Source organism: Triturus cristatus, chromosome 4_1, assembly GCF_964204655.1.
Source record: "Triturus cristatus chromosome 4_1, aTriCri1.1, whole genome shotgun sequence".
NCBI classification, from domain to species: Eukaryota; Metazoa; Chordata; class Amphibia; order Caudata; family Salamandridae; genus Triturus; species Triturus cristatus.
Window position 1 is genome coordinate 499921392 of NC_140585.1, and position 72089 is coordinate 499993480.

At 44.0% G+C, this 72089-nt stretch overlaps 1 protein-coding gene across 1 annotated transcript; it reads right to left on the reverse strand.

Moving 5' to 3' along the window:
* Positions 1-30997: 30997 nt before the first annotated feature.
* Positions 30998-47760, reverse strand: LOC146855152 (sulfotransferase 6B1-like). Its single transcript, XM_085652734.1, has 6 exons — positions 47477-47760; positions 45943-46127; positions 44720-44846; positions 38245-38339; positions 36239-36425; positions 30998-34148 (listed from the first exon to the last, which is right to left on the reverse strand). Exons 1-6 carry the CDS (start codon positions 47613-47615, stop codon positions 34033-34035), a joined length of 849 nt encoding a protein of 282 aa, XP_085508860.1. The 5' UTR covers positions 47616-47760; the 3' UTR covers positions 30998-34032.
* Between the last annotated feature and the right edge of the window lie 24329 nt (positions 47761-72089).

Sequence of the window (72089 nt, forward strand, 5' to 3'; positions counted from 1 at the left end):
GGGTTACTCCAAGGTAATCCCTAAAGGTGTACGAAGGTTGGTTGATATGGGAATGCTGATGGCCAAACGCAGGGTAGCTATAAACTGGTCACGAGACCCTCTACCTACGATCACCCAGTGGAAGACAGACATGACATTCTGCAGTAAACAGTCAGAGCTGTTTAGTGAGCTGCTTCCACCACGCAACAGTGCCAAAAAGTTTTGGGAACTATACAATATTTATCAGCATTCCACTGCCAATAGAATAAATGACTCCCCTGCGCACACACACACACAAAGTTAGTATGCGCAATGGGACAGGGCGTCCCGGGTCGTGTTGTGAGTTTACCTGGTCTGCACCCAAGGCTAAAATGTATTTCAAGTGGCCGAATCGCCAATGTGCCAACTGTATTATGGACACTGATTGCGAATACTACAGTTTCTTCTCTTTTGTGTACTGTGTATCAGGATTTATGTATTGTCGACTAATTACGATGTAAGACATAAGTTTATGTGTATGCTCTGTGGTATACTATCCTGCAATGTTGAGTCTCGTAGTTGTATGTTTGCAGAAAATCAATAAAAAAAAATAAACAAAAAACTGCTTTCAGAACCGTGACATACGGTCTTACCGAAACAGCCACACAACTCTCCCTTCTGCTCCCCTGATTCACCATACGCACGACCTCCTTAAGAACACCATCCGCTTCCATCTCTTGGTGCCACTCCACTGAAGTAAACGCACCCTCACCCACTATTACAACATCCTCCACTGAAGCTGCAGCACCATCACCATCGGAATCTGAAACTGGTGGCCCATTAACAAGTCTCCAATCAGCAGACATCCTTGACCAACACAAAAAGAACAATTGATGGACAGAATGCAGAACAATTATTATTATTGATGCTTATAAAGCGCAACTGACACCCTACGGGTAACCTGGCACTGTGATACAAGTGTCTAGCTGAGTGTGCGAACTGTGTCCCCTGCCAGAGGAAAGATTTAAGAGGAGCATACTCAAGGATAAAGCCAGGTTTTTATCCTTTTTCTAAACTGCATGATATTATCTATTTGTCGGATATCAGGTGGGAGTTTATTCCAGATGCGAGAGGCTGCCGAACCGAAAGCCCTGCCTCCTGATTTAACTTTCCTGATTCTGGTCACCTTCACCAAATTGGCCGAAGAGGAATGAAGCAGTCGGGGAGGAACATACCATGTGAACTTCTCCTGCAAGGATTTGGGTACTTGCCCGTGCAGGGCCTTGAACACTATGCATAGCCTTAAATTGCATCCTCTGCGAGACTGGAAGCCAGTGCAACTCAGAGAGTGCCTGGGAGGCGGAGAAACGGCGTGGTTTCTGTAGTGCCAGTTTGGCCGCCATGGTCTGTATTCTCTGCAGTCTCTCAATCAGATATTGTGGTGATTCCAGTAACAGAGCATTAGAGTAGTCCAGTCTACTTAGAATGGTACTTCGGACTATCGGTGTCCTAACCTGTTTAGAAAACATCAGGAAGATTTTCCAAAATGCTCTAATCAAGGTAAAGCAGCTACCAACTGTTTTGTTGACATGTTTTTCTAGTGTCAATTTATTGTCAAACATGACTCCCAGATTACGTACCATATTACTGGGAACCACTGGGGTAGTAGTGGAAGTAGGCCAAAAATCGGACGGAAGTGTAGGAGGGATTCTACCTACTGTACAGTGTAGAATCTGTCTTATCGGAATTAAATTGAAGATAGTTCTCCCTAAGCCAGGTTGCTGTGTCCTGCAGACAGGCGTGGAAGGCTTATAGGGATACTGGTTGCTCACCGTCTAAGGACAAGATGAGGGTGTTATCTGCATAGTTTAGTAAATTAACGTTGTGAGACCTTATTATGGCAAGTAGAGGGCTCATGTAGATGTTGAATAAAATGGGGCTAATTGCCGATCCTTGCGGGACACCATGCAGAGTGTTTGAGAATTTGGACCGATAAGGGGAGGGCTACTGCCTGTTGTCTATTGGCTAGATGCGATTGAAACCATTTTACGGCAGTGCCCGCAACTCCCACCTCTTCAACCCTGGACAGAAGAGTCCCATGGTTTACTGTATCCAATGCGGCAGACAGGTCGAGAAGAACCAGTATGGCAGTCTGTCCCCTGTCTGCACGCATCCGTAGGTCAGCCATAACGGTCACCAAGGCATTCTCCTTCCCATGGCCTGGACGAAAACCAAATTGCACCTTGTCCAGAATATTGTTTGTCTCTAAGAACTGAGGTAGTGTTTTACTAACTACTTGTTCCAGAATTTTTGCTGGATATGGCAGAAGAGAAATGGGTCTGTAATTCTTTAGACAGGCCGGATCGAGTGACACTTTTTTCAGGAGAGGCGTCACCAACACCTGCTTCCAGCAGGTTGGTGCTGAGCCACTCATCAATGATTGATTACAGATTTGCCGTAGAGCTGGGAAGAGTTCAGGGGCCAGTTCCTTCTAGATTTTATGTGGCAGTGGATCCAAAGGGGACCCTGAGGATACTCCCATGGCCATTGTACTGAATTCTTCCACAGCAAGTGCGTTGAAATGGTCTAGGGAATAGGATTTCTCCACCCCAACCCATCTCACAGATGGCAATTCCTTAGGCATTCTACCCGAGTTCAGCCCATCAATAATATTACTAATCTTATCCCCAAAATAGTTTGCCAGTCTATCGCATAGTTCCTGACTAGGCACAATCTCATTCTTCGAGCAATCTGGATTGATCATATTGTCTACTATCCTGAAGACATTTTGAGTATTGTTTTGAGCCTTCAGGATGGACTTTGCGAAGAACTCGGTCTTGGCCATCAGAATTTCTTTTTTGTACCCAGCTATGGCTATCCTCCAGGATATTTTTTCCCCATCTGCATAATCCATACGCCATTTCCTTTCCGCTTGCTTGCAGCCCAGTCACAGATTTCTAAGCTTTTCATTGAACCATGGGGCTGACGGTCTGCCAAGTTTTTTATGGTTTTTGACCGGCGCAGCCAGGTCCAGCCTGGTAGTTATTTCTCCGCAATATGTTGCGTAATTTTCTTCCACCAGCTTGTATAGCTGACTATACCAGTCAGTATTTGTCCTTTGGGATCTTTCATTAGGAATCCCAACAATTCAATGCCCTCTGGCTCATCGATATTAAAAGGGGCAAAGGCCCAGATTTCTTTGAAAATGACCCCCACACCGCCTCCTCTGCTACTTAATCGAGGCTTATGGAAAGCTTTGTATTCAGGTGGACAAGACAAACCCAGTTCCAAATCTGATCCAGAATGTGTCCATGTTCTAGTCATGAACAAAACATCCAGTTCATATGTTTCTATTAATAATTGGGTTTCCAGGTAGTGCTTGTCATACCCTCACCCCAGTACAGCGATCTGGGCCTAAATCCATCATTTTTTTGCTCCCCATGCCATTCCAGTTTGAACCCAGCCATATGCAAATCAGTCTTGACCCTGCACCCAATAGAAACAGTTCAGACCGAAATGCCAGACCAGGTGCTCCCTGGACTGGAAACAAGCATCCTAGGACCAGTTTCAGCCCTCATCAGCCAGGATAGCTTGACTCCAGTGGCATGGAGTGCACAGGACCTACTCTGGGCATACCCGTCCCACTCAGGGTGACACATGCAAAAAAAAATAATTAATGGACAGAATGCAGAACAATGTCATACATTCACCCCAGTACAGAGATCTGTTGCAGTTACACTTTTTGCCCTAAGTGGGTTGGGTATGCCCATACGTGGGTCCCTTGCTCACTGTGCCACTGGATTCAAGCTAGCCTCGCTGATGAAGGGTGACATACCACAAATCCGGTCCCAGGATGCTTGTTTCCATTCCAGGGAACACATGGCTTGGCAGTTCGGGCTGGACTGTTCCCATGAGGCACAGGGTCAAGACTGATTTGCATATGACTGGATCCAAATTGGGCTGGCATAGTGGGCAAAAGAACGATGGATTTAACCCAGATCTCTCAACTGAGGGGAGAATGTTTGAATCATTCAGCATTCCATCCATCATTTGTTGCAGCTATCCTTGACAAACAGTCAGCTTGCATATTTTTCCACCCCTGGACATGCTCAATCACACACTGATACTCCTGCAACATGGCTGTCAACCTTGCCAGTCTTGCCCAACCTTTTCCAGCCCTACTTGGAAGCAATACAGGGGCTTGTGATCAGATCTCAACAGAAACTGAGTAACCCAACCACAACCATACATTTAACTGTTCTCCACACTCCAAGGCTAATGCTTCTCTCTCTATAATTGAAAAAAAACAATTCTTAGGCTGAGTCCTAGACACAAATGCTACTGTCTTATCAACCATTCTGAGCTTGTTAGAGTTAATAGCACCTACACCAGTGGAACTACCATCTACAGTAATAATGGATCTGAGTTTGATGTCAAAAGGCGCTAATGCCCCTGCCTCACAAATGTCTTTCTTTATGTTTTCAAAACATTCTTTTTTTTGTTCACTCTAAGCAAAATGTGTGCCTTTCTTGAGCAAGAGTCTCAAACATTCAGTTTTATCTGAAACTTTTTCTACAAACTGAGCACAACATTCAATCAACCCCATAAAGGACCTAAGTTGATCTTTATCGGTGGGGGCATGTGCCATCTCAATTGCTTTAAATAGGTTCTTCTTTGGTTTGACACCCCAAGCAGAAATGGTGTATCCCAAATATTCTATTTCTTCCACCAAAAATAGACATTTCTCCTTCCGGAGTGTCAAAGACAACTCAGCAATTCTCTGCAATACTTGTTTTAACCCCTTCTATGCCCATGACGAGATAGTCTCGTCATGGAGCGTGGTTGCGCTGTGCCCATGACGAGACTATCTCGTCATGGACCCCACCCGTTAATGAAAGGCCCGGCACAGGAGGGGGAAAGGGCGGGGCACTCAAGGGGTTAAGACCATATTGTGTTACCCTATAGCCTTCTCCAAAAATCAAGATTTCGTCTTGAAAATAGACCACATTGTCTAACCCTCTGAAAACCTGAGTCGCCATGCATTGAAAAACACTCTCAGCCGATGATAAGTCGAAAGGCATATGAGTACGTTGAAAAGTCCCTTCAGTGGTAATAAATGCTGTCAAAGATTTAGACTTGAGGTGAAGCTTTATTTGGTGCCAGGCACTCTTTTGGTCTAACTTCGAAAGGTACCTACCGTCCTTCAACATGGAGACCAATTGACAAATATTAGGCAAAGGGAACATATATGCTACCACACATTGGTTGAGGGACCTTAGGTCAACACAAAACCTAAGCCTGCCATCAGGTTTTTTGGTAATCACAACAGGTGACACCAAACTTGAAGTTTCTACAGGCTCTATGATGCCCCATCCAATATTCTTTTAGCAAACTTTTGACCTCATCCCAACCCACAATGGGCACTCTCCTTAATTTTTGTTGTAGGGATACCACATCCTTATTCAACATAATTTTGTGGACATACCCTTTAAGTTGCCCAAGTTTATACTCAAACACTTGTTTAAGACCATTCAACATCTCCCTTAACTTCTCATCCTCAACGACCATGACCTGAGTTGGAGCCCAGGGATTCACAATGACATGGAGGTCATATTGGTGTACCCATTCCATAGTTGGTGGTCCCTGCTGAGCCACATACACTTTAACCTGTATGGATCTACCCGAAAATACAATAGGGGCATCCATGTACCCTATTATATCAATAGGTTCCCCTTTGTATCCCCAAGGAAATTAATCTTTTGGTTTCAAAAATATCCTTTCCCAATACCGCTCAAATTATACCTTTGGAATTATAGTGTACATTGATCCAATATCCACCATGAACATAATGGTATGCCCATTGATTGCAAAAATTGTTTTCGGTCTTTTCTTTCTCTTGTCTTCCTCCCATGCTGTATCTCCTTCACTGTTGCATTCCCTTTTTTTTTGTCCCTCCTCCCTTACCCTCGCTCTCTCTCGTCATCAGCTGAGCGTTCTGGAATGTTGCCAGACGACAGCTGATGACTGCTGTGACCGGACGCTTCCCCCGGTTCACCCCACTGACCTGATTTGTATCTGTACTGGAAGATTATAATAAACTACGTTCTGAGTTCACAACTTCATGGATTGTCATCTTAACAAATTGGCAACGACCTTCCAACACAGTCGAGCCCGGCGTGCAAGAGCATATAAATGTCTTACTGAAACTCATGACAGCGCAAATTTCCTGAGCTCAAAATTGTGAAGAATTTAAGACCAATGGAAAAACGACTCTTCAAAATTGTTCAGGTAAGTGAAATACAAGGGAAAAGAAAGGGAGATAGTACTCGAAGACTGTAAAGGGGTGCAGTTTATCCTGTGGCACACGTTGGACTCATTCCCGGTTGTCAAATTGGGGCAACTTTTCGATAACCAAACTACAGGCACGCTACTGTTTAAAAATAATCCTGAAAGCCCCACTGTCACTACTTCAAGCTCATGCGGAGCTATTTGACAGTTCTCCTCAGCTCAACCTATCTCCTCAGCTGATCTGCATTAACTGCCACAACTGACTTCCAACTGCCTCATTCCAACAGATGCCAACAGTTGCCAAGCTACGGTGTGACGTTTCACGCCAAATATGTCAGCGGCAGCCATCTTTGAAGAATGTGAACCACATTACTTCGGCGTCGCTCCAGTCCTCTGTTTCAATTTAACGTCGTGACGTGCACACTGTGCGCACCACCATATTTATTTTTGTTTCTTCTTCACCTCGCAACCAACACTGCACCACGCTTTCTGCCATCGGCAAGTCAGCACAACTCCAAGAACCGCATCGAGGCAATAACGATGGAAGCACAGTGAAACTGCAAGTAAGTTATTTGTGCAGAAACCGGGCGCATTGTTGCCTCTTCACGCTAATAGGCACAGCATCATCCAACTTGCCCATTTCGCTGATGAGAACAGCACTACAAAGGAAAATAATGATTCCCTCATTTCTTGTCTCTCCCTCTACATGCGAATCACTAACAAATTAGTTTAAAATATTCAGAGAAGCTGGATGCTCAATATAGTTATATTCATTTTTAATGCGTAGCTGCACGCTTGATTTCACCACCCCTTATTCCATCCCTGTCTTCCTCCATTGAGAAATGGCTTCAGGTTATTTTCTAAATCTCACCTCTCCTCAAACCTTTCTAGCTGGGGGAGGTGAACCGCTCCTCAAATGGGAAGAATGGAGGAAGCACTTTCTCAACTTTATTTCAACCTTTGATGATGAAGAAGAGTTCACAGCTGAAAAGAAATACAAAATTCTGCTGCTTTGCTTAGGCGCAAGTGGCATAAAAATCTTCAAAAGATTAAACAAAAAAACAAGAGACAATGATGAGGGTGATATTTTCATAAATGCTATTGATGACTTAAATAATTATTACAAGCCCACTGTTAGTGTAGCAGTGGAGAGGTACACGTTTTTTTCACAGGAAGCAGGACTAAGATTAATCCATTGATGACTATGTGACTGCGTTAAAAAACCTAGCCATCACTTGTTGCTTTGAAGGTCTTCACAACGAGTTTATCAGAGACCAAATTGTTATGCAGGGGTCAAATACCAATATTCAGGATAATTTATGGGCGAAAGGAGAAAGTCCCTTGCAAACAGTAATTGACATTGCCAGAACAGCAGAACTGACTGTCAGATGTGCCAAGGCTATCATTGCAGAAAATAAGGATAAAAAAGGACAGCATTGTGACTAAGGTGGGCAATTCGAAACCCAAGCAAGGAAGAAAGGGCAACAGCAGCAAACTCAACTGTGATAGTAACATTGATATCTCTAGCGGCGCAAAAAGAAGTTGTTATAGGTGTGGCAGTTTAAACCACTTAGCCAATAATAAGAATTGCCCAGCCAGGAAATATAAATGTTCATTTTGGGGAGTCATGGGACATATCCAGAAGTGTGCCATAAAAAAAACTCTAAATCTGTAAAGTTTATTGAAAATGAACAAGGGGAAAGCTCGAATTCTTCCGAAGAGAGTGACATCAACATGTTTGTACTCAATATTGAAGATGATTGCATTTTACAGGTTGATTATATGCAGCAGGACACAGGAAAGAACAAACCTGTATGTGAAATGTGTATAGGTGGGGTAGATATCTCTATAGTCGCGGACTCTGGTTCGCCTTACACAATTGTAAACCATAATGTGTGGAAAGAAAAGTTTTCACCCCATCTCGGGATCAGTTAGAACCACCAGATATCTCTATAAAAACCTTCATGGGGGATTCCGTTGAAGTAAAAGCGTACAGGAAACTCAAATTTTCGTTCAAGGGTAGGGAATCCTTGTGTAAACTCTATGTATCCAGATCGGGGTCCTCCGTCCTGGGGTGGTTAGATCAGGGCAAACTGCGGATTGTTCTAAACCCCAATAGTGAGGAACCTGTCCTCATCGTTCAATCGGATGAGGAGCTTTGCAATAACATACTTCAGAGGTTCCCCAAAGTTTTTGCTGATGCCATTGGCCTCTTTAAGGGGTTTGAACACAAATTTTGTGTCAAGGAAAGTGCCATACCCAAAATTCACAAAGTCAGGAACATTCAATTTTCTATCAAAGAGGGAGTTAAGGCTCTATTGGAAAAAATACTTAGCGATGACATTATTGAAAGGGTGGAGTCGTCAGAATGGGTTGCTCCCTTGGTTGTGGTTAAGAGATCCAATGGCCATTTGAGATTATGCATAGACTTGCGTGATCTCAATGAAAACATTTTAGTGGATCAATTTCCCCTACCACGTATCCATGAGTTGTTAGCATTTACCAAGGGCGTCATATACTTTTCAACCATAGACCTTAAGGCGGCATACCACCAAGTTCCCTTACATCCCGACAGCAAGAGTTTGACCACTTTCATCACTCCATCTGGGTGTATCCGTTTCAAAAGAGTCCCCTTTGGGTTGGCCTCCGCCGCTGCCATGTTCCAAAGACTAATGCAAGAAACATTTAAAGATGTTGAGGATATTCTGTTGTTCCAGGATGACATTTTAGTCCTGGCCAAAACCAAGAAGGAACATGACGATAAATTGGTGCAAGTATTGGAGATACTAGAACCCAAGGGGCTTACTGCCGAACATAGCAAATGCAAATTTGCTTGTTTTGAAGTAACCTACTTAGGACACGTGATCACGGCAGAAGGAACCAAGTTAAAAAAAGGAGCTTTTGGATGCCATTCACAATGCTCCTGAACCCAAAAGCCAAGATGAACTGATCTCCTTTCTGGGCCTTGTTGAGTTCTACTCAAAATTCCTAAAGAATTTTCCAGCAAAAACATATGACATGAGACGACTACTCAAAACAAGAAACAGATTAGTGTGGTCTGATGTATGCCAAATGACATTTTGCATGTTAAAAAATTAGATGTGCTCTGCACCACCCCTACAGTTTCGATCCTTCCCTACACAACATTGTCACCACTGATGCCAGTGGTAGAGTTTTAGGTGCTGTGCTCATGCAGAGAGATTCAAGGGGCACAGAATGTACCATCGCTTTTGCCTCTCGCTCACTGACACCTACAGAAGAAAAGTACTCTGTTATCAAGTGGTTGGCTTTGGCATGCTTGTGGGGGCTGGAACATTTCAGACAGTTTGTATGGGACAACAAGGTAATTTTAAGAAGTGACCACAAGCCATTGACTAAGGTTTTGACCACCAAAGGTCTTTACGCAGCATCTCCAAGGCTAGCAAGGATGTCTGTAAGGTTATTTGATTTTAACTACAAAGTTCAATATGCACCTGATACCAGGAATGTAGTGGCTGATTTCTTAAGCCACATGCCTGTTTGGTTCAAGAATCCAATGATGATTTGGATGAAAAATTATGTGTTACTAGCATACATGAGGATACATATGGTCTATCACTATATGAGTGGAAGAAAGAGCAATGTAGCGATGCTGTCCTGAGTAAGGTTCACAGTATGAAAAGAAAGGATGGCCAGAAAAGAGATTTATTGTCAAAGAGCTCCTGCCCTTCTGGGAAGTAAAACATGAACTTTCACTTGAAGACTGGTTTCTCATGAGAAGTGGCAAGATTAATCCTCAATATCTGCCATGAGGGACATCTTGTATTGGTTGACCATTTGTTTGCAAAGCTTAAGGCAAGTATCTAAAAAAACACTACCCTTCCTTGCCTAAAGTACTTAACGCTTGTTTTGGCTTTGGTTTGAACTTCTGCTAATCCAAGGTATCTAAATAGTTCTCAAAAATCACGATCCAAACCTCCTGTGGTATTTGTGGAGAGCTTGTCTGAGCTAAGAAAGAAACAAGGTGATAACCCCACAGATACCTGAGATGCTGTCATGACCCAAAGTTTTTTTTTATAACCTGTGTATCCCACAAACAGTGATATCCGCATCCCAAGCAAAGATGGCCACTGCATGTTTCGATGTCCTCTCAGCAAATCAATGCATAGATTCACTAAGATGGCGTGCCCGTCCGTCCCGTGCGCTGGTGTGGCGGCCGCGAGCACTATTATCGGCTCGTGGCGCTCGTGCCCCAGTGCGCGCGTGTTACCACGGGCCCCATCGGCGTGCAGCGCGGCACTCCCGTTGCCTTCCGCGCGAGTGCTGAGGCCGACTTCTGCCCCACGAGAGGCGGGAGAAGAGCGGAGCACCGCATTGTTGCCCACGTGGTCCAGGCCTCGCTGCCTGATGTGCAGCTGCTCACCTCAGGCCCTGTGGGTCGCGAACACGTGCTGAGCCCTACAGTCCCCCTGCAGGAAGCGCATGGTGCCTGGAACTGCCTGTGAGTACCTCTCCCGTTTGTATGGTGGAGGGGAATGAGACACCAGAAGCAGGTCTACACAGAATAAAAGCAGGCCCACATTACCCAGTGCAGCAGCACCCAGCACCACGAAGAGGCCCAACAACAGAAAGGGCAGGGGACAGCACACATTGCAAGGGTCCCAGCATAGGGGGGTGAGAAGCAGGAGCCCCAAGAGAAGGCCAGCTCACGTGCACCTGAACTGCACGTTCGTGCCCAGGGAACAAAAAAAAAAGAGAAAGGTCATAGAGGTCAGGAGGAACCTGGAGGACAGGGCACGACAGGAATATGGCCACTATTCCACCCATTGAGCCATTCACAGTGGAGGGGTCGCCATCGTCGCTAGCAGCCAAATGGAAGGACTGGGTGGACTGCCTGCGTATCTTCTTCGAGGCCACCAAGGTTCATAAGGACCAGAAGCGGGCAATGCTAATCCACTTGGGAGGCAAAGACATACACAATATCGTCAAGACGCTAGCCGAAGCCACCCCCAAGAGCCACCATACGCTGATAAATGCCCTCAACGAACACTTCGAACCGATTGCCAATCAGGACTATGAAAGGTTCATATTCCGGAGGAATCGTTAGACACGTACCACGCACGATTAAAGAACCTAGTGACCACATGTGGGATTCACTACGAAACCGAAGAAATTAGGGGACAGATAATACAGGGGTGCGCGTCGGCCAAGCTGCGAGAGCGCATACTAGAAGAGTCCGGCAAGTCCCTAGCAGAAATATTAACCATGGGGCGGACCAAAGAATTGTCAATGGAGGCGGCTCTCCAAACCCCAGTAAAATCAGAACCAGTAAATGCAGTGACAACCAAACCCCCACAGATGTGGAGCAGGAAAGGACAAGGGACACACTCTCCGGGACAAGCCAAATCCTGCGGATACTGCGGAGAACCACCGCACTCGGCGGCTGAGTGCCCCGCGAAAGGCAAACGGTGCCCAGACTATCTACCTAAGCCCATGTTTGCGTATCGCAAGAATAAGAACCTCAAAGATCTAGTGACAAGATCACGGATGCCAAAGAATACACCCACATTCATTCAGACCACGATTGGAGGCCTACCTGCTTTGAAAGGCAATTACAAGTGTATGTCATGTCTGGCTTGTGATTCTGCACTAGAAGTAAGACAATACTCCATAAATGGAGTCAAAATAGACCTACAATGCCTGACCAATTGTAAATCTACTAACATCATATATGCCATTTTATGTCCCTGCAATAGAACCTATGTAGGGGAGACATCAAGGTCAATGGCAACCCGTTTAACGGAGCATAGGTCAGCGATCAGAACCAAGAAGGTACAAGCGCCGTTAGTCCAACATTTCATTGAGCACAGTCACACCATTAAAGATATGCGATGGCTGATCCTCGAGAAAATCAATATTAGTGGGACACAAGGAACTGAAATCCGAAAAAGGAGAGAAGTTTTTGGGATATTCTCTCTGGACACCTACAGGAAGGGATTGAACAGTGAGATACCATGGAGTCAAGCCATCCGATATAACAATTAACCACACACTTGATAGCGAATAATTCTCCGATTTAAGAGAAAATAATTGGCTGGATGAACAATTAGGAACTATCTATTTTTACATCTATACGTATGGATTTTTTATAATTAATATTCCATTAATAAAGTGATTGCATGGGTGCATCAAAAGCTGGCTGTTTACCCTCACGATCAGAAATACCGCCATTATTGCCAGGAATTCCTTTGATACATCCATCACGTATTCAGTGAAAGATCGAGTGCCGCTTTAAGCGGAAGAGTAATGCTCTCGGGAATTGACCAATGACCGAGGAGTTCCGAGTATAAGTAGAGTGTTTTCACGCCTAGTCCCCTTTCCATTTTGGTGATCTGCTGGTAAAGGGAAAGAGGACTTACACTGCGAGGTGAGTGCTGTAAGATCACACCGGCGAATTAGCTCCGCGTTTTTTTAACGAACCGGCATGCTGAGTATGCTTTGGCACATTCGGTAACCGAGCAGATTTATCTAACTAACTATATGCTCCTAGGTTCGGACGATCCGGATATATATTTCAAAAAATCTCAAATCACGCCGATGCAGCGTTTGAAACAAGTCGAGATAACGGGCCTCAGTAACAGACTAATGTGACCGGGTAAGTTGTGATAGATTCCTAACGAATTGTATTATACGAACACCATGCCTAAGCGTGCTGCATTAGAACCAACCGCTTCATGTGTTCTTATTTAGAGCTCGTGATAATACGCTGAAGGAACGTACGTGATCTCCTCAAAACACGTTCATCCCCAGGTATCAGAGAAGCTCGTTAGGACGAATACGGAACTTCCGCTGCCCTAGTAAGTGCTTTCTGGCGCTTTAATAGTTAGAAATAGCTATAAAAGTTAGTATAATGACTAAAAGTATAATACGCTATTCTGCTCTATCTGGTGCTATTTTAGTACATCTATGGTCGGTGACCCGGTGACTGCTTGAGTGATTATTTGATACATATCCCGCCGACAAACAACACCGCCATCAGAAAAGATAGAACTGGATACAATATCCATTTAACAGAGGGAACCTTGGATGCAGACATTCTTTGAGTAGACAAGGTAACAATAGCAGCTTAAAACGATAACTGCGAATGTAGCAAGTGATTGACAATCCCGCTAGCGAACACAAGAAGTCAGTTTTATTTTGTTCATACCAATGAAGTCTCTTAGTTCCCAAAATTACGGTGGGGTGGTCATGTGATCATAGAAAGGCACTGGAAGACTTCTTAAACCTGAAACTAAATATAGGAGATGGATATTCACATAAAGGGGGAACAAGGCATAACAGGTGCAATAACGATGTGAAGTATCAAATGTATAAGTCATTATAATGGATAAAAATCGTATCTTTGTCTCTGAAGCCCATTGATTCTAATTAGAGATGGTTATTGTTTAATATTCAACTTACGGTTTGTGCTATATAAATAAAGTGTATATAGATGTATATATGTACATATGTATATGGTCAATGTAGGGCCTTTTTAATGTAATGTGCACTTGATTCAGTTGGTATGTACAAATTGTCATAGACTATCCTTTTTCTTTATTATGTCTTAGGATTTTTGAATACCATGGCCGCCTGAGGAAGGCTGAACGCCGAAACGCGCGTAGACTGAAATAAGCCATGTTCATTATTCATTATTTTTGTTTGACAAAATTTGTATTATGATTGAATACGTAACTGTATAGTGTCTGACAAACCATATATTGATAAAGGAAGGTTTAGATAAACTTTGTTAGGACGCTATAATAATTTGCTTGTATAAGTATTGCTTTGAATGAATAAGGGAAAAGGAAAGCAAAGGAAAAATAAGGGGGAAAAAAAGTTTGGAAAAAAAACGATATAATTTTACAAATATCATTACAAAAAACATTAAAGAATGAATTTTCAATCAATTCCCTTTTCTTGATAGTCATGTTTAACCTTGAATATTGAACAATTTGTACATTACCATACCTTTTTAATTATTGTTTCCTATATATTTTTCACAGATACTGCGGAGAACCACCGCACTCGGCGGCTGAGTGCCCCGCGAAAGGCAAACGGTGCTCGGGATGTGGGCGATTCAACCACTTCGAAAAAGTGTGTCGGTCAAAGAGGTATCGCAAACCTCGCCAGGTAGCGAACACTCTCAAAGAGGATGACCCAGAGCCCAGTGACATGGACGATGATGAGGAGGAGGAGAGAGTGGTGCACAAAATCCACATGATCGGTGCGGCCACCCGTCAATCAAGACGCCTACCCCAATGTAGCATCCGGGTAGGATCCCAGGAGGTCACCGCCGTGGTAGACACAGGGGCCACTATCAACATCATGGCGGCCACCCTGCACAGCACCATGGATCCAAAACCCGTTCTCCACCCCTCAACCATCACAGTGTTTGCATATGGTCAAGATGCTCCTCTGAGGATACGGGGGCGATTCCAGACGACTATAGCACATGGCTCTCAGTCCATCACAACCAATGTCTACGTTACCGAAGATGGCCAGGGAATGCTTCTGGGGTGCCGAGCGGCGGAGGACCTGGGAGTCGTAACATTCACCTTCGGAGTACACCAAGAGTCCCTCCAACACCTACTTGCGGAATTCACAGAAGTATTCCAAGGAATTGGGAAGTTTATGGGGAAAGAAATTCACCTCCACATTGATCCAACGGTCCAGCCTGTCGCCCTACGACACCGGCGAATAGCATTCCACCTGCGGCCCCTGGTGGAGGAAGAGCTCAAGAAGCTGGAGGCAGCAGGGATAATTAAGAACGTGTTAGGTCCCACGCCATGGGTGTCCCCGATCGTCGTCGCACGGAAGCCCAAACAGCCGGGCGCGGTGAGAATCTGCGTCGACATGAGACTTCCCAACGTCACGATCAAGCGGGAACGTCACATCACTCCCACGATAGACGACCTCATCGGAGAAATGGCGGGAGCCTGCTGGTTTTCAAAACTAGATCTGAGGTCCGGATATCATCAACTGGTGCTGGACGAGGCCTCCCGCAACATCACCACATTTTCCACACACGTGGGACTCCGGAGGTACACCAGGTTAAGTTTTGGAGTATCCAGCGCCGCGGAGGTATTCCAAAATGTGATACAGGAGTTGATCGCAGGCATTCCCGGTGTCATCAATGTCATCATGATACGCGCGAAAACCATCCAAGAACACAATGAATGTCTTCTTCAAGTGCTATGCCGGTTGCGGTATGCAGGCCTCACTATTCACCGAGAAAAATGCGAGTTCTTACGCCAAAAGCTACAATTCTTTGGCTATACATTCTCCACGGAAGGGGTCAACCCAGACCCAGAGAAAGTGCGGGACATTAAAGAGGCCGCCGCTCCCTGGGGATGGTCAATTACTGCAGGAGATTTATCCAAGATTTGGCCAACCTGACATCCCCACTAAGGGAGCTTACCAAGGAATCCACCACCTGGAAGTGGGGCCCTGAACAGGTCCAGGCTTTCGAGAAAATTAAGGAGGCTCTCTCCGAAGCTACCACCCTGGCGCTCTTGAGGTTCCGTGCGAGACGGAACGACACTTTTTGGGTGTTGTCGAATATGGATGAGTTTGGTATCTACGAACCGCAAATGACGAGTTTAGTGGGTGTACGCGGTTTCGCTACGCAACCACGCATGGTTCATCTCATTTTTGGGTTTGTCCATCCGAACCCTCGGGTTCCATTTTAGATGCGGCATCCATCTTGTCTCTTGCCCTCAAGTAGCCAGCGAACGGACTTTGTCCGCTCTGTGACCCTGGGATTCCCAAGCTTACACTAAGGACACGTGTTTCTTTGAGGGTGACTTTTATGATAGGGGGAATGACACGGCAAAGGCAGATGGCCCCGCTCGAGGCTCATCTTACCGTGCTAGTCTATTGTTTCAGTCGTGCATGCATTGGGCACGAGGTCTTTGATCGTGTAATCAAGTTCCCGTTATTACTCCCAGCACTCTTTTCCAATCTGTCGTGCATCCTTGTTCTTTCTTTGCATCTGTTTCTGTCCCTTCTCCTAATGTGTTTACAGTCAGAATGGAATGTGTTTAACTGTGGGGATGATATGCTTTTACAGTTGGGAACCGGCAATGCTGCTGTAATTATGTTCCGGCCTCCTGAAACATGAACGCGACTCTTTTGAAGTTTATTGTGGGAACTGAGTTGTAACCTTTGTTTGCCATGTTGTGCAATGGCAAAAATATGTATAAAAGGAGCGATCCACTTTTGCAATTCGAAGCAGTCTCCTAGAACCTACACGTTGTGTACTTCTTGCGATTTCTGTATCCCTGCAGTAAATAAATACCGATCTTTGACGTCGCTGGAAGTGTCCCGTGTCTCTGTATTTTGTACGCCAGAACAGGTAACCCACGAAGGTTTCAGGTGTTGTCCCCTGGCACCGCTGGGTCTTAGAATAACCCAGTCCTTCAGTTGGCGCCCAACGTGGGGCGACCTCAGCGGTACCGGTCCAAAGCCCGACGATCGTGAGGAACTTTGTGTGAAATCTCCGAGGGAAGGTGCACCCCGCTTCATCGATCCAGTTGTCGAAATAAGTGGCCCGAAGTCTTTTCCCGCGAAGATTCCCGCTTCCAGACGGCTGCGACGGACTGATGCCCTGACTGTCGACCTGTTTTGGCGCCTGGCGTAGTCCTTTGTACGGCGAGACGATAGACGGGCCTTCCTGGTGACGCCATTGCTCTTTCAGTTAAGTATTTGTGGGTCGCTCCCAGAGTTACCTTGTTGTTTGCATGGTTCCATTGCATTTGTGGTTCTTAGTTGTTGGTTCTTAGTTGTCTGGTTTTATTTGACAATTGCAATTGCCAAAAACCGAGGGTCTTGCATTTTTTGTGCGAGGACATCCTAATTCGATAGCCCTCGAAGTTTGTAAACTCGGTTAGTGTGCACGATGCCTGGCCGTAGTACTTTGTTTGGTTTCCTTCAATGTTGCAGCACGGATTCCCGGCTGGAGGATTCATGTCCGATACCTCCGGTTGGAACTCCAATTTATGAGCTCTATAGTCGCCATGGCGTAGGTCCTATCGTATATAATGAATATTGGGTTTGTTACACTAAAAATGATGGTGTTCTTAGTTGGCCATCACATGGTAGTTTCGAAACTGCTGTCTTAGATAATCTTGAAGCTAAACTGTTTAAAAGGAAGGCTAGGCCGGCCATGTTTGATTCCTTCCGGTTATGGCGCAAAGAGGCCAAGCAGAAAGAAATCAAACAGATTAAGAAAAATAAGAGAGAAGGTGTTATTACGGTGATGCGAAATGCAGAACAGTATCAGCGAGACAAAGATGAGAAGGAGCAGGAAGTCAGTGCTCGACTTCATCACATGGCGGTGGATAAGTGTTATCCGGCGTTACCGTCTAATTCTGATAAGACGGGGGAGGAAGTGATAGAAGATTCGTTATTGTCTTATCTGTTGAAATCACCACCTCCCTATGCTCCAGATACCGTGGGTCCTATGATTCTTCCTATTCCTCAACCTGTTGTTCTGGCGGCTGCTGGTCAGCCCGTCGTTCCTCCTCCTCTCCCGAATCCTCTTGTGCCGCAGATTGTTCATCCTCCTTTACCAGCTCTTCTTCCTACTGCTCCTTTGCCAGTCCCTCGTCAGCCTATTGTTACCACTGCTCCTGTTACCCCGTCCACTACTACTGTCTCTACTCCTACTGTTATTGCTCCTGTACCTCCTTCTTCTTCTCCTTCTGTTCGTAGCCGTCTCTTTAATGCTGTTGCTACTCTCTATTCTCCGCTTTTTGGGCCAATACTCGGATCGACTCTTTCTGATGTTGCTCAGAGGCGCAGTCAGATTCCTGATGGTAGGGAACGTGAGTCGTTGGTAAAAATGGCGCGTAAATGGATTCGCCATCCTGTGAAGTACACCTCGCGTATAGTGTTTGAGACATTTTCCCAGTTTAATGCGCCCACACAGCGATTCGTGTTCGAGGAAATGTGTAAATCTTTGAGAGAAGAGTGGGATAATGATGCGGTTGATAATGTCCCGCCCGAGGTCTCTGAGCTCCAGAATCAATTTTCGACTGGTGTGATTGTAGGTGATAATGTTCGATGTGCTCTAGAGCGTCTGTTATCTTTTCGATGTACAGTGCAACCTCGAGCATTGTTTAAGGACGAGACTGAAGAGTGGATGGCCAAACCTGGTCAGTATCCTATGCGGGAAGTTCCCCCAGTATGGATGCCAGGTGATCCTAATGCTAATCCTGCTATTCCAGCACGTTTTCAGAGAGTTTGGATACACCTTCCTTGGAAGCGATCGGAAGTTTTGCAGGTAAAGCAAACCTTGCCCGACCCCCGTAAAAATCCTGCAGGTTATTATAAGGAGTTGTCCCAACTAGTGGATGCTACCGTTATGAACCTTGCCGATATTGACATGTTGTTTGGCAATGTAGTGCCTCAGCCGATTTGGGCGAAAATCCGTCATGAGAATCACGCGGCCGAGTTAGGCGGTGACTGGGCTGCTCTTGCGGCGGCAGACGCCCAGCAAGTTGGTGGGGCTAAACCTGAACAGCTTATTGCGGATTTGCCCCAGAGGATAATTACCCTTATGAAGACACTTATGCCAGCAATACGCGTTAATTGGGACAAGTTGTCTGCGTGCAAACAAAAGAGGGATGAGAGTGTCTCCGATTTCTTTACGAGATTTGAGGAGGTATTTATTGATCATAGTGGTCATGACATGAGCTCTGAGGGTGGTCAGCGGTTGTTCGTTGATAAATTCGTATCGAATTTGTTGCCTGAACTCAGCAACAAGCTGAAGAATTCTGAAAGTTCGTGGGCTGTTTCTACCACTGCTCAGATATTAGCCACGGCCCAGTACTACGAAAACAGAGAGAAGGAAGAAAGCGAACGCGCAGACAAGAAAACGAAGGATCTTAAAACTAAGGTCTTATTGCAGCAAGCGTATCCTCCGCGCTCGAATTACAATGACTCGCAACAGCCAAATCGATCGCAATCTCAGTTTTCTAGATCACAGTTGCGTAATGACTCTTCTGCACCTCGCTTTGTGTTGGGGTATAATCAATGCGCGTATTGTCGGGGTGAGGGCCATTTGAAGTTTAATTGTCCAGTTTTACGTGACAGGAACAATGGTGTTTCGGCTCGAGGAGGTCGTAGTGGTCCTCAACAAGCTTCACGTGGTAGAGGTCGCGGTGTTACTCAGAATCAGACCGAGCGTCTTGCCATTTCCTCAGACTCGCAAAATTGTTTCGATCAACGCGATCTATCGTCTGGTAGATCTGCACAGTATCATGTGGATGACTATTATGTCGAGCATGGTGTTGATGGGGATGGTATCTACTAGGACAGCCGTAGACAGAGGAAGGGAGAAGTATCAGTTCCGGTTGATCAGAGAGGGCCTTATGTCGCAGTTGCCACATTGGGCGTAGTCGAGCCTTTTCTGTTGGACACTGGTGCAGCGAAAAGTTCCATCATGCATTCGAAACTCCCTGGCGCGCCTTTGTCTGGCTTAACGAATGTTTCCGTTGGATTCTCTGGCGCCCCCGTTAGCAATCCAGTTTCTAGCCCTTTGCCCCTTACAATTGGGTCTTCTGAGTTAGAAGCTCCGTTGATTTTGACTACTGGTTGTGGTGAGAATCTTTTGGGCTTGGATTTGTTGAAACGGTTACATGCGACTTTGTATTGCTCTCCCGCGGGAGTGGAGCTTACATTGGGTCAGAGAGTGATCTCCCCTATGTATTTGTCGGTTGATAAGCTCCCACCGGAATTGAGTTCTCTTCCGGCTTCTTTGTGGGCGACAGGTCCCAATGATGTGGGCCTGCTGGATATACCCCCTTATGTTGTTCAATTGAAATTCAACGCGCGACTGCCGCGCATACCACAGTATCGTACCTCCCTTGATGGTGAACGAGCACTATTAGCGATCATTTACGATTTGATCGATAAAGATGTCATTGAGGAAACACGAGGTAACGTGTGTAATAGTCCTGTGTTGCCTATTTTGAAGCGAACTGATGCCTCCAAGCCTCCTGTGTACCGTCTAGTTATTGATTTAAGGGAGGTAAATAAAATTGTTGTTCCACAGTTTCCCGTGGTACCTGACATTACAGCTTTGCTGACTCTGATTCCAGCCTCTGCATCTTGGTTCTCGGTAATCGATCTGAAGAATGCGTTCTTTAGCATTCCGATTGCTGCGGAAAGCAGAGATTTATTCGGTTTCTCATTAGGTGGTCGTAGCTTCAGGTTCAAACGTGCACCTCAGGGCTACTGTGAGAGTCCATCGATCTACAGCCAAGCTCTTAAGAGTCAACTTGATGCGTTTGTGTTGCCACCTGGGGCGGCCTTGATTCAGTACGTTGATGATCTGTTGGTAGCTGCAGACACTGAACAGATTTGCAAGACTGCTACAGTGTCACTGTTACAGCATCTTTGTGACTTACATCACAAAGTGTCACCTTCTAAACTGCAATATTGTTGTCAAGAAGTAACCTATCTAGGTCACTTATTGTCAAAGGCGGGAAGAAGGTTGACCCCCGAAAGAATTGCAGCAATTGCTCGAATGACTGTGCCAACAACTCAGAGAGATGTGCGTGCCTTTCTAGGTATCACGTCATACTGCAGACAGTGGATTCCAAATTTTTCACTGTTAGCGAAGCTATTGATAGCTCTCACATGCAAGGATGTTTCGACTCCTTTGCCATGGACGGAAGAATGTCAGAAAAGTTTTTCGGAACTGCGTGATGCGTTGTGTTCGGCTCCTGTGTTAGGTACTCCTGATTACAGTAAGCCATTTACATTATATGTCCACGAGAGGGAAGGTTGTGCGTTGAATGTTTTGACGCAACAATTTGGTGGCAGGCAGCGTCTGTGTGCATATTTTTCCTCGACCTTAGACCCGGTAGCTAGAGCGTTGCCGAGTTGCTTGAGGGCGACGGCGGCAGCTGCGGCGTCTATTCGACAATCCGCAGGTCTGGTCATGGATAATATGCTCATAGAGATGGTTCCGCATGCAGTTGACACTCTTCTGAATCGGACAAAAACTCAACATCTGACGAGTGCAAGGTTGTCTGGGTATGAGTTGACCCTTTTGGCAAGTCATATACAGATCAAGCGTTGTAATGTACTGAATCCGGCGACATTGTTGCCGACCAATATGGAATCAGATGATGTACCACCACATGATTGTTATTTACGAACTGAGGAAGAAACAAAGGGTCGTGTGGACCTGAAAAACACTCCATTGACAGATCCCGATGGTACTTTGTATGTTGATGGTTCCTGTTTTAAATTGCCGAATGGCGATGTGACGACCGCGTATGCTGTAGTGACGTTGAGCACGGTTGTGGAAACTGCGAGATTGAATCAGAATTCAGCGCAAGCGGCAGAGTTGATTGCATTGACAAGAGCATGTTTTTTGTCGAAGGGAAAGCGAGTGAATGTGTTTACTGACAGTCAGTATGCATTCGGCGTTGCGCACAGTTTTGGTCGATTGTGGAGAGAAAGAGGATTTATGACATCGCATGGTACGAAGATCCAGCACGGGCAGCTCGTGAATGATCTTTTGGATGCACTTACATTGCCTAAACAGGTGGCGATCGTTAAATGTAGTGCGCATCGAAAAGTGACGGATGATGTTGGTCGTGGTAATGCATTTGCGGACGAGATTGCTAAGGAGACGGCTAAGAATCTTGCAACCCGAATGTATGTGACAAGTTCAGCGAGATGGTCGACGGGAACTGGTATGTGTGAAGACACTGTTGAGAGTGTGAAAGCAATTCAGAACGAGGCCACTGGAGCTGAAAAGACCAAGTGGAAAGATAGCACGGGAAAGTTGGATATGCATGGATGTTGGGTTGACTTGTCGGAACGTCAGAGGTGGATGTTACCGGATGCGTATGTATTAGCTGTCGTGACGATGGCTCATGGGTTGTCACACATTAGTGCGAAAGGGATATGCAAGTTTTTGTCCCCTGTATGGAAGAATGATGGTATTGCTAAATGTGCTGAGAGAGTGGTTAAGAATTGCATGGTGTGTTTGATGCATAATCCTGGCAAGGGCACCCCCACTCCACCTAGTCATTTTGCTCCTCCTGCCTGTCCCTTTGAGGTTATCCAGCTGGACTTCATCCATATGGAGAGATGCAATAATCTAAAATATGTTTTGGTTGTGGTTTGTGCGTTCTCCAGATGGATTGAGACCTATCCTCTTAAGGATAACACTGCCCTGTCCACAGCGAAAGTCCTACTGAAGGAATACTTTCCTCGGTATGGAATGCGACGGATCGTGTGGTCAGATAATGGAAGTGAGTTCGTGGGGAGTGTGATGCAGAGTGTATGTAAGGGCCTTGGAATTCGGCAGAAATTCCATAGCGCTAATCATCCTCAGGCAGCGGGTTTAGTTGAAGGGTACAATGGTACCCTGAAGCTGAAACTTGCAAAGATACAAGCTACGACTGGTCTGTCATGGCCTGATGCCTTGCCTCTGGCTCTCCTATCAACCAGAGCGACTGTACACTTTCGAGTAGGGCTTAGCCCATATGAGATTGTGTTCGGCCGCCCTGCGAACATTTGGGGAGTCCCGAGACCTAAGGCCTTTGATAGTCTTGAGTATCCAATGCTAATTGATTATCTTCATGATCTGACTACTAAATTAAGGTTAATTCACCAACAGGTCTTTGAAGCTCTACCGGCACAGACAGAGGGTCCTGGACATCGGCTCCGGCCAGGCGATTGGGTCGTTACCCGAAATTTTGGCCGAAAACGTAACTTGGAGCCGAGATTTGTGGGACCCTTTCAAGTGTTATTAACAACGAGGACTGCAGTTCGGTTGGAAGGCAGAAAGAACTGGGTACACGCTGGCCACACGAAAAAAGTACCAATCCCCTCACCAACAGATGGTTGGGTGAGAACTGGGATTGCGGCAACGCAAACTGAGACCCCTTTATGCTTTGTGCCGTTTAGTGATGCTCTACCTGTAGGAGACAATTCGTCGCTGCCAGACACACCTGTGGAGTCATCAGTCGTAGAGAATTCAAGGTCTGAATCGTCGTCCACTCCACCGAACACTGTTTTACCAGCTGAACAATTGTTTGTAGAGCAGACTCAACCTGGAAGAAATCGATACTTTCTTCGTCCACGTAGCAAGGACTAATACAATTTTGTTTTATATTTTCCTTTACTGGTGCTACGAACATTACGAACAATTACATCCTTTCTTTTTGAGTTTCTTTTTATGTGCTTTTCACTGCTAAGAGATTTGTATTAAAGCTGAGTGTTTAAGAAAATCTATCATCCGGGTTAACCGTAGGGCCGTGCGGGTACTCCTTTCTGTTTAGCAGGTTTCTGACACTAGGTCGGTTACTTTTGTCGACTCCTGGGAACTCCTGGGAATTGATAATCGCTACTCGGAACGAAGTGCGTCAAGTACGTCACGGACGGTTTGTAGAGGATGGCATTCTCTAAGCTGTTGGAATTAGAAAGGATATCGGCGCAAAGATCAAAATTGCATAAGATTGTACGAACAAAATGTTTTCTGTTTCAGGTATTCCTACTGTTTCTGACTGTACCTATGCTATTGGTGGGCGGAGTGTATTTTGGAATACAGTCGTTATTACCTTCTGTTTCACCTACTCTTTCTCCTAAACTAAGCTCCATTACCACTGTTTCTCTACATTCTTTTCATCCCCTGCCTCAACACGAACAGGTTAGACGTGCGGAATTCATGAATAACTCCTTCGTTCAACTCCTACATCAGCATCAGTTGGTGATGAATACTACCAACTGTTGGGTGTGTGGGTTAATGCCACATACCATGGATAGGGGTATTCCGTATCTGGTTCTTCCTTACAGCTCCCAAGGGTCAGCTCGAGCATTCCAAATTATGTTCCGTAGTGCACTAGATTCCTACCCCAGTCGAGAGCCACGCTCTGCGAACTTCGGTCCTGGTCCGTACCACAAGCCTTTGGCGATAGCGATTGCTGATCTAGATAGAGATGTCTTTGATGCATCGCTTATTCCAGATGAAGAGGTGCAAGCATATAAGGATCTGAGTGAGGCTGAGTATAGTACGTCAGTGGGTGATAGACAGCTCAAGAGTTCGTCCCCAATATGGATCGTACCCCACCTCGGTAATTTCTGCTTGAAAGGTTTGGGTCGAAATCCGAGAGCACAACTTGGGAACAGTGCTTGTACTGACACGTACGTCCTACCAATGCTCTCCTCCCCTGTTTTTCTGACTGCTAAGGGCACTTATTTCGTATGTTATGAACGTGCATATACATGGTTACCCCGTGATTTCTCGGGTACCTGTTATATTGCGAATCTTTTACCACCGACTTTTACAGTTGCCTCAGACTATCACAAGACTAGAATTGTGAGAGGCGTTATTAGCAAAGAGGACACTGCCGGTCAAGAAGCAGGAGACTTCTTTAAGGGTTTCTTGCCGTTTTGGGGACCTATGGTTAATAGTAGGAACCTAAGACAGTTGACCCGTGTAGTCGAGTCGACTGCTAATATAACTGCGAGTGCTCTTGGTAATTTAACAGCCGAACTTCAGGCGGATAGACTCATGACGTTGCAGAACCGTATGGTTCTAGACGTTGTTCTTGCAGATAGAGGTGGTGTGTGTAAAGTTATCCATTCGAGCTGTTGCATTTTCATTCCTGACAATGCTCCAACTGTTTACCAAGCCATCTCGAAGTTGCACAAGATCTCCGAGTCCATACACGTGGACGAAGGTAACTGGACACTTCTAGGATGGTTTTGGGGCCTGATATCCACTTGGGGTTGGAAGATTCTGATGATCGTAGGGGTTGTTGTAACGTTTCTATTCACGTGTTGTCTTTGCGTGCAGTGCGGTCCTGCCTATGTGGCCTTTGTGCTACAACGTGTATAAGACGGCCATCTGCTACCAAGGAGACATTGATGGATAGAATGATGTTCCAGCAGCAGTTGAACGATTTGATGAATATTGAAATTGATTCCGATCTTGACTAGTGCTTGCCTACATGAGGGCAAAAGGAGCGTCTGAGGTTCCGTGCGAGACGGAACGACACTTTTTGGGTGTTGTCGAATATGGATGAGTTTGGTATCTACGAACCGCAAATGACGAGTTTAGTGGGTGTACGCGGTTTCGCTACGCAACCACGCATGGTTCGTCTCATTTTTGGGTTTGTCCATCCGAACCCTCGGGTTCCATTTTTAGATGCGGCATCCATCTTGTCTCTTGCCCTCAAGTAGCCAGCGAACGGACTTTGTCCGCTCTGTGACCCTGGGATTCCCAAGCTTACACTAAGGACACGTGTTTCTTTGAGGGTGACTTTTATGATAGGGGGAATGACACGGCAAAGGCAGATGGCCCCGCTCGAGGCTCATCTTACCGTGCTAGTCTATTGTTTCAGTCGTGCATGCATTGGGCACGAGGTCTTTGATCCTGTAATCAAGTTCCCGTTATTACTCCCAGCACTCTTTTCCAATCTGTTGTGCATCCTTGTTCTTTCTTTGCATCTGTTTCTGTCCCTTCTCCTAATGTGTTTACAGTCAGAATGGAATGTGTTTAACTGTGGGGATGATATGCTTTTACAGTTGGGAACCGGCAATGCTGCTGTAATTATGTTCCGGCCTCCTGAAACATGAACGCGACTCTTTTGAAGTTTATTGTGGGAACTGAGTTGTAACCTTTGTTTGCCATGTTGTGCAATGGCAAAAATATGTATAAAAGGAGCGATCCACTTTTGCAATTCGAAGCAGTCTCCTAGAACCTACACGTTGTGTACTTCTTGCGATTTCTGTATCCCTGCAGTAAATAAATACCGATCTTTGACGTCGCTGGAAGTGTCCCGTGTCTCTGTATTTTGTACGCCAGAACAGGTAACCCACGAAGGTTTCAGGTGTTGTCCCCTGGCACCGCTGGGTCTTAGAATAACCCAGTCCTTCACTCTTTGACCCCACGAAACTGACACTAGTCGCAGTGGAGGCTGGCCCTGTAGGATTAGGAGCGGTCCTCCTGCAAAGAAGGAACCCTCAGGAAGAGTAGACCCCCGTGGCGTTCGCCAGCAGATCGCTCACCGAAACTGAACAAAGATATTCACAAATAGAAAAGGAAAAAATCGCTATCCACTGGGGATGCCACCATTTCCACTTGTATTTATATGGGAAACCTTTTGTGGTAGCAACAGACCACAAGCCGCTGGTGGCACTCTTCTCAGGAACTTCGACCAAGCCGCCGCCACGGATTGAAAAGTGGATGCTGCAACTCCAGAACTATAACTGTAAAGTAGAGTACCATCCAGGGTCTAAAAATCCGGCCGACTACCTGTCTCACCATCCTAGGAAGGCCATGGCACAGGAGATGGAGGATGCAGCAGACACGGAAGAATACGTCAGGTGAGACACCGCTCGATCATGCCCCATACCCCTTTCCATGGAAAGCCTACGGGAGGCAACGAGCCAAGATGAATGTCTTCAGCGCGCCAAGGTAGCCATCCGGAACAGTAGCTGGCACAGAGCCAAGGAGGAGTGGAAGAGTCTAACAGCCACGGCACAACGAGTGATGGACAGTTTACACCATGTCCGAGATGTGCTCACCGAAGACAATACAGGGTGCCTGTTGAGAGGACATAGGCAAGTGATTCCGACGTCTCTAACTCAAAGGGTGGTGGACCTTACACACATTGGGCATCAGGGCATGGTCAAAACCAAGTCACGGCTTCGCACTAAAGTGTGGTTCCCGCTGGTGGAGGACACGGTCCGGGCCTGCACGGCGTGTCAAGTAACTGGGGAGACACCCAGACCCGCTCCGATCATCGTAGAACCCCGACCAAGAACTCCATGGTCCCGAGTGAGTCTTGATTTCGGCAGCCTGCCAGATGGTCACCACACCTTGGTGGCCATTGATGACCACTCCAAATATCCGGAAGTGGAAATAGTGTCAGTCCTCAGCGCCATGGAAATCATACCAAAGATTGAAAAAATCATGGCGGCCCATGGTATCATGCAGGAACTGAGAACGGGCAATGGGTCTCCGTTCCAAAGTCAAGAATTTGCATCATATCTGCAATCCCTCGGCATTCACCATCGGAAGATCACCCCTCGGTGGCCCCAGGCCAACGGGGAGGCTGAAAGATTCATGCGAACACTCAACAAAGTGATCCGGATTGCGCATGACAAGGCCCAGTCCTTGGAAATGGCTATATTCACGTTTCTTAGGAGCTATCATCAAACGCCACACACCACCACAGGCATTGCCCCGGCTCATTTGTTGATGGGGCGAGTAATTACCGACTCAATCCCGCATCACCCGGAATGGCAGCCGGAGACCCCTAATGACAGCCTCATAGATGCCCAGCGCCGTAAAACACACAGGCATATCAGCCTCCGACGAAGATACACGGTGCCCAACTTCCGAAGAGGGGACATAGTGCTACTCAGAAATAGAGTCACCAGTGGAAAGTTTTGTTTGACTTTTGAAAAAGAACCATGGACAGTAGTCTATGTCAAGGGAACCCGTGTCGTGGCCACTCGAGGGAGAGAGAGAGTAACACGGAATGTGTCACACTTCAAAAAATATTACCCTGAAAGGTCCGGACAGTCATCCAACCAAGGGGAGAACCGTCCCAACACTCGAGTGGTAGAAGAGGCTAGACCAGATGGTGCCGAAACGGAGCCAGTTTTCGAAGATGCAGAAGAGGCCGGAGGTCCTGAGACCCAGATGCCCATCCCACGCCAACGAGCAAATGAACCAGCGGCGGGCGATGCCAGCTCTTCTCAAAGGGTCGGGGACCCTACCCGTTTGCTGGACAGCAGAGGCGAGGACTCCCTGGGTCATGGACTGTCACAATATAGCCTGATTGGCAATCCTGAACCATCCTGCCGGTTGAAAGACTACCTAACGTAAGACTGTTTTATTTTTGTTTATTGGGTGCTATTTTGGGGTCCGAAGTTTGACTCTGAGGTTTCAGTCAGCAGCCATGTTTTGCTTTGATGTTGTTGGGGAGGAATGTAGTGTTGCGCCAGTGATGCAACAGGCGCCACACCGTAACGTAAGGGTCATGTGACCCTCAAAGTAAATAAAGGTTGGTCGCGTGCGTGCGTGCGTACGCCAGTATGGCTACGACCGCGAGACCAGAGATACCACCTTACACTGGCTCCGTGTCTTATTTGCAGGCCCCGTTCGCTGACCTGTGTCCCCAGCTGTTGTGGGCCCCGCGCACCGGCGGTAGCCCTCACACGACATAACAGTTACACACTGTTCGCTGAATATTTCTGCTCAACGCTCACAACTGCACATCTCTGGATTCCATCCGCCTCCGTTTTCGCTCTGCATCTTTGCATCTTCCTCATGTTACTCCTCCTCTTGGCCAGCACATCGCCACAAAATGTTGTAACATCAAAGTACGAGGGACACAACTACATTGATTTTTCTTCATGTTTCTTATCCGAGCACTCAGAAATTGGCGGACACTCACTAGCTGAACACGACTGAATTGCTTTGGAACGTTTACCTTTAAACAACTGACTTGAGTCAGATTCCATGTCAGATTCAATCCAGCACGTGGCACTGGCTAAATACAACACATACACATATTTGTTCTTATGCGGATTGGTTTCGGAGGGGTAGCCTAATTAAAGGCTGACCCTCCAACATCCTTCCCACCAGTGTAGCCTTTATGTATGACACTTCAAATCTCCACATTCGCTAGCAGACAACTCGTAGCATATGGCTTACATTATTTGTGTGATTTCAAGAGCCTGACCCCTGCATTGGGATTCTATTTTCCAGAATCACATAAAAGACAGCTCAGCTGGCACGGCCAGGGCTGGCTTTAGAGCTGTGCGACTGGTGCTACAGCACTGGCACTGCACCCAGGGAAGGGGGGCTATATTTTGAAATAACCAATGGTTTTGAAAGTGCTTGCTGCAGAGTCCCTTGTAAATACAGCACTTTTCAAGCACCTATATAAATGTCAACTTAACTGCTGATTAATGTACATGCGGGAGAGGGATCAGAGTTTTGTCTAGGGCCAGTGCTGACTAAACTAGCACATAGAGTTAATATGCCGCTGCAAATAACATGTACAATGCAGATCAGATAATTGTATTTCATGTAGATAGCTCAGTGTGCTACTGCTTTTGTCACAGAGATCCTTTTGTTATTTGTAGTTCATAAATTACAGTCCTAATATTGCACAGTGAGCTATGAACTGTCATTAGAGAGTGGCATGCAAACTGCACGGTATAGGTTAGAATGTTTTGTTTTTTTCCTTAGTTTTCATTATCCTAATTTTACTATAAAAGGATTTGTATGGGTAAAAATACATTCGTATTAGTAAAACCAATCCTAACCAGTCTGTTTCTTTTTAAATCCAGAGCTAGTGCTTCTCCAGATAAAGCACTCTTAAAATATACTGCCTGCCAGTATTGGTGACGTGACTCCTACACCTTGTAGACCTCATTCTCTCATGTGACATTTCCTATACAAGATTTACACACGTATGATTAACTTATTCAGTGAAATGTGAGTGTCTTGTAAACTACTCTGGCACCCTACACTGCTGCGAGCAGCGCTATAAAACAAATAACATACATGTGAAAGGGGGCTCCTTTAGAGGGTGGTAGTGAGGGAATCCATGAAGGACAAGGTAATTGGGAGGCAGCAACAAAGGTTGCAGCATCGGGCGCTAGCAGCACTAAAGCCGGTCCTGGGCATGGCGGAACCTCAGTCATCTGTTTGTTTTCTTGAACCAGCTAGGGGGCTACATACGGGAAGTGTTCAAAGGGCGAAATTATTACTGCCCTTACACCTTTAGATTTGGAGGCCTGGCCCCCACTGGTGTGGCGAAAGCACTGCCGTCACTCCTAATGTTGCTTGGTACCAGAGCCACTAACACTCAATCTAGGTCCCTTGAAAAGACACCTCATGCAAACAATTTGAATGTTCGGAGAAAATAAGTATTAAAGGACAAACTTATGATTGTATATTTGCATTATATTGGAGATGCGGATACAAACATTAGTGTAGAAGTGACTAAATTAAGATCAGTGTCTATCACGGCAACCTACTGCTCGGCACTGTGTTTTCCTTGTTGTCAGCAGGGGCAGCTCCTCCGATAACGCGGAGAAGCGTCTCCCCACTGCTTTTCAGCAGTGCAAACAGGAAAAATAAAACTATAATAACACGAGGTTCTTATCATTTGATTTTTCTCTGCCGTAACCAGTTTTGGGACGGGGCAGGGCTTGGCTGTCGTCGCAGCCAGAGGGGTAGGAGTGGTGAGTGCATTTATGTGCGCATGATTTGGCCGACCAAACAGTCATGTGCACTAAACATGTTCTCCCCCTTGCTGTATTGTACAGCTTGGGTGGAGAACATGCACAGGCTCCCACTCCCTGTCTGAGCGCCGGACTACGGTGCTTAGACCAATCATGACGCTGCTGTGATGCTGGTGACAGCAGCGTCATTATTGGCTAGGGGAGTCTGGGAGTCTGTGTGCTTCAGGTTCATAGGAGAGGACAGAGGAGAGGAGGTGGCCCGCCAGTCGGTAAGTAATTTTTTTTCTTTTTCTTTTTTTTACCCTACCTCAGCTCTATCCACCCCACCACTACTGCCCAGGAGTAGCCGTCACTGGTCGTCAATCTTCAAATGATGAAACCACTGTATTGACATATGCACTGCTCCATTAGCCATAGAAATCTAGAATTCAAGACCATGAATGATCACAATGTGCTTTTTTTCGCATAACAAAGTGACACGACATCCAATATATTAGTATTTCAGTCGGTTTATTTTTGCTTCATAAAGTGCAGTGTTTTAGGAACTTCTTGGTGTTTTTCAACGAGATTAAACATACATTCATCTGATTCGTTTTAATAAATGTGCATACTCAGGAGTTTGAGTATAACATTTGTTATCACAATACAATGTCAAAATATCTGCCTGCTAGTTAAGTATTACATCACATTTCATACAAAGTGCACAGTGACTTTCAGGCTTTTGATTACCAATTGTCAGTCTGTTTGATGATGCAATGATAACGCATGCCTACTTTGGAAAGCGACACAGTAGGCGCTCCAGCGTGCAGTGGACTTCGTGATTATACTGCCAACGTTGTGAAAACTAAAGACTCATATAAGGGAGTATCAGACCTTTAGGCAGACTCAAAGATAATTTAAAATATATTCAGGTTAATGATTTTTCTTTTTCTTTTAAAAATACATATTGACCTATGGCTCAGCACAGCTTCGCTTTTCGCCCGCATGGGTTTTTCTTGATTCTTGAAGGAAGAAACTCTGCTACATGTTTGATTTACTCAAGATACGTGTGCGAGTTGTACCTTGAATTCACAGTGAGGGAAATTAGAAAATGCACAAATACACAAACTTTTTGGGATAAGCTGCTCCGCCCCCCCCAAGGTTCATCCCTCAGTCCAACTCTGTTCAACATCTACATCACGCCTCTAGCCGACATTTTCAGAACCCAAAATATCAACATCATCTCCTATGCCGACGACACCCAGCTAATCCTCTCGCTCCCAGAAGATCCCACTATAATGAAGACCAACTTCCACAACTGCTTAAAGGACAATTGCCTGAAGCTCAACACGGACAAGACCGAAGTGTTGATCTTTGGCAACCATACCTTCCTGTGGAACGACACCGGGTGGCCCACCGAACTCTGACCCACCCCGTACCAAAAGGCTGCGTACCAAAAGACCACACCCGCAACCCTGGCATCATTCTGGATAGCAATCTCACAATGAAACAACATCAATAGTCTTCACGCTGCTTCCACACTCCCCGCATGCTCCGAATAATCTTCAAATGGCTCCCCACAAACACCAGAAAAACAGTCACATCAGACCTAATCACCAGCTGTCTGAACTATGGCAATGCACTGTATGCAGGAACCACCATTGAGCTCATGAGAAGGCTCCAGACTATACAAAATTCAGCAGCCAGACTGATCCTCAAACCGCCCAAAACAAGCGCACATCAACCATCACCTGAGGGACTGGCATATTTTCCCCATCCAGAAAAGTTGCAAATTCAAACTACTAACACATGCCTACAAAGCCCTTCACAACCAAGGGCCAGCATACATGAACCACTGGCTCCCCATCCATAAAGATGGCAATTCAAACAACTGTCAAACGCTTACAGAGCCCTTCACAAGCAAGGACCAGCATATATGAACCACTGCCTGAACTTCCACCAGCCATCCAGAAACCTTTGCTCCGCCTCCCTTGCCCAGACAGTGTGCATCCACTGTAGCCACAGCGGAGTCCGCTCCTTCTCCCACCTCGCCACTAAGTCCTCGAACACTTTCCATCTCTGAACATCACCCTCGCTGACTGACTTCAGAATGAAACTCAAGACCTGGCTCTTCAACTAAGCCCAGCAACTCAGCGCCTGGATATCCTCACGGGTGATAAACTGCACTTCACAAGTACTGATTGATTGAAAACTCACAGGAATTCTAATGATATTGTCCTCAACTGAGAGTAAGGCTGCCGCACGACACAACTGGCAAAGTGTTTGAATGTTATTAAACGAGCCATTTACTCTTTCCTCTCGTTTTTGCACACCACATTCTTCCTACTGTCTTTAGGATTGATGCCCACATAACGCATTTACCTTCAATGATTGCGAAGGTAAACATAAAAGAATAATCTATCATGTATTTTTTCCACCTCAGAAAGACGAAAGGCAGAGTTTGCCCAGTGGAAATTGGAACCTCAGAAGTACAGTTCACACACAGATCTTAGCAGTGAACTCACTGCACAATCTTAATGGAATACTTTTTAGCCAATCGCCCTTCCTCAGTGGTAGCTCTTACCCTCCTAAAAGTGAAGTTGGATGATTCCTGCTGCTATTTCCACCCTGGGTGTCTTTCTGCATTTAAATGGCTCTCTGGCTGTCGTATTCCCCTGTGATACTAAATTGTAGCTTAAATAGTGCTCTTGTTACATAAGTCTAAACAAATTGCATTTTATTATCTCAGCGATAATCTTAACCGCTTTTGAGCCAGAGACCTTTAGGTTGTACAGGGATTTCATCAGTAGATCCATACATCTGCTGAGCTATCTTACTGTGGCTGGTGACCATGGACATGCCTACTAGGCCACAGGAAATCATCACTTCAGTTCCACGGAAGTACATTCGCATCGTCGATAGTCAGTAAAGTGGGTTCCTCCATGAAGGTTTTTGTTACATAAGTCAGATAACTAATGGTTGCTGTTTATTAGTACTTCAGGAACAACACAGCAAGTGGCATAGTCAGGTTCACAGCCGCTATTTTATGAATGGCATCTGAAAATAATACGGCAACCTTGCATTGTGTAAACAATGCCATGTAGAGCAATCCCTGGTCTGTTTTCAGTTTATCCCATTGTTTCTGTTAAAGTGCTTTTCAAATAAGAGTATTTACACATTTAAATCCGAAAGTGCATTTTGAAAAGTACAGTTATTACTCTGTGGCAGTGAGTCCACATTATATCTTATCTTGTGGCGTCTGGGACCCACAGGTTATCAAACATGACCTGGGCTCACATTTGTGGGCAGGCATTCAATAAGGAAAGCCGCGACCAATTGCAGAAAACTTTAAAAGTGTCAGTGTATTAGAAAAGTGCTGCTTTGACTCATAAATTGGCTTTTGGTATCCCATCTTCTCATTTTCCAGCAGTCTTTCTGATAGGAAGTGTTCTTTCAAAGCTGTCTCCATATTTAGTATAAAGCTTGAAGAGTCTGGAGTTGAGCTTACTTTTGTACAAAACAGAGGGCATATTCATCTGTAGCATTCCCTCATTCGTATGTAATGCGCGTTGCCAGAGCACTGGACTCCATCTTCGATTTGTAAACGTCATCAAACAGTCGGTTCTGTTTAGATGAAAAGTGGTTTTTCCAGTCTCCAACAGCTCCTGTAAGAGTAAATAAGATAAAACAAGGAGTGTGAGTGACCTCTGCAGTCAATAGAATAGAGTAGAGTTCATCCTTGGTGATTGGATCGAAGGTCTCAGAATGCATTCATCACGTGTCTCTGTCTTTCTTTCAACAGTGCAGCTCAGGTGCGTTGTGTAGAGCGCTCATCCTATATGTCCTAACATCCCCATTGCTTCATAATTTGTAGTCATGCAGAATTGCAAAAACTGTAGTATAATCCAGAAAATTGACAGTCACCAAAACCTGCCTGTGTATTGTCAAATAAAGACGTGGCTCAAGAGCAGTTGGTCATGGGACTGCATAACGGTGCACTCGGTACCAAGTTGCCCGTTTCATGATATTCATTGAGTAATACTGGCTAGAATGTTAGCATAAATTCACATTACAGTGAAGCGTAAAAGTAGTCACCCTGAAAATATAGTCTACTAAAAGCAAACATCTTTTTGAAAATGCATTTTGGATGTTTTTATGTCTTGCCTAGGCAGCGCTTGCGCTGTCTCTTCTAGACATACTGTATTCAGGAAAGGACTTGAAGTTCCGCCCATCCTTTCAATTGGCTCCTGTTACTGTCCATTCTAAATGATTGCTTTTGATTTGTGGATAGGCTTAGTAGTCCCTCCCTAGTACCACCTTTTCTGCTTTTGTAGCCTCCCTTGAGGACTGGCCCTTTTACTTGAGTTCTTACTCAGTATGCTTCATTTACAGTCTGTGAGCACAATTTTATTCATGACCTCCTAGCTGCTGTTGCAGGAAGCATGATAATCTCTCCCGCTTTGGCTTAGACCAGCACACGGCAGCGAGGCACGCCTTTATCTTTAACAATGGTGGCCATGCCTTTCTTGTCTTGGGTGTGGCTCACCAAACTCTTTTTATTCAATATTATATGTTTTTAGTAAGCAGTGCAGCACAGGAGGCGCGCTGGACTGCTTACAAAATACAATACTGAAAACATAGACCTTGGCAAGCTGTGCCTTTCCTTTCTTCAGCACGGCTCGCCAAAGTCTATTTTTTTAATATTATAAGGTTTTAGTAAGCAGCGTGGCAAAGGCGGCGTGCTGCCCAGCTTACAAGTCTTACATCATTTAAAAAATAGACTTTAGCAAAAAGCGCCGTTCTTTTCTTCTGCACGGCTCGCCAAAGTCTATTATTTCGATAATATATGATTTTAATTAGCAGCACGCCACTAGTGGCATGCTGTGCTACTTACGAAAAGCCTACAATATTGAAAAAATAGACTTTGGCGAGCCGCACCTTTCTTTTCATCGGCGCAGCTTGCCAAAGTCTCTGCAATAGGTCTCCCATTTGTTGGAGTTGGAGTTATTTGCATTATAGTTGCCAATGTTTTTTTACCTAGCCATGTTGCAGTACCGTAGGACCTCTAATGGCCACATATGGAACTGCACCCTGCAACATGGCTAGGTAAAAAAACATTGCATTTATAATGCCAATTACTCCAACAAATGCGAGACCTATTGCATTTCCAATGCTTGTTAATTGGTTGCAGGCTAGGAAACCCCTATTTTTTTCAACAATAGATAACTGTGACCTAATACACTAATTTATGAAGCAAATTTTTTAAGATCCCGTTAGCTATTCCAAAGGGAAAACTGAGCCTAGTGGTAATTTTGACTGCATAATAGAAGCAAATCATCAGGAAGCAATTCAGTGTGCAACGTGTTCTTTAGAAAAGATAGTTACAAATGCTGCCATTAATCCTTTGACTGGTTTTGGCTTTTTTTTTTATTTTACTTTAATATTTGAGGCGATTTAATCTACGGACGTTATCACATTTTCTCATTAAAACGTATTTCTAAATGTCATCAGTATGGCCTGCTTTGCATATGAGCCCCGCTAATGCGTTGTAAAATGTTGGTGTTTCCTGGATGATGCTAGGTTGGCTTGAAATATTGTAAAAGGAGCTATGTTAGCAAGCTGTCATTAGAACGATGCAGTATATATTGGTTAAAAAACAGATGGATGCTTCACACATCCTCCCACCCACAAGCACTTCTCTCGCTCTCTCTCTCACACACACACTCCCCCTCTCTCTCCAGTTTTGCTCACTTACCTTTTCTGAATATCAGCTTCCTGTTGGATGTGAGTGCACACACTGTGTGGTTCGGGTCGTGGTTTTCCTTCTCAACGTTGTTTTTCATCTCGTTGAAAGAAGACATCCTTGAAACCTCATTGATTTCTTGGTCACTAATACTTAAACCAAGGAAACTGCATATTTTCCGGATTGATTTGGGAAGATTCTGAGAATCAAAACAGTTAAATAACTATCAGTCACCAGACTTGCTGAAAGCAGGGAACAACTTTCATTGCTACAGAGTACTTTCTACACATCTTTTGCAAATCCTATTAACCTGAAAAGAAACGCCCAGTTTACTTTATATACCTTAATATTATTAAGGATAAGGTTTGTGAAGTTGTCTTAGAAGTAGGTGTGGGAGGAACTCACAGAGATTTACTCTGTGGAATTCTGCAGAGTTACTTAAAAACTCTGTGAGATTCAGCGGAGTTCCGCAACAGGTGGAATTCCAGTCCGTTCTGCTGCTCCCACTGATTTGTAGTGCAGCGAGTTTGGCCCATGCTGTAAAATCAGTGTGAATGGCACCATGCAGCACACCAGAGGGCGCTGCTTCTATCTTCCGCTTGAGTAAATTTTCTGCTTGAGCGGCAGCTTTCACAATACAACTGGCAACTTTCTCAACGCGAGCGATAGTGACCTGCAGCAATCGCCGGGGTTGAGAAATCTCTCCGGGAGGTGGTCTAGCGATTGTTTTTTCTTAATTGCGCTCGCTGCTTGCGAGAAAAACTCTACCACACTGCGGTTGGTGGAGTTTTTGATGGATTTGAGTGGACAAAACTCTGCCAACTTCACCGGCGAAGTGGAGTTTCCCCCCACCCTTACTTAGGAGGTCTTCCTCTAGTAGTACTTTCCATGCTAATACGGTCTTCTTCCAAGCTCAATGAAAAAGAGTGCACCAGAAAGGGTGATTGAGTGTAGTTTCTACAACATAATATTCCCCTAGAAGGGATGTGACCCTCTCGTGCTGAAGGTCAGGTCATCTAATACACTTCAGGTATATATCACAATTTACAATTGTGACCCGGACTGATTAGGAACCGCCACCCATAAAAATGTTGACAACACTGCTTATGCTAGAGAAATGACAGCAGGTACTTAGATCATTTAGAATGCTAATGTTGCAGAAGAGTGTTTTCTAAAAATAATCTAAGTCGCCATTGCTAGTATAAACATATTTTCCCAGAACGTTTGCCTACTAACATAGTATAACGTCTTATGTTTGTTTTTTAAATAGTTACACTACAATCACTCACACACTCTGACGTACAGGGTAACTTCCTTAGAATCACACAATGTATGTGTGTAAGGTTACAAAGTTGACAGCAGAATTCAGGACTTCCGGATCCAAGTCTGGAAACGTAGCCACTAGACCTCAAACCCTCCCATCTACATAAACGCATCTGCACCATTGGGGGTCTCACAATTGTTTGCTGAATAGAAGAACCGAAGGGTACTGTTGCAGTGGGACAACTGACAAGCCACAGAATGTTTTTCATTACTATTTTGATGTTGTAGGGGCACTTAGAGCTTCTTTAGGGGTTCCGGTTGCTGCAGTAAGGGGGCACCCAGCCGAAGATCTATGTAAAACAAGTTGAACCAGCCATTTTATTGTTTCTTTTAGAGAAACAATCACGTCTGTAATGGCCCTTTATTTGTTTAATTGGTTGATAACTACCTTTTAAGCTCATATTTGTCCACCTGATATAGCAGACAACCTGCTAGATGCCCTTGATTGGACTTTGGTGTCCTAAACATAATTGTAGTTGACATGCTGAAAATGAGTGGCAGGAGAGTCATCTTTATTAATATTTCTATGAATCAATGTTCACGTAATGTCGGTGAGTTGATGATGCGTATTTTACATCCTCCCATTCAACCCTACTCTATGTATTCCATACAGAATAGTTCAATATGAATACATTTCGACTACTTTAGTATTAGTGTTTGGAGAATTTCAAAGTCATCGAACTGCTCGTTTTTACCTTCTTCATTGACTCGTAGTATAAAATTAGGATAGTTCCATCATTTTTGTGCTCTTCCCATCCCAGGATATGGTCAAACCAAGACCCACATACAACTGTAAAGCAAAAACAAGTTACAGTCAGTGGACACGTATCATAGAAACTTGCCAATGGCACAATCCCAGAAAACGATATCTTTTCATTGAAGTAAAATGAAAGACATACTTTGGCATAAACACTTCAAGCTAGAAGATCACATCTATACAAACCCTCTTACTTCGGAATCTAGGTGTTTACTCATCACAGATCTGTGTCAACCCCCCCAACACACACAAAGTCCACATAGGCAACATATTATGGATGTATAGGAGACATGAAATACATGGTGGTGGAGGAACAGGGTTGGCCATATTGGCGCCAATAAGCAGAGGGCCCATCTCCTGTTTGGGCAGGGAGCACAATTCCTAGCGTTGGCATCTAAACGGGCTGTCTGAGGGAAGACTCACTGTATTTGTTGCCCCTCATATAGGAGTGAGAATGAAATCATGTAGTCCTATGTGCACAATTACATGAACAAGCAGTGTGTGGGGCTATTCGTACATAACTTATTTGTCTGTTGCTTGTGTGCATAACATTGTCCCCGTTTAAATGTTCTGGCTGGGACTGGGAAAGGATTTTAGGATGTGATCCTTTTCTGTGCACCATCCCTCCTTCCTTGCTCTTTCATTCTTCCCCTGCCCCCTTTCATTTTTGCCTCTCTCTCTATAGCTTTGGTGCATCACTTTGGACCCTCAACATCCCATTCTATAACGTAATTCCTTTTTGCCAAAGCTAACACTACACAACTTTATATTGACAGCATACCTATGTATTTCAATTATATATCGAGGATGTGGCTTTATTCGCCGCATGGTTAATTTCGTTTTGATGTAACACCTACATGCACATACTAACCAGTGATCTTTTGTATTGTTCTTAAAATCCTCAATAAAAACTCACTGAAGGAATAAAAAAATGATTTTGTGTCTTAACTTCTATGCCTCTAGGATGAGTGGTCACTCCTCATCAGGGAGACGTTACTCGTTGTCTTATAGATGTGCAGAAAATAAGTTCAGCGCATGCCGCAAAGTATGTGCAAGCTCAAGTGTGCTAAGTAGGCAATCTTTAATGTTATTTTAAGTCCGCGGGCTCATTTTTCACAACTTTGTTGAAAAATGTTTTTGAAAATCTGACTTTTATTTATAGAGCTTGGTAGAATTTATCAAAGGTAAATCACATTAGAACTTTTGTTAGTGAGCTAACAGATCTTTTCAGCTGACAGGAAACTCTTAAACATATCTGCCTTAGTAAAATCCAGCAAGGTATTTAGGGGGCAAAACATCCTATGTCTTTGTGCCAGTCTGTAGACATGGCTTTTAGCCAGAGCAATATAGAGAAAGGCAGGAAAAGGAGGAAAAGAAAGATAGGAATTTTGAAAAGAAAGAAAGCAGGAATGGAAAACAACCTTCAAGAGAGAGAGATATGGACAAGAAATATAGGGTTGCGGGTGGTGCAATCAAGAGAGACCACCTGGATTTTGGGCATCGACAGTGATGGTGGCAGCCGCTAATGAAACTTTTAAGACTTCTACATGCATGCATTTATTTACATGTTTTGCAAATCAAACACTGCGTCTTCAATATATGTTGGGGCCACCACCTCCAATTCAGAAAACAATATTAATACTGTTTTCTCGATTAGCCGAAGTGTGGTCGGGTTTGTTTTTAATTAGTAAAGCCATCTCTCATCTCAGCACGTGGTAGGCTTTTAACCATTCTTTATTCTGGGTTTGATACTGCTTGTCGATCAAGGGCATAAGGCAAAGGGGCGGGCCCGTGCCGAATGCGACGATGGCCCCCTGAGTCTCCCATAGCTCACGGATATGCATTGGCCATAGGCTGAATGAGGTCCCCCTGAAAGTTTAGGGGCCTTTGAAAGATGGGGGGCACCTCATGGCCCATGCTACTCCCCTGATGTCGATATCTGGATTTAGCTGTGTCAGTGCTCCTTTGGGAACTCCACAGTACAACCCTCGATTTACGGTCACGTGAAACGTCCTATAAAATGACTTCACAAATGAGCAGGGCAGACACTGTAGTAGAGTGCCCCGCCCTCGACCCTGCACGGTCTTTGTTTTTCCCCTGTCTTAAAAAGCTTGCAATAAATCAAGATATTTGCACAATACACTTTTTAAAAATCAGACATGGCACTATAATATCCGCTCTCGGGATTTTGTTCGCGTACTTGGAAGAGGTTAAGGAGAACAACTGTTAGGAGAAATAACAGCCATAAAACCCACCCGCGAAATCTAATCTGCTTCTTCGAAGAATCTAGGGAAAAAGGTCACTCTCCCGCCATACTCTATGGGGCACAGCTCATGGCGACATGGCAGTCTGGAAGCAACATATAATAGATTCAACAGACTGCGGATCACCTGACCTCAGCTGCAAAATCACGTGAAAGGAGTTTATTACAATGGCTCAATCGAGCAACAGTATAACTAAAAAGCTTTCTAAGTACGAGCGTCGAAAGCACCGCACAGGTGCGCGCGCATTCTGGCTGTAAAAGATACTGCAAGTGGAAGCACCCTGGTTCCTCGAAACAGCAGCACGTGGCACTAGAGAATCAAACTGGAACTCATTTTCAATAATGCCTCGAATAGGTCAACATGAATTCATTCATTATCGAAGCGAGACAATAATAAATGGCTTCGAACGTCAGGGAGGCGTGCACAAGACAGGCCACAAGTCACGTGATCACCAAAGTGTACCAGTAGAATGGGTGAGGTTACACGGTAGGACTTCTGTGGGCTGCACTGGGCCAGCAGGAATGGGAAGGGGTGGCAGGCCCCGGATCAAGGAACTGAACAGAAAGAGGCCCCTTGTTGGGCAGACATTCGAAGAGACCAGCTCAGAGGCCAGATGACATTACTACTGCCCTAGCCAAGGAAAGTGAGGAATCGTTATCACTGCTTCAAATGCACAGACATCTGCGGCCAGTAAAGAACTCTGGCTGCAGCGGGCAAACAAACAAAAGGGAAAGAACAGCTCCAAGTGCTGCGAAAACCCTGCTTTTCCCAAAGAATGTGGACCACAAGTCAAAGGTGACACTTTACACGTGAGGTCATTTGTGTCGGTCAAACACACACAGGAGTCAAAATATCCCACTTTTTGACTCTGATCTGTTAACCTCTCACAAAGGGATTATATATGTGGATCATCCTGATTCTGTGAGCCACGCAGATTGGAGGAGATTCATCACAAATGCAGAGTAGAAAAAAGAGAAGGCATTTAGTTCTTGTTTTGAAAGGTTACCATTACCAAAACCAAAGGTAGGGAGATCTCAAGCCCTCGTTATAGGATTGTATTGGTCCAGACAATAGTTCTGCTTTTGCAATAGACCTGCGCCAAAATACAGAGCAAACAGCAGGATGCTCAGAATTACAATGTGAGTGTCACCATTTGGTTAAAGAGTTCCGACCACAACTCCAAGGCCATGACAACGACAGTGGGTACCAATGAAACACCAGCTTCCTACATTCGGGTGCCTTGCTCCCATGAGAGTGTTCCCACTCCACTAGACATGCAAGGCCAAACGCGGTTGACTATCTGCGAGCCAAAGTGTAACTGTTTTAGGGGCCGAGCCCTTTGCTGCAAAGGCTCTTCCGCTGCACCCTCTTTGAACATGGATGTAGAAGTTCTGAAGAATACTGAAGACCAAACTGTTCTTCTCTGTGTAGGAATCATCAATCGTGAACTAATTGACATATTATTTCCCCCCCGCCTCATCTGCTCATTCTCCCCTTCTCCTCTGTGTTTGACCCTTAGTCCTCTGAAATACGACCCCGGCAGCCCGAGTGCCATACTAAATAACACATTATATAAAATAAACGAAATAAATATTAGACTGGGGTTTATGTTCTGCTTTTCGAAATGTGTGTAGTCAGTCCAGGTGAAGAAGAGTCACACTTGAAGACGGAGTTGTTGAGATGCTTTCACATGTTGGAGGCTCCTCATACGAGCTTTGGAAATGTTCTTTTGGTCAGCACCAGCCAATGGGCAGTCTAGGAATGGTATGGGCCAGTAGGACCAGATAAGAGGTGTGCCCGAGCACGTCCTGTCCCCTCAATGTTTCTTAGGATGAGTTCTGTGTGTAAAGCAAGTGGTTGGTTTGGGAATAGTAACATTATGTATTTTCTGTGCCATTTACAATCTGTGTTTTTATAGTGTATTCCATGATTTTACTACAATCGTAATTATTGCTGTTTGTTGTCATTTAGATGAAATGTGTAAGCGTGTTTTCAGGAATTTGAAGCCATAAATTACTACTTAAGTGGTAAAAAGAAGATAATCTGAGTCATATTAATAAAGTCAATGAGTTGTAAGCACTTTAGCATTAATTCAGACAGGGAAGTTCCTGGTACCTTGCGCCAGTGCTGGGCTTAGATAAGGCCCATAAATAAATGGAGTAACTTAGTCTGCCTATGCAATAATCTTCTGAGGAGCGCATTTCCTGTTTCTAGTGACACATTAATACAGTGACCCCGTGCAATTTGGACACAGAGCAAGGACGCGGGTCGCAGGATGAATCTGTGGGCAGAGTGCCAGCCTTGTGAACTGCATAGTTCTAAGTCAATAAAGGGCTGCGCCAGCCTCTCATCTTTCTGAGGTCGATTGAACATGTATCATCGTATAAATGCCTCCCATTCAAGGACCTAGTTATACTTCAGTTTGTGATGCTCACACGGTAGATATGTCATATAGTTATTAGTATTTGAAAAGCCTAAAACATGGCATGTTTTTAAATAAAGCTGCAGTGATTCCTTCTGATGGGCAAAACATGTAGGGGACGAAACTGCATAACCATATAGATATTGATTGTTTGGTGGGCAGGCCTGAACATGTGTGCGTGCAGTCAGTACACCTGTGTAGTCAGCTGTGCTGTCCTTAGTTGTTTTACCCTAAGATTGCTGGGCTCGCGGGCAGCAAACAGGACTCAGCGTTTTGTACGAGTCTGCAAGAATACATGATCTCACTTATGACAACAGTGAATATGGACATAGGTTTGAATACCTGTAATGACCCTTTGGGCTAGAGCTGCCGCTGTGCGTTCCATGTGGGTGGTTTAGATTAAACATATATTTCAAGTCGGTGCTTTGGGAAGTAAGAGGAAATGCGGGGTGATGAACTCCAAACAAGGGGTTATAATTGACAGCGAGGCAGGTAGGGGTAACATTGGCAGCATTTCGGTTTGAAATATACAGAATATATATAACTTGCACTGGTGAAAACACGCTCAATCTACAGTGGGGCATGTATTGAATGCACCATAGCACAGATGATAAAGGAGTTCGTGTCGTTTTACATTTCAGTTGTGAAAGCGCGGGATGAGTCAAAGGCAACATGGTTTTGTTCTCTTTTATTCGTTTTAAAAACAGTTCAAATTCGACTTTCACTATTCGTAATGGGTTCTTGATGTACAAGGGCATTTTTGTTAAAACCTCGATGACATTAGTACAGTGATTTATAAACAACAATGCACACATAGGATTGGGGGATTTTTTTAAAATATAACATTCAAAAGACAAAAACATCTTTTTATGAGACATTACAACAGTCTGACTATTACAGTGGGCAGAGTTGCAAAAAGTAATCTTCTTCCAAAAACTGCTCCCTTAGATAACCCAACAGCCTTTGTTGGGGTTCATTTGCCAACACTGGGTTTTAACTTAGGGTCAAACCCCAAATTTGCATAAAATCATCAGAGTGACAGGTTTATTGGAGTGACAAAGAAGGACATGACATTGAAGATGAGGAGCAGGGCAGGAAGCTGACAAGGCAGGGGAGCCTTCTGCTACAGAGGCTACACTGACAGCAGCTTTAGGGAGGGGAGGCGGGAGAAGGTTAAAGGACTAACAGGAAGCTTGGTGAGATGTGAGAAGGGAGGTGATTGGACAGCTGGTTTGGGCAGTGGGATGGTACAAAGGAGGCAAGATATGGCAATAAGCCAATGACCTCTCTCTGTTTTAGTACTGCGACTCACCGCCAATTGTAGCTTGGCGTGCACTGTAAAAAGTTATTCATGCATTGTAAGTGAACAGTATTTGAGAGACATTTAATGCTTCACAAATCTCAATAAAAACCGCGACCTTTGGTTTATCTCCACACCAGTACATTTTTCTTTTGTAAAAACAGAACTGGTGAAATATGAGAGATGAAGAACTCAGGAGGGGAATATCAATAAAGGTGGAGACTCTGACCTACTAGGATGCATGTGATATATCTTTGCTTCTCGCTGGACTGGAGATATGACCAGATATTCAGCTACAGGCCTGCCTAAATATGCCAACAACCTTTTGCAATTACCATGACACAATTCATGTTTCTCCTTACAAACATATAATCGGTTAAAAGTCTTTAAATGAATTAAAATACATCACTTTTATAGACGTGCTCACCTTCTCCCTCCAGGAACATATTGAAGTAAGCAGGCCATGTCTCAATGGTTGGCAGGTTTGGGTTGTCTCTGTAGTAATGATACAGTGAAACTGCGGTGTCCTTTGGATTGCGCACAATGTAGATTGACTGAAGGAAGGAAGAAATGCTGTCAGTTGCTGTGAAACGTGGTCAGCTATGAAACATATCCGCTCCTCGATGAGTGATACAAATATATGATACAATGCACATTTCTTTGTTATCCTGCTTATACCTGGGAAAACCAAAGGGGATGATGGACAGAGTGTTGAACATTCCAAGCACTCACTCCCAGTCAACTGATCTGGGATTAATCCATCATCATTGTTTAGCTCACTCGGCCACCCAGTTCAGACAAGGCCATATGCAAATCAGTCTGACCCTGTGCCTCATGGGAACAGTACAGCCCGAACTGCCAAGCCATGTCTTCCCTGGACCGGAAACAAGCATCCTGGGACCGGTTTCGGGTTCATAACCCTCATCTGCCAGGCTATCTTGAATCCAATGGCAAAGTGAGCAAGGGGCCCACGTCTGGGCATAGCCTGCCAACTTAGGGCGAACAAAGCAAAACCAAAGGGGATGATGGACGGAGTGTTGAACATTGCAAGCACTCACCCCCAGTCAACTGATCTGGGTTTAATCCATCATCATTCTTTAGCTCAATCGGACACCCCAGTTCAGACATGGCCATATGCAAATCAGTCTGACCCTGTGAACAGTCCAGCCCAAACTGCCAAGCCATGTCTTCCCTGGACCGGAAACAAGCATCCTGGGACCGGTTTCGGGTTCATAACCCTCATCAGCCAGGCTATCTTGAATCCAGTGGCAAAGTGAGCAAGGGACCCACGTCTGGGCATACCCTGCCAACTTAGGGCGAACAACACCCGTATTGGTGCTCCTATCTGGTGCAGAAGGAAATTCTACATTCAGAACTAGAAATATTTTCTTTAAGCTTTTTGGGTCAGTAGACGTTATAGTTATTTAATTTCGACATTAGTGCATTGTATTAAAAATATTGTTTATAGAGATAAACACATTTTTTCAAGTTTGTTCAAAACAATTGAGATATTGAGAAGTATTCCATTCTTGTTCTACTTACGAGATATGGTCTGAATATAATCTAGCAGAAAGTATTGCACATTTATTCTATGTATTTTGTTGAGCACTGTCCATGTTTCTATTTAATATTTCGAAAAATAATTCTTACCTTGCATTTCTTTGCTTTCAAGTCATGTGGCACCATGTTGTAGCTCAAATGTGTAGGGATAATTCTTCTGGAAGGCAGATTTTTCATTTCTTCTAGTTTTGAAAGCTCTCCAAATTCAAGTGGGGATGTCAGGGTCACCTTGGAGTCATACAAGTTCTTAATGATTTCTGCCAGCCAGTGGGTTCCTAGAAAAACATTGTAAACATTTAGAACCCTTCCATGCAAGTACAATAATCACATTTGATGAGACCATCAAAACGAATGCGATGGTTTGTTAATTTGGCAGAAAATAATTAATACAACAAGACCAATAAGGTGTACACAGTGATTTTGGGTAGCTTGATCAACCTATGGAACATTGTTTGTCATCATTCAATATGATATTGTAATAGGCGAGGGTGTTCTCCAGAACCTTTCACATTTGCCCACCATTTCTGAACAAAGTAAATTTCTAATTATAAAAAAGTATGCTTTTGCACGCTACATTTTCTGTCTGTTCCGTTTGACTTGGTGTCTGAAGTAAATCCTCAAGGCCCATTGTTCCTGGCCACTTTCCAGACTCAGGATCCTGTTGATTTGCCCAAGTCAAACCCAGCAGCAGTGCTCCTGTGTATACCTTCTCTTGTTCCCAAATATTCTAAGACTCAAAATTAAAATATTTTTTTCTAAATTAGTCGCATTTACTGAGCTTAACACACATCTGCAATAATGTAATGAGAAAATGAAAATAAAGCAACGGAAATGTATTGGTAGTTTGTGATGCTTTGGTGTAAGGAAGGAGTCCTCATCTCCCACCAGGTACCGGGTGAAGAATGCACATGTGGGACATAAAAAGATCTCAACCTGCACCGAACAAACCTGCTTGTATGGCGGTTCCCATTGCTTCCAAATAATGACATAGGCAATCAAATCCCTTATAGAAAACATATGTGCACCCTTGAATCCAGGTTGCTGTAGCTATGTTCTCACTGTCTTTTATTGTGATATGTGTGATATGACAATTCGAAATTCATCCACTTTGCCCAACCTCCGAACACACATAGGCAGTCTCTAAAATGTATAGACGCTGCTAATACTAGTCACGTGTCATGAACCAACCTTCCTGATTCTGCCTTGAAAAGATTTCGTGCAGAGCTTCTAAGCAGGAGCCCAGTGAATATTGTTCTGCTGCTATGGCATTCATATACAAGTTGAATATATAGGGTTTGAACCTTAGATTCTCATACGATTGCTATCCCTTTTGATTCAGGCCATGACAAGCATCCATAATAATGCACATTGCAGTGTACAACAAGGAATACTACACCAGATATATGTTCTGAGGAATAACCTTGGCTCATTTATAAAGTAAACCATTTCCAGCCCGTGGCGTGGACTCCTATTCTGCACAAAGTACAATAGACTGCAGTCCAGACATTATGCCACATCAAGAGAAATCCACCATTATACGACCTCTGAAAAAAAACCCTGGTATAAAAGTGAAATATTTGAAATGCAGGCCAAACGGTTGGAAAGTTTTCAAATGTGAGCTTACCTGACTTCGGATAAGAGACGAGGAGCACGTCGTCTTCCCTGGCCTGGAAGGTATCGAGTGACGTCAGCAGTTCAGCAGACGACCTTGTGGTGAAGGGGATACCATTGAACACGTGAATAAGATTGGAGTGGTTTGACATTGTGGCGAGGGTGGTGAGGTCTTGGAGTATCACTGGGGTTCAGGTGGCTTTGCAGTCAGTGATACACTAGCCTCAGTGCCCAGGAGAGTGAGACTGAGGCTCCGTCTGAGGGCTTCTTTATACCCTCAACTCCCAGCCACAACATTCCAGCCAAACCTTATCAGCAACTTTATGTCCTGCCCCGGGTGCCTGCGCTGCCCCAGAGAGCTGCTATCAGCGTGACCCACGGGGAAGCAAATATTCCAGACCCTCCTTCCATCATAACTAATAGAATTACCCAATGCCACCTATCTCTTATCTCACTTCTAAGATTAGTGTGGTGCAACTGAGATAGCATCCTTCCGCGAGACACGGGTTTGTACAGCCTCGAGCCCTACGCTTGCATTTGTCTTTAACTAAGGAAAATGTAACTGGCAGCTAATAAAGTACAAGGAACATGGTGTGGAGAGATCTGACATTTTCTGGGGAACCTCACGCCACATCTCATGTGACCATAACAGCTCGAGGTCCTGGACGGTGAGACCCTTTTGTAAGGCAGCTGCCTAGGGACCCTCTGATATGCCACATAAGGACAATGGCACACTAAAATGGAAAGTGACAAATGCATACACGCGAGTAAGAAAGAAAGGCGTGTTGTTCACTTTAAAGTGAATGGATATGAATTCGCGCTACAACCTGGTATTTTTGTTTATTGATTTATCTTCCTTTGGTTTCTTTTATTTTGTATCTTTTGTCGCGTGCTCCTGGGGCGGCGTTTTCATTCAAAACGTCTTGATACTTGCCTAGGGGGACACATCTAAGAAGGAAGTGCAATAACTAATAGTTCACTTTAAAGTGAAATCTTACATGGTTGCAGACGGACATCTGAGATGGCATTTGCGGCATTTCTCCACGCAGGCACTGCATACTCTCTCTCGTCTGCTCGGAATTGTACTTCAAATCATAAATGATGAGCGTTACATGTCTTCTCTTAAGAAGAGTTGGCGTAAAAGCCAGCCAGACTTTGGAACTGGGGAGCCAGGTGAGGGTCTCGGCGTCGGCTCAACATCCTGTGATTCTTGGCAAATCAATGAATCTTCCCGCGCCTTAAAAACATGAATCACGTGTCTTTGTGTAATGTAACTGCTCATTCAAAGCGCTCCATTACCTTCGAGTCGAGGTCGCCCGATAACTACAAAAGAAAAGGAAAATGCTGTCCTCATCGAGGTCTCTAAAATGCCTCACCTTTTGAAGGTGCCCCAGGGCCCGAAACTAGTCAATTGAAAAGAACCCCCAAACGATAAAAGGGAATACAAACCCTGCCTTTCCTCTGTAAATATTCACATAGCATCACTCCAGGCTCCTCTCCCTTGGGGTTTATTTGAGAAGGCAGGCAGCAGGCATTGTCTTAGGGAAACAGTGACGCTGCAGTCGGCTTCTCCCTTTGTCTCTTATCGGCTCCACTAGTCTGGGATATGTTTCAAGACCCCCGGGCATCAGCCCCCTGCCACCCTTCTCCGATTGCTGGTCTTTCGATGGGTTTGAATGGGTCGTCCTGTCACAGATTAGTTTTGCTGGGACAGCCAAGAGAGCTCCTTCCCGCCATTGGTGTAAGTATCGCCCCCCTACATCAACAGTTCCATCAAATGTTCTTCACTAATTTTTCCCTTATGCTAGATAATTAACAACACCCTCAATCTCTTTTAGCACGCCCAGGGCCGGCTTTAGTGCTGGTGGCGCCCTGTGCGACAATGTTTGTTGGCGCCCCCCCAATGACCACCTCCACCACCACGGATTCTCTCACTAGCACCCTTTAACAGTGACCAAGTCTCCATAACCACACTCTTTCAGATGCATTGAATTAGTTATATAGCGCCACTCATACCAGTGTAGGGTGTCCGAGCACTTTGCATCACACGCACATTACACGGAGGCAATCAATCATACGTGTGTAAATCAGTGTATAGGAAATGTTACATAAGCCAAAGGACTAAAAGTGTAGGAGTCACATGTCACCCATACTGGTAGGCAGTATAGTTTAAGAGTGCTTGGTGTGGAGAAGCACAAACTCCGAGGCGAAAAAGAAACAGCATAGTTGGGAGTTTTCTTTAATAATAAGAATCGATTTCTAGCCAAATTAACTCTTTTTGCAACATTAATCAATCTTCTAATAATGTATACTTTGTAGTATGTATGCAGTTCAGGGATGAAAGTTAATAGCTCACTATACTATATTAGGACTTTAAGTTATACATTGCAGATAACAAAAGGCTGTCTCTTGTGAAAGCAGTAACCTGCTGATCTGTTTACATCATACCCACTCAGTAATCTACTTGGTACACGTTCTTTGCAGCAGGCATAATAACCATCTGCACTAACTTCACCTAAATCAAAAACTCAACTATACAAAATGCTGTTCTCTCTTCAGGAAGATAATTAATCACACAAGTTATCTTGACATTTATGTGAGGCCTGGTAATTTGCCTTGGGGGGGGGGGGGGGGAGGAAGAAACGCTGCAGCAGGTGCTTCAAAAGCATAATAAACTTTCAAACACGGCGCCCCCAGGAAGTCAGCACCCGGTGCGGTGGCACCGGTCGCACCGAAGTTGCAGCATGCTACATTTATAACATATTAAGGGGCATATGTAGGAGGAAGTGGCGGAGTGAGGCGATAGCCGTCATGGCTTAACGCCTCACTCTGCCACTTCTCAATCTCAAGGCTGCACCATTTTTACAAGGATATGGTGCAGCCTTGCGTTTCCCCCTGCCATGGCGCTACACCTAGCAGTGTAGCGCCAATGCAAGCACCCTTGCTCCAAAGTGCAAGGGTGTCAGCGTGCAAGGAAGGATTGTTCATGTAGGAGGGTGTCCCTTCCTGCACATAAACAGTCCAGAAATGCCATTTTGTCACTTTTATGCGTGCAGCTTAATGCAGCACACATGAAAGTCACAAAATGGCATTTAAAAAAAAAAAGATTGTTCATGTACGGGTAGGGGGACCTTCCTGTACATAAATAATCCATCAAAGAATGTCCAAACGGCAGTTTGAACAAAGGCGCACTATCCACTTGCCCTATAAGGTGCAATATAGTAATACGATTCAATTTAGAAAATTTCAATTGCACAAGAATTTGATTGATAAACAGTTAATTAATGAACTAACATTCATAGACAATAAAGGGAAAACAAAACACTTATTTTCAGTGTGAGAAACAAAGCGCGAAAAGCAAGCCAATTTCAAATGTAAAACATGAGTAGTAATCCAAAATAAAAGAAGGTAATTATCACACAAATGAGTTTATAGATGCATATCAATGTTCTTCCACCCAGCGATCAAAGATGACTGTAAGGCAGAAGTCAAAGCTCTTCTTTATTTTCTTGAGCTGAAAGCGTTAATATTTTCAAAGCCACGTCATGGTTTCCCAATATTTTCAAAGCCACGTCATGGTTTCCCAATGCATTTCGGTGTACAACACCTTCGTCAGGGGAATGCTGTAAAAGTATATATGTATGAATACATAAACGTTTGTACAGTTGTTGCAAAACAGAAAAGTAAACAAAACTTGTATCTATACCTGATGTGGTATTAATTCAAACTTTAACATCCAGTATTATTACCAGCCAATAAATTGTTCAAAGAATGAAAGGTTCTCACAATGTGAATATACTAACAAAGGTTCATATGCGTGTCACGAAATAAAGAAGTGTTTAGTGAAAGGACACAGAAAATCCCAAGAAAACACGAAAAAGCAAAGGTGGAGTGAACGCCGAGAAAGAGAGTGATCGGATACGTAAACTACAATGGACTACACCCTCCCTTGAAAAGTGAACTAAAAATTCAGTTAAGGGGAGGACTCACCTCCGACGTATTTAAGCGCCTGGAAATGACAAACACGGATAAATTAGCCGTGCTACATTGAAAAAGGGAGAGTATTACCAACTGTAATCAGAATGTTAATGAACAGAAAAATCATTAAGAAAAACCGAAGATTCAACTTACTTTACTGCGAAATACTAAACGTCCTAGTCCCAAACCGCTCAACACAAAAATGTGCGGTAGAGTTGAGAAGTAAACATCTGCATAAGCAATGTATAAAATAAACAGTGTTACGTTTGTCGCGCACTACTAAGTGGGACAACAGTACGATAAGCTTCGCCCTGTAAGACGGCTTAGTTACCTGCATCTGAACTGTGCATCAGAGCCTCGGCGGGATTCAGAGTATCGACAGTCAGAGTGTGTGACTATCCGTAAACCGTAATCGGATGCCTGTGCAAGAGCGTGCATTGCGTGACGTGCGTATTTGTGAGCCTAACGTGAATCTGACACTAAAAATAAAAATAGAAAACGGACTCTCGTGCGGAAGACACCATTGTGGAACTACCAAGACGTGCTCAACAAAGAAGGAAGACATTGTGAATCAAACACATGTAAAAGTTCAAGAGAAAGAATATGATGTAAATTGAAATATATAAATTCCGTAAACCAAAGCATTTCAAATGCTGAAGAAGGTTTTTTTTTGATGATGCGAACGAATTGTGTATGCGTGTGCGCTATGGGCTGACATAAGCAGATAGAACATATTGTTTACTCTTACTTACTTACTTACTTAACTTTATTCGATAACATTTTTTTCATCATAAAAGTAAACAATAATCATGACATATAAAAATATCACAATTCAAGGAAATGCAGTTAAACCTCATCAGACTTAATATACAATATACATCATAAACTACACACTTCCCAATTTATTCTATATACCTGTAACAACAATCATAACCATAAGAACTTCCTTCTTGAGGGCCCTCTGACCTATAAGGTAAGTTGGGGCTTGAGTCTCCTCATATGTATCTTCCAAGCACTTCCAATGTATTTGGCTACGCCACACACCATCGAGGGAGAAGACGTATCGGTACAAAGGACCCGCAAGGCCATTACATGGCATCTAAGGCCCAATCCCTTGCATAGAGGCTTTAGCCATATCCTCCTAGCCACCCTGTAGGCTGGGCAGGCAAACATGAGGTGTGCCACAGATTCTAAAGGGGCTGCACAACATGGACAGGCCTTTGATAAGCCACTTTGGTTATTCCACCCAGAGGTAAAATCATTTACAGGGAGAATCCCAAACCTAACTTTTAAGTACAGTGATCTGTCCAAGGGTTTCTCAATAAAATCAAGAAGTGGTTCGAATAACCTGGACCATTTAAACTCTAAGAATCGCTCAGTGAGGGAACCCCCTACACCTCTGCTTAAGGCCTCTCGCTGGACCCAATCCCAATACAACTTCTTAATAACTAGCTTAGGTGGCGGGGATTGACTCTTCCAGAGGTCACTCAAGCCTATGTGTCCAACCAGCTGCCTCAGATTACTCAGCCACTTAATCCTATTACCTCTATCAAGCAAGATAAGTTCATCTAAGGCAGCTGCGTAGTTTTTAAGCTCTTCAGTCCTTCTCAATAGAACCCAGAAGAGTAGAGGGCGAAGGCGCACTGTTTCTTTGAGAGGGCGCCTACCCATATCTAAACGTAATGGAATTAATGGGGTGGAAACTGGTAGGGCAACCAAGTCCCTCAAGAACTTGTTTTCTGAAGTGATTAGCTCCGGGATGTTCTCGAACCCCCAGAGTTCAGAACCATATAGGGCAGTTGGTAATACTTGGCCTTCATAAATTGCGAGAATAGGTGCCACAGGTTTACTCGTAGACGCCCTATGTTCTCGCAAGACCGCCCCAGCAACTCTTTTGAAGTTTAATAGCATTTTGGCCAGATGGTCATTCCAGCTCATCCGACTGTTCACCCTAACACCCAGATAGTCAAAAGAATCCACCATCTCCAAAGACTCACCATTTAGCATGAGGTTGTTCTTAAATCTTTTGGATGGTGAAAGGGCCATAAGCTTAGTTTTAGAGGTGTTGATTGTGAGTCCCCTGTCATTACAAAACTCGCTAAAGCGGTGCAGAAGCTTTTGGAGGCCTGCTGGAGTTTTCGAGATCAGAATGGTATTGTCCGCGAAGAGTAGGGTTGGAGTTTTTTCCCCTGCCAGGGATGGCGCATCCGACGGTTCTTCCCTCAGATGGTCCACCACACCATTCATAAATAGGGAGAATAGGGTCGGCGCCATAACACATCCCTGGCGAACTCCCCACCTCACGGGCACCCTCTCAGTCAATTGTCCCTGGGTGCCCCATCTGATCCTCGCATAATTTCCCTCGTGGAGTTTCACAATGAAATCCAACAGTGGACCTGGGAAGCCCATCTTCTCCAGGATATCCCACAGCCTAGCTCGAGGGACCAGGTCAAACGCCATCCTGAGATCTATGAAGGCTAGGTAAAGACTACTGTGATTAATTGTCACCGTCTTCCAATAGATCGCAAGGAAGCGGAAGACCTGGTCCATCGTACCCACTTTTTCCCGAAAACCAGCCTGGAAATGGGAGAGAACCTGCTCCTCCTCCATCCATGCACCTACCCGCAAGATGATGACCCTGCCAACCACTTTCTGGATCACATCAATCAGACTGATCGGTCTGTAGTTAGCAGGGTCATCTCTAGCACCCTTTTTATAAACAGTAATCACCTCAGCACTCTTCCACGAGTCTGGGATGGGGTGGCCCTTAGAGATTAAATTCATTATTAGTGCTATGAGTGCAGCCCAGGCTGTGGGTTCTTCCAAGAGAAGATCCCCCGGGATACCATCTTGACCAGCAGCCTTCTTCGGGGTCAGATGTCTTATAGCCAGTACTACTTCAGAAGTCAAAAATGGCTCCTTAAGCGTCGAAAAAAGAGGGGCCCGTCTTGCTGGATCAGGAGAAAAAAAATTAGTTGCATCCAAACCGCCATATATGGTTGAAAAATGGGAATGCCATTGTTGGCTGGTAATGTGGTTAACTAATAAAGGCCTGTTATACTGTCTGGCCTTGTTAATCAATTCCCAAAACAGCGAGGCGTTTTTCCTTTTGGATGCACTTTTAAGATCCTGCCAGTGCTGTTCCTCCCACTCTTTTTTAGCCCGCACTTGTTCTTTCGCGTACTCCTTCCTAGCTACTCTGACTAAGGGTTGATTCTTTTTATGCAGGGCAGCGGTTAGTTCCCGTCTTTTAGCCCGGCACTTTGCAGAGTACCAGGGATTACTAGGTTTAGGGGGTTTTGTTTTGGAGCTCTGAATTAAAAAGTGTTTGCCAACTTCCTCAATGGCATTTTTATATATCTGAGGAAAAAGCGACTCCTGGGCATCCCCTGTTCCTGGGGCTAATCCCGCCAACTCACTAGTCAGTTCTTCAATGTGCACCCTGATCTTTGCCAATTTATCTGGGTGGGAAATAATCTTATCCCATTTCAACCTTCGATTACCATTGTATGGGACCACCTCATTTGTTAACCTCAATGGGGCTAGCTTCGGGCCTCCTTTTAAGTTACTCCACCCTATCTTCAAACATAAGGGGTTGTGATCACTGTCCTGCGTAGGAACCACCTCCATATCTACTAGGTCACGCCACATAGTGACATCCAGTAAGATATAGTCAATTCGGGACGGGCCACTAAGTCTGTTAAACGTCATGGCTCCATCCCGATCAGAGGGTGATCTACCATTCAATGCTCTTAATTTAAAATCAACAGTAAGAGCATTGATCTGCAATGCCTTAGCTGACCATTTTTTGATAGGAGGTAATGACAAAGCAGGAATAGACCAACTGGAGTCCTCCTCCTCTGTGCCCAAGAGATCATCCCTGCTAAGGGGTTCAAATGTGCAATTGAAGTCCCCACCCACAAGGATTTTGGAAGTTGTGGGACAATTACCTAATGCTTGTTCTAAGAGCATAAAAGTGCATGACATTTTGTCTCCCAGGAACCCTCTATCATAGATGTTAAATAACTCAATCCCACTGTCCTTCGTCTGGCCTGCAATTGAAAGGCGTTGAATGTCCCTACTTCCCAAATCATGAGTTGAAACCTTCCAGTTTAATTCTATTTTTACCCATACATGTAAGCCCCCGGCGGGTCTGCCCTTACCACAGCTATAAGCGGGTAACCAATAGGTTGCATATCCGGATTTAAATACTGAGGATAGGCTCCAAGTTTCTTGGAACATACATACGTCAAATTTTTCAATAAAGTTGTTCCATTCTGGAAGGGCCAACTTTTTTCCCAAACCAGCTATGTTCCAAGATACCAGATGAATAACCTCTTTACCGCTAGAGGGCAGAGTAAAGAAGACTCCCTTGTTACCACCCAATTCCCATGGGTTAGGGTCGTTGGGAGTTTCAAGATGGTCTGTAAGATTTAAGAGATGACAACCATCACCACTACAGCCCGAAGGCCGTGAATAAGTAGTAACAAGGGACCTGGTAACATCCAAACTTTTAGGATCCGGAAGGGCCGTAACCCTAGTGGGAAGTTCCCTAGCCTCATCGGAAATCTCAATTCCGTTTCCCACTAGCCTGACTACACTTAGGCTGCCCCGGGAACCCATCCTGGACTGTAAACGTCAATCACATTCATCCATGCCCGAGAGCACATCAAACCTGTTCACTACCTCCAGGGGCGTAAAAGGCCTCAAATGTTCCATTCTCCAGTTACTATTCCTAGTGGATCTGGGTGGGATCAGATTCCAGCCTTGGGGTTCAAGTAGCGTATTCCTGTTAAATGGTACTATAGGAATAGCTGGGTGGGCTCTAACCTTGTTCCTGGCATGGTTTGGAAGAAACACCAGGGATCTAGGATAAAAATAAGTCAAGGCTCGTGGACTAATACAGCTGTTACCCTTTCCTAGGGGCCAATTCAGAATATAATCAACCGCACCTGGATCTCTAAAATTAATCAGGACTATATCTCCCTCGACATCTTTACATCTACCACCAAGCCAAGGAAGACGTCTGACATATAATATCTCCCCATTGATGTTTTTATTTATTGGTCTATGTATACTTAGCCAATGTATAATTTTATTTTTCAACTGAAAAAATCCTTCTCTTTTGTTGTCTGCCAATGCAGGAACCCCCGTCAGGACCACCACCAAAGGCACAGCTTCAGGAGGTAAATCTACCTGTGGTTCATAGTTCCCTAGGTCTCCATTCCGACTAGAGCTTCCCTGTTCCTGTCTCATAATCCCCTTTGATACTGTAGCGTTCCCTTCCAAGGGATCAATAATAGGCTTACTAGTTAATTGTATCCCAGTTGTAGGGGGCCCTTGCCTATGATGGTCAAGCATCAGCTGGTTAGAAGCCTGTAGTGTGATTTTACTAGCATGGGGAATTTCCTTGGAAGCCTTAGAGGGAGATAGCATGGCATAAGGAATTGTCATATGCGTTTGAACCCTGTCCGAGCCGATCTTATTACTCAATGCGGATTCAATGACCGTCAACCTCTGCTCCATCCTCCTCAAACTGTCAATAATAGGTAAAATAAGGGTACTGAACAAGTCTCCCAGTTTGGTTTGAAGAGCAGTAGAGAAAGCGGCCGACTGCAGTGGTACATCAGGGGTCAAGTGCGTCTCAGAATTGTTCACAGCTGAATCAGAGCCTACAAGAGGGAAAGAGGGACCCGAATTTAGCTTAGTATCTGGCCCCGCCACCAGCCCTAAAGCATCTCCCTTTGCGGCCTTAGTATGTTGCCCAAAGTCAGAATGGTTAATCTTTGTTGTTTTAGCCAGGCCCACCCCCTCCTTGCGTCTTATTTTCCTTGGGGGAGGGCCATAAATTTTTCCCTTATCCAGTTTCTTGGGCTTTTTCCCAGTTGGTTTACCACGGCTAGAGAACTGAGTTTTGAGAACCATAGGGCTATTTATACAATTGGAAGGAGGAGTGTCACTAATGTCATGAACTATAGGGGCACAATTTGTAGAAGGACAGTCAAGTAATAAAAAAGGAACACTATCCTGAGAAAAGGGGACATCACTAGCACTACAGTTACCACCAGCACCTAAGGGGGCCTCGAAAATAGAATCATCAGGAGCCCTGCGTTTCATATTTTCGACAGAGCGACGACGCTCTGTCCTGCGCTCAGCCATAGTAATATCCCTCTCGTCATCCGTTGCAACTTTCTTAAAATAAATATCTAGAGGGCCATTTAACACGCCCCCCGGTTTTTCCCCAAACACTTTGTCTAAAGTCAGGGCCATGGCAACGATATTCTCTCGGGAAACGGGTGCAATCAGGGCGATCAGATGATGTAAATAGCCGAGCCCTGCCCGGCCTCAGTCGGCCTCGGAGGGCCTTAGAGGGCCCGCCCTTTGCCCGGGCTTAGCCCCGGTCTACGCCCCGCACGCGTCCCGCTATCGCGTAAGTTAGTTACCAATTATAGGAGTCAGGGGGAGGGACCGGGAAGAGGCCCCAGCTACGGACAATGGTGAATAAGTCGCAAGTCCCGCTGGTCCTCGCAGTCCCGCTGAAGAAGAAAAGTTCAGGTTTAAAATCACTCGTCCCTGTGAATTCCCCAAAGCACACTCCTCCAGGCAGCACGTTGAATCCAGCGGTCAGCAAAGGACAAGCCTCCGAGCGGCTCCCGCGAAGCGGGGGCCGCGAGGCGTTAAGAGCTGTGGGGGGAGGGACCGGGAAGAGGCCCCAGCTGCGGACAATGGTGAATAAGTCGCAAGTCCCGCTGGTCCTCGCAGTCCCGCTGAAGAAGAAAAGTTCAGGTTTAAAATCACTCGTCCCTGTGAATTCCCCAAAGCACACTCCTTCAGGCAGCATGTTGAATCCAGCGGTCAGCAAAGGACAAGCCTCCGAGCGGCATTGTTTACTCAATAATGGACAGCAGGAAAGATAGTTCAACATGCAACAGTAAACGATCACATATTATCATAAAAAATGAATTAATTCGATTTTGTCATTCAAACCACAAGGCATCAGGGTTCTCAGAAAACGTATCCAAAAAGTTTCTCTTTGAGCCAAATACTTATTCGGGTCAACATGTGCTAGGCACGATGTTTGTTCAAGCACTGTGAAGCGAAGTTGGGGTATGGTGTGTTTGTGAGTGTGCCAATGTGCTGCCAGACAGGATTTCATGTTGGATGTGCGAATTGCACTTTTGTGTTCGGTCACTCTTATTTTTATTTTTATGGTTGTCCTCCCCACGTAAACCAGACCACAGGGACATTTGATGGCATATATCACCATGGCTGTATTGCAGTCGGAAGAGTGTTTGAGCTTAATTAACTTGCCCGTGTGAGGATGTGTGAATGTGTCTCCAACCATCACATTGCCACAGTGTCCACAGTTATAACATTTATGCATCCCTGTGTTTTTCGAAGTGACCTGGTCATGGTTTTTTTTGGCCAGGATCTCTTTGATGTTTTTAGACCTGGAAAATGCGAAAATGGGTGTTGCAGAAAAAACACTTTTGAAGTCATGTTCTTGTTCGCTGATTTCCCATCTCTTTAGGATGCTCCGTTTAATCGCCATGGCGGCTGTGGAGTATTTCAAGACGCAGACCTCCCGTTTAGAAGCAGGTTTTACAGTTTTTTTGAGGAGCTGTGCTCTCTCCATCCCGTATGCTTTCAATTTAGCCGTTTCTAAAACTGATGGAGGGTAGCCTCTCTCTAGGTATTGCTGAAACATGACTTCTATGTCCAATTTCCCTTGTTCATCTTCTGAACTAATTCTGCGCGCCCTGATGAATTGCGACAGTGGTAGGTGATTTTTCAAGGTATGAGCATGAAAACTTTGGAAATGAAGTGCATTGTTCCTGTCGGTAGGTTTTTAGTTGTCAAAATGGATTGGGAAACCATGACGTGGCTTTGAAAATATTGGGAAACCATGACGTGGCTTTGAAAATATTAACGCTTTCAGCTCAAGAAAATAAAGAAGAGCTTTGACTTCTGCCTTACAGTCATCTTTGATCGCTGGGTGGAAGAACATTGATATGCATCTATAAACGCATTTGTGTGATAATTACCTTCTTTTATTTTGGATTACTACTCATGTTTTACATTTGAAATCGGCTTGCTTTTCGCGCTTTGTTTCTCACACTGAAAATAAGTGTTTTGTTTTCCCTTTATTGTCTATGAATGTTAGTTCATTAATTAACTGTTTATCAATCAACTTCTTGTGCAATTGAAATTTTCTAAATTGAATCGTATTACTATATTGCACCTTATAGGGCAAGTGGATAGTGCGCCTTTGTTCAAACTGCCGTTTGGACATTCTTTGATCACATTTGTAGCCTGTTAAGGGATTGAACAGGTCACACAAAGGCAGCACTCTTGATCACTGAAAGATTAATCAGTTGAATCTTTTGAATTTTTTCTAGCATCAATTGAAACACTGAAAGGAGTGCAGGTTGTCAAAACTCATACTCTAGTCATCTACCATTCAGCCCCACCTCCGACAACCAGCACCCACCATGGATTTTGAGGACATTTCTCACTTAACCACAAACCAAGCGGAGACAAAGGGTTATTCCGCCGAAGAAGCAGCAAATATTTATAACCTTATTGATGAAACACGGGCATTTCAGGCTCCATCCGGCTCCACCAGCCAATTAATAAAACAACTACAATATACATTAAGGAGGGAAATTAATCAAAGACTCCACGCAACCACACTCATCCAATACCACAAGGCAAAACGGATCCCCAGAGGGTTACGCATTGCGTTAAGACCCATGTTGTTCAAATTCAACAAACCATTCATGAATAAATGGTTTGCCATCTTGAATAAGTGCTCTCTAGATCGGATCTTATTGATCATTGAGGAATTGTCAGTGATACTCAAAGAATTAGAAACAGAGATCAAAGATTTAAAAGATGACTTGTCTCAAAGACTATCCTCTGATGAATTACCACAAACTCACAAAGACATAAATGACAAACTTGATGAACACGCAAAAGAAGTTCACGATCGGAAGTTGCGTAAGTTTAGACGCGACGCAATCGATTACAAACTAGATGAGGTGTATACCTGGGCGGAGATGTACGCTCAAAGACGCACATTCAGAAAACCAGATGCATCTACCTCTGAAGAGAGCATCGCAACTGAGCAAGAAGCACTTCCTACTCGCACTCCTCTAGTTTCGACAGCAACGGAAAGCATACCTTCTACCAGTGGCACATCTAAACAAACACCTTTTTTAGAACTGGGACGAACCTCCAATCACCCTCCAGAGGGACCATCTGTAGGAAGCACCAACGAACCAGGAGGGGACAAGGCTCCAAAAAACCCCACAACAAATGGAGGTCGATGAAATCCCAGGCGGAACTAGTTATGAACATCTCAAGTGTTGTTTTGAAACCTGATGAGCAAGCCGTACTGAACAAAGGCATGTCCTTTGTTCCTACGTACCGGACCAACGAACTTGAGACCGAGATTTCACTTTTCAAATTTACACGAAAACTCAGATTACGGTGGTTTTTCCACCATATAATGCAAGATCAATCTGTTGAGCCTGTTGCAGATATTGCATCGCAGACATTCAGACCAAAAAGTACCTTCATGTCACCGATCACTCACAAAGCCATTGATCTGTTCGAAATACTGGTCAAGAAAGATCTAGCACTTATTCATCAAAAAGAAAATGTTAAAAGCAACCTTACCAAAAAAGAACAGGCCATACTGACTAATTTAGCTTCAAGCAAGCACTTAACTTTTCAACCAGCCGACAAGGGTGGTGCTTTAGTGGTCATGGATACCACATACTATGAAGCCAAAGTGGATCAACACGTTTTAGACACTGAAACTTACATGGTCTTGGATGCAGACCCCACCAACACCTTTCAGAAGACGTTATCCCTAATTCTTACCAAAGCTAAAGATCTCAATTGGATTGATGAGAACACATACAAATTCTTGATTACCGATTACCCAAAAAGACCACACATATATATGCTTCCGAAGATGCATAAAGACATGGTGAACCCCCCTTTTCGTCCCATTGTAGCGGGCTGTGGGTCTCTGCATGAACCAATAGGCAAATTCATAGATCACTTTCTACAACCGCTTGTTCAACAATGGGTGACATATGTACAGGATACTACAGATTGTCTCAATAAATTACAACTTATCACATTACCCAGTACTAATGAGGTGCTTCTTAGCACCATAGATGTCACGGCCCTCTACACTTCAATCCCACATGGTGAAGGTATTGAGGCAGTTGAATGGATGCTTCTACGACACAACTATGAAGAATCTCTTAAAATTTTTTTGCTTGAACTGCTCCAATTCAGCTTATACCATAGTTACTTTTCTTGGAAACAACATTTTTACCTACAGAAGACCGGTACTTCTATGGGTTTTACGGGGGCACCCACATATGCCAACATCTTCATGGCAAAATTTGAGGATGAACACATCTTGCACAATCAGTCTTGGTCTGATCACCTACTTCTGTACCTGCGGTACATTGACGCCATTCTGATCCTGTGGAGAGGCACACAAGAGTCTCTGGAAACTGCCATTTCTCACCTGAATGGCTCTCATCCACACATCAAGTTCACACACTCGATCAATTCCTCTACCATTAACTACTTGGACATTCAAATTGAAAAAAAAGGTTCCATTTTGACAACTAGAATTTTCAAAAAACCTACCGACAGGAACAATGTACTTCATTTCCAAAGTTTTCATGCTCATACCTTGAAAAATCACCTACCACTGTCGCAATTTATCAGGGCGCGCAGAATTAGTTCAGAAGATGAACAAGGGAAATTGGACATAGAAGTCATGTTTCAGCAATACCTAGAGAGAGGCTACCCTCCATCAGTTTTAGAAACGGCTAAACTGAAAGCATACGGGATGGAGAGAGCACAGCTCCTCAAAAAAACTGTAAAACCTGCTTCTAAACGGGAGGTCTGCGTCTTGAAATACTCCACAGTCGCCATGGCGATTAAACGGAGCATCCTAAAGAGATGGGAAATCATCGAACAAGAACATGACTTCAAAAGTGTTTTTTCTGCAACACCCATTTTCGCATTTTCCAGGTCTAAAAACATCAAAGAGATCCTGGCCAAAAAAATCCATGACCAGGTCACTTCGAAAAACACAGGGATGCATAAATGTTATAACTGTGGACACTGTGGCAATGTGATGGTTGGAGACACATTCACACATCCTCACACGGGCAAGTTAATTAAGCTCAAACACTCTTCCGACTGCAATACAGCCATGGTGATATATGCCATCAAATGTCCCTGTGGTCTGGTTTACGTGGGGAGGACAACCATAAAAATAAAAATAAGAGTGACCGAACACAAAAGTGCAATTCGCACATCCAACATGAAATCCTGTCTGGCAGCACATTGGCACACTCACAAACACACCATACCCCAACTTCGCTTCACAGTGCTTGAACAAACATCGTGCCTAGCACATGTTGACCCGAATAAGTATTTGGCTCAAAGAGAAACTTTTTGGATACGTTTTCTGAGAACTCTGATGCCTTGTGGTTTGAATAACAAAATCGAATTAATTCATTTTTTATGATAATATGTGATCGTTTACTGTTGCATGTTGAACTATCTTTCCTGCTGTCCATTATTGAGTAAACAATATGTTCTATCTGCTTATGTCAGCCCATAGCGCACACGCATACACAATTTGTTCGCATCATCAAAAAAAACCCTTCTTCAGCATTTGAAATGCTTTGGTTTACGGAATTTATATATTTCAATTTACATCATATTCTTTCTCTTGAACTTTTACATGTGTTTGATTCACAATGTCTTCCTTCTTTGTTGAGCACGTCTTGGTAGTTCCACAATGGTGTCTTCCGCACGAGAGTCCGTTTTCTATTTTTATTTTTAGTGTCAGATTCACGTTAGGCTCACAAATACGCACGTCACGCAATGCACGCTCTTGCACAGGCATCCGATTACGGTTTACGGATAGTCACACACTCTGACTGTCGATACTCTGAATACCGCCGAGGCTCTGCTGCACAGTTCAGATGCAGGTAACTAAGCCGTCTTACAGGGCGAAACTTATCGTACTGTTGTCCCACTTAGTAGTGCGCGACAAACGTAACACTGTTTATTTTATACATTGCTTATGCAGATGTTTTCTTCTCAACTCTACCGCACATTTTTGTGTTGAGCGGTTTGGGACTAGGACGTTTAGTATTTCGCAGTAAAGTAAGTTGAATCTTCGGTTTTTCTTAATGATTTTTCTGTTCATTAACATTCTGATTACAGTTGGTAATACTCTCCCTTTTTCAATGTAGCACGGCTAATTTATCCGTGTTTGTCATTTCCAGGCGCTTAAATACGTCGGAGGTGAGTCCTCCCCTTAACTGAATTTTTAGTTCACTTTTCAAGGGAGGGTGTAGTCCATTGTAGTTTACGTATCCAATCACTCTCTTTCTCGGCGTTCACTCCACCTTTGCTTTTTCGTGTTTTCTTGGGATTTTCGGTGTCCTTTCACTAAACACTTCTTTATTTCGTGACACGCATATGAACCTTTGTTAGTATATTCACATTTTGAGAACCTCTTTTCTTCAATGGATTGCTTTATTCATTTATTAATACCGTTCATGACTGTTTCATTCTTTGAACAATTTATTGGCTGGTAATAATACTGGATGTTAAAGTTTGAATTAATACCACATCAGGTATAGATACAAGTTTTGTTTACTTTTCTGTTTTGCAACATTTGTACAAACGTTTATGTATACATACATATATACTTTTACAGCATTCCCCTGACGAAGGTGTTGTACACCGAAATGCATTGGGAAACCATGACGTGGCTTTGAAAATATTGGGAAACCATGACGTGGCTTTGAAAATATTAACGCTTTCAGCTCAAGAAAATAAAGAAGAGCTTTGACTTCTGCCTTACAGTCATCTTTGATCGCTGGGTGGAAGAACATTGATATGCATCTATAAACTCATTTGTGTGATAATTACCTTCTTTTATTTTGGATTACTACTCATGTTTTACATTTGAAATTGGCTTGCTTTTCGCGCTTTGTTTCTCACACTGAAAATAAGTGTTTTGTTTTCCCTTTATTGTCTATGAATTTTAGTTCATTAATTAACTGTTTATCAATCAACTTCTTGTGCAATTGAAATTTTCTAAATTGAATCGTATTACTATATTGCACCTTATAGGGCAAGTGGATAGTGCCAATAACAACACTGAAACAACCTGGGTCTCGGGCTGAGCAAAGATTGTACACTAAATGGCCAAGGTATACCCCATTCTCAATGTGACGACTCTATAAGAGAGCAACTCCTTGAACAGGACCTATCAATCACTTAAGGTGGTTAGTTTTTATTATCATTTGGGTCTGTGTACTTCAACATGCTGAACCAGTTCATAAAGCAGCGATCTGGTCACTTGCATAGAAGAAGCAACAAAGGAGGATTGTCACCTGATCTCTCACGGGTATTGTCTGGGATGAAATTTTACCCATAGATCAAAGCGGGAGATCCTAAAGTCAGCAGTATTAAATTATAATGGTGTGAGTTAAAAATGGCTAAGGGTGCTCAAAAGTTCTTTATTGATAGAGGACCCCTGTCAAAATTAAAAAGCAAAATGGCAATATGGCATAAATAAGTTTGACATTATGCTATTGTCCATAGCAAGATCGGTCAACATGTTTCTGTCCGTAATAGATCAAAAGTATCAGGGCTTTCGTCAGGACCTATGATACTGCTGTGGTTCAATGTGAGAAAACGTGAAAACAAAGAATCCAAAAGGAGGGGTGTGTGAATAAACTATTCCTACCGCACCGGTCAGGTCAGAAGCAATCAAAACCGGATACCCATGTCAAGTGGGTACTGCCCTCACCTCAACCTGGTCTCAACTCAGGGAAAGGGGCCCGCTCTATCCGTCGGTACCCCGGGGCGGTCTTTGAATTAAGTGGATAGTGCGCCTTTGTTCAACCTGCCGTTTGGACATTCTTTGATCACATTTGTAGCCTGTTAAGGGGTTGAACAGGTCACACAAAGGCAGCACCCTTGATCACTGAAAGATTAATCAGTTGAATCTTTTGAATTTTTTCTAGCATCAATTGAAACACTGAAAGGAGTGCAGGTTGTCAAAACTCATACTCTAGTCATAAATAATCCATGGCATTTTGCTTTTTCCATGTGTGCTGCACAAGGCAGCACACATGCAAAAATGGAAAAACAAGGAGAAATAATGCATTTCTCCTTGTTTCGCCAACTTAAGACAAGGTTTTACATGGTCTTAATTTTGGCGCTGCATCCTATGTACGCTGCCCTTGTACATAGGGCGAGAAAGCAAAAGACACACATTCTGTCCATCAACTGTTGTTTTTGCATTTGTCACCCCAAGTGGGATGGGTATGCTCAGACGTGAGTCCTGTGCTCTCCATGCCACTGGAATCAAGCTATCCTGGCTGAAGCCCGAAACCGGTCCTAGGATGCTTGTTTCCAGTCCAGGGAGGACCTGGCTTGGCAGTTCAGGCTGGGGTCAAGACTGATTTGCATATGGCTGGGTTCAAACTGGAATGCCATGGTGAGCAAAAAAAACGATGGATTTAGGCCCAGATCTCTGTACTGGGGTGAATGTAAGACATTGTTCTGCATTCTGTCCATCAACTGTTGTTTTTGCACTTGTACATAGGGGGCAGCGTCAAAATCAATGGGTGTTGCGGTCGAACACCCACCACCGGGCAGGGAGGGGCAGGGTGGGGGTTAGTAAACTCCGGCTAACGGCCGACCGGAGTTAAGTACATAAATAAATAAATAAAACAAATTACATTGTACGCACTGCAACGCCATTTGCGTTGCAGCGCGTAATGTAATTAGTTTTATTTATTTATTTATGCACTTAACTATGGTCAGCCGTATGCTGAAGTTTAATACGCCCCACCCAGACCCTCCTCCGCCTGCCCCACCTCCCCGCAGCACTCCCTCGAGGAGCCGCGACTGGTAGTGACCCTTCTCATTATTCAGAGTGCTAGTCTGCAATCTAAATGCCAATTATGGTAGGGACTTTGCTGTTGGATTAGTTACCTAATCAAGAGCAGAACTCCTGGAGGGCCTGTGCTTCTTTCACTGAGTTATGCGTATGTCCCAGCCCAACTATTGCCAGTTTCAGTAATGCAGGATCAATAAAGAAACACATCAGCATCCAAAGTTGTAAATAAACCCATACATTTCTTCAATCTAAGAATAATTCACAGTTTATGACGGCATAAAACAATCTTACACCTTTTATAAGGTAATGGTTTGCTGGGTTAGAACCAATCAGCAATAACTGGTTTAGATGGTAAATTCTCAAAAATGTCATATTTGAGCGAGGATCACAACACTGTAGGTTGTGTCCAGTCAAGATCCGATGAGTCTTGTGGATCCCACATCTGAAACTCTAAGCATCTGTTAACATTCCTCTTTATCACCGGAACTGTAAGCGAAGCCCTCATACTGGCTTCAGCACACCTCTGTCTGGTACTTGCTCCATCACATCGCCTGATATTTACAGGCTGGCTGGTGGAGATGGCCTCACCCAGCTCAGCCTTCTCACCCTCATCTGAAGCTTCTGAGGCCCTTTCTGAGGGTTCCTCGAAGGGCTAAGCATTGGGTCTTCAACAGAATTCTTTAAGTGATTCAGCAACAGAGTCATCATACAGTGCTTTAACTGTATTCCATCAATTTCTCTTACAAAAAGTAGCACAATACATACTATCTCTTTTTGATTCTTATTTATTTTAATTTTATACAATAATTTACACAGATTATAAATATTCAAAGTACATCATAAAAGCGTCAAGAGCCCTTTCAACACCTGTTCATCTCAGTATTCGTTGAATGTCAATTATTTCCATACTTATGCTTTTTTGCTTGTTCTATACATACAATCCTTACTCTTGTCATGCTTTATAATATTTTCTGGGTCCAGGCTCTAAGAACTCATATGGGTGTAGACTGTGCAAAAACGTCCTACACAATAAACAAATGTGCACAAATATATCTTTTATTAAATACACGCACACCAAAAAGATTGCAAACACATTTAAAGAAAACATAGATGACAGAAATTCTAGCAATTTAAACAAGATAAAATTTTTTATTTAATGGCATCCTCTTTGAACATCATTGAGTAATAAATCCATATATATTTGTAATGCTTTCTGGATTCCATTAGTGTTTTATTTTCTTTGTAACACTGTTGTGATGGCATGTAAGTAAACACAGTTATTGTCACCATACATTGGTTAATAATATAGTATTTCTAATTACATTTCTGTACCCTGCTGAATGTATCCTTTGTTTCATTTTCAGTGTTAATGATATTATGTGATTTCTACTACTAGGTTCTACTTTTCCTTAGCATACATAATAACAGTGCTTTAGGCAAGTACCGAGTCTGCACTTTCCATCTTTACTGAAATTGCAATAAATATACTTTAGCCCATGCTTGCTCATACACTGGCCCCAGACTCAAGAAGGCTTTGGAGGCCTAAGTTCCACCTCGGATCTAGTACCCAGTAACGTGCTAGAAAGGGGAAACAACCATTACAATGCAGTCATTACAACGCACTACCTTTACAACGCAGTCATTACAACGCAACATCCTTTACATCGCATGCCATTACAATGCAGCCATTACAACGCATTTCACTCCACCGCATGCCATTAGAACGCGTGCCATTACAACGCATTATAAGGTAAGTAATGGGAAATAGTAATCTTTACCCTTACACTATCCAACACTTACCCTACTGTTGCACTCCCTACAGTGGGAATAGTAATTTTTACCCCTACACTATCCAACACTTACCCTACTGTTGCACTCCCTAGAGTGGGAATAGTAATTTTTACCCCTACACTATCCAACACTTACCCTACTGTTGCACCCACTGGAGTTGGAATAGCAATTTTTACCCCTACACTATCCAACACTTACACTACTCTTGCTCTAAAAGTATTATGCATTGTAATGTTATGCATTGTAATCGTATGCGTTGTAATTGAATGCGTTGTAAGTGTAGTTTCTAGTAATGCTTTCTGATGTCATGCGTTGTAAAATCATGCGTTGTAATGGATGTTGCAATGTAAAAACCACGTTGTAAAGCCATGCGTTGTAAAAGTTTGCGTTGTAACATGACCTATTCGTTAGAAAGTGTAAACATGAGACATGCAGCCTCATTTACCCTATTAATAGGTGGTCCCTAGCATCAAGTATCCGTGGGAAAGACTGAAGTTAAGAACCTACCTACAACTTTTTTCATTTGAATTGATTCCTTTTTGTAGACATTTCTGTTGTTTTATCTCATTTTTATCTTCAGATTTTCCGAAGTTCATTTTCTTATTTTTAATTATGAAATAAAACATTTTGTGGACAGAGCTAAAAAATAAAAGGAAATTCGGCTAGCCCTTTATTCTCTTGCTGTATGTATGTAGTGCACCAATTCATGTTTGCTTTATTCAGGCTTGCTAATCCAGTAGTTTTATCAGTCAACGTTTCATATCAGTGTATCTATTAGCTGCTTTCATCAGCAAAATATTAATCACACTTTAATTTGTGCTTGTTACACAAATCCATTATCATCTATGGTAGTGCACAGAAGGTCTGTAGAAATTACGAAATCTGATTCGTTGTCACGCCTGAATGCTCATAGTTTACTTACCCACATACCTTGAAATTATAAAATGCTTTGATTTGGAGACAGCAGTTCACCTGATTGACACAGAGATTCTGGATGTTGAAAGAATTAAGTACTAAGGGGTCATATTAAGTTCACAGACAGTGTTGGACTGGGCTATCAGGCAGACTGGCACTCCCAAAAGGGCAAGTTTGAAAGAGTCAATGTGTGGGATTTCTTTTTTGGTCCCATAGGCTGTGACGGGATCAAAATAATACATCTCACACACTGGCTCTTTCAGGCTGGCCCACATTCTAGTGCCAGATTGTGCAAAAGACAGAAACACTATTTACAGATGTTCCATGCCATTGCAGCATGCCAGAGCTATCAACACTTGCATCATTTGTGAAGGCAAACGCTCCCAAACTAAGGTCCATCTTCACAAATTACATTATTAATCTCCACTATCTGAGCCAGGGACATATGGGGACTTTTCCTGTGCAGTACCATCATATTTTAAAAGATGATTCTTTGAAGGAAAAAGGCCATTGCATTTAAATATGGTATTCCCTCAGATGTAATTTCTTCTGGCTCAAGGTCTGCAAAAAATAAAACTTACTAGTGGCTGCCTCTCCTCTGTCCTTCTTGCCACAATGCAGGAAACTGGAAGCACACAGGCTCCCAGACTCTCTTAGTCTATCACAACACTGCTGACATCTGAGTGCTGTGTTTCGACGCTCTGACAGGGACTGGGGGACTGGCCATGTTCTTCATCCAGGCTGTGCATTACAGCCGGTGGAGAACATGCAAAGTGCGCATGACTGTGTGGCCGACCCAACAGGGCCAGCCAAACCATACCTACTACTCCTTCCCTGCTCTGTGGGCAGCCTCATTTGCACGTACAGAGTCGCTAGGGAACAATAAAATGATAATAACATAGTGTTATCCTTTTATTTTCCTTGTGGGGCGACGCTCCTCCCCCTTAGTGGAGGAGCCTCCGCTGTGCTCTCCATCTAAACATGATAACAATAACTTATTCCCAATTGGCATATTTAATTTACTTATAAGTCTCTTATAGCCCAGGGTCTGTAAATAAAATGCTACCAGTGGGCCTGCTACACTGATTGTGCCACCCACTTAAGTGTCTCTTTAAACATGTCTCCGGCCTGCCATTGGCGTGCCTGTGTGTGCTGTTCTAAACTGCCATTTCAACTTGGCAAAAAAAACATTTTGTCAGGCCGAAACCAGAAACAAGTATCCTGGTACCAGTTTAAGGTATCACCCCTCATCGGCCAGGCTAGCTTGACTCCAGTGGCATGGCTAGCACAAGACCCAAGTCAAACATTCCCTCCAAATACAGATGTCTGGGCCTAAATCCATCATTTTAGCATGCTTATTTCTGGTCCTGGGAGGACCTGGCCTGGCCTGGCCTGGCAGTGCGGACTGGACTGTTCCCATGGGGAGCAGGGTCAAGACTGACTTGAATATGACTGGGTTCAAGCTGGAGTGGCATGGTGAGCAAACAAAATGATGGATTTAGGCCTAGATCTCTGTACTGAGGGTGAGTGTTTGACATTGTTCAGTATTCCATTCATCAACTGTTCTATATACATTTAGAAAGTTGGCATTTCTTTTGCCTTGGCCGTTTGGTGCCTGCAGCCTCTCTCTGGTCACATGATTGGGTGTAATGCAAAACAGTGCACACAATTCACATTACATATGGTAAGTTCATATTAGAAAAAAACAGGATGAATCCAACGAAGGTATCAATTCTTCTTTAATAAGTGGTTCAAAAACGGCCAGCCGACACGTGTTTCATCAGAGAAAAAGAGTCTCTGAATCTTCAGGGCTGGAAAGATACAAAGTCACGACTGAAAACAGAGTCATTGGACACAAAATATATACATAGATCAACACCAAAACCCCAATCTAATGCATAACCCTCACAAAAAGAGAAGACCAAGCAAGGACATAATTATGATCAAGGACAAGTATACTAATACTAGTGCGTTCATCATATTACGGGAATTTTACAAAGTAGCAACCTTTATACCAACGTTAAAGTTAAAGCAAAATCACAGTGTCATCACATCCATTCACCACGTGAAAAACAACACCAATATAACACACCAAAATTTGGGAAAGCCCAAAAGGAAAAAGGAAGGAAATATACCAAAGAAGCACCCGAAGTGAAACAGAAATCCAAAGCCACCATGACGTAAATCAGATGAAAAAATAAAAAGGTAAGAACATAAACAAATCCAGTCGGTACCTGTAGAATTTATCCAACAAAGAAATAAGGGGGCAAAGCTCAATCGCGAGCGGAAATCTTAATTAGACACGAAAACGAGTATTTGTCAAGCGCAAATCACTGAGGTACAGAGCTAGAATAAAAATAAAATACAATGCAATGTAATACAACATATCAAATCCAAGTCAGAGTAACGTACTAAAGGCTATATATTGCCAAGCAAAAGCTCTCATCAATTTGAAAACTACAACACCAATAATATCTTTTCAACAATTAATCACACCTCACCTCTTAATATTTCGAGGTAACTGGACAGAATCACGCCACTGCAATAAAAACCCATATAGGGTAGGTAGCATGTCACAATCCTAAATACGAGAGGGAATGCCACCTAAGAGATACAGGATAAAGTGGAAAAACCCACAGAAGGGGGGAAAAAGGGCCATAATGAGTAACCGATAACCAGAGCAGTCAGTCACAAGACTAAACACCCAAAAGTGAAAGCCGACGGGTATACTCACAGGAGTTATTTCAAACAGTCTGAAGCACGGGGGAGACACGTGTGTTGTGTCAAACACACCCCCTGAAAACTATACGAAAAAAAGAAAGAACACAGCGAACAAAATCAAAGATTAAGAATTCTCATCGTAAACTCCCTAGCAGGGAATGTAAAGCCACATCTCTCTCAAAGTCGACACAAGACCTATATTCTAGCTGCAAACTTACTAGACGGATAAAGGAGTGTGTTCCGGCGG

Excerpts from the sequence above, each read along its gene's own strand:
- LOC146855152 (XM_085652734.1), bottom strand. The coding sequence starts at position 47,615 with ATGTCAAACCACTCCAATCTTATTCACGTGTTCAATGGTATCCCCTTC. Across the intron at positions 38,340-44,719 it reads TATGTTCCTGGAGGGAGAAG|TTGTATGTGGGTCTTGGTTT; the intron begins GTGAGCACGTCT and ends TTTGCTTTACAG. Across the intron at positions 34,149-36,238 it reads GAAGCTGATATTCAGAAAAG|GAGCTGTTGGAGACTGGAAA; the intron begins GTAAGTGAGCAA and ends TTACTCTTACAG.